The 72,089-nt window shown below is 38.6% G+C and overlaps 3 protein-coding genes, 1 non-coding gene and 1 pseudogene across 4 annotated transcripts; 3 read left to right on the top strand and 2 right to left on the bottom strand.

Moving 5' to 3' along the window:
• Positions 1 to 14,939: 14,939 nt before the first annotated feature.
• LOC138882780 (uncharacterized) lies at positions 14,940 to 15,931 on the bottom strand. The gene is made up of 2 exons (XM_070163411.1): positions 15,887 to 15,931; positions 14,940 to 15,272 (listed from the first exon to the last, which is right to left on the bottom strand). Exons 1-2 carry the CDS (start codon positions 15,929 to 15,931, stop codon positions 14,940 to 14,942), a joined length of 378 nt encoding a protein of 125 aa, XP_070019512.1.
• Positions 15,932 to 18,695: 2,764 nt separating this feature from the next.
• On the top strand, positions 18,696 to 18,802 carry LOC138884413 (small nucleolar RNA R71). Its single transcript, XR_011404607.1, has one exon. It is a non-coding gene; the product is annotated as a small nucleolar RNA R71 (small nucleolar RNA).
• A 16,963-nt stretch (positions 18,803 to 35,765) lies between these two features.
• LOC104211874 (early nodulin-like protein 15) lies at positions 35,766 to 37,040 on the top strand. Its single transcript, XM_009761014.2, has 2 exons — positions 35,766 to 36,049; positions 36,510 to 37,040. Exons 1-2 carry the CDS (start codon positions 35,854 to 35,856, stop codon positions 36,857 to 36,859), a joined length of 546 nt encoding a protein of 181 aa, XP_009759316.1. The 5' UTR covers positions 35,766 to 35,853; the 3' UTR covers positions 36,860 to 37,040.
• Positions 37,041 to 37,661: 621 nt separating this feature from the next.
• Positions 37,662 to 42,492, bottom strand: LOC104211875 (nucleoid-associated protein At2g24020, chloroplastic-like). The gene is made up of 7 exons (XM_009761015.2): positions 42,255 to 42,492; positions 41,340 to 41,476; positions 39,164 to 39,264; positions 39,021 to 39,060; positions 38,792 to 38,863; positions 38,079 to 38,135; positions 37,662 to 37,970 (listed from the first exon to the last, which is right to left on the bottom strand). The coding sequence occupies exons 1-7, from the start codon at positions 42,352 to 42,354 to the stop codon at positions 37,896 to 37,898; spliced, it is 582 nt and encodes a 193-aa protein (XP_009759317.1). The 5' UTR covers positions 42,355 to 42,492; the 3' UTR covers positions 37,662 to 37,895.
• A 2,493-nt stretch (positions 42,493 to 44,985) lies between these two features.
• LOC104211876 (long chain base biosynthesis protein 2a-like) lies at positions 44,986 to 46,859 on the top strand (annotated as a pseudogene).
• The last annotated feature ends 25,230 nt before the right edge of the window (positions 46,860 to 72,089 follow it).

Below are 72,089 nucleotides of genomic sequence, written 5' to 3'. Positions count from 1 at the left end.
TGCCCTGCTTCATCACCGTGGATCCATTAAAAAATCACACTTAGCACTGTACAGGTGCCTGGCATAACTTCCCATCATCGAGTACGCATATATAACACTGTGCTTGTGCCCACTGCAGTCATATTAGACTTCAGAGGGGCGGATCCTACCCAAGCGCTAATCGTTATCTCATAGCCCAAATAGCAGGGCATGGTGCACGTGTAACCTCAATTCAGTATAGCTTAGCCCAATGTAAGGCCGGGCATATGTGTCACCTCAATATAGTTGTTGCAGCGTACAACCCTATCCAAATATCCATATCAATATGGCTCTATGGCTCACATAAATAAACAATCCGCTCAGGTCTCAATATACAGACATCTCACAGAAACACAATCCAATTATATAAGACAGAATCACACAATATGTCCCAAATACAATTCAAACTTGTGGCATGTACAAGGACACTAATAACATGTGAGACATCATATCAAAAGTGCATATAGATCGAGGTATAACATACGGATATAAATATCATGATGGTATAGTATGACTATGGTTAGGGCAAATAGCTTAACGTGGCGAGAATATCCATATCATATCTGAAACAATTGAATGAGTAGCCTAGGCATCATTCTAGCATGAATAATATTACATGTAGTCACATAAATGGAGAAAACATTATATCAAAGAAGCATGATAGCAAATAAGGCATGTAATAGCATAAGAACTACCCATATCATGAATATCTCGGTGCACGCGCCTAGCACGTGCACCACGCCCAACCTATCTCAAATATCATAGTTCCCAGGGATATTTACACTCAACTACAATTTTGGATACGTTATTTACCTCAATCAACCAAATCAAATACCGAGCAAGCCGACTGATACTCTAGAAATGCCATCTCACGCAAATCAACCTCTGAATGGTTCGAAACTTGCCAAAAGAAACTTAAAATCATCAAATAAAACCAAACAAAACAAACCCAAACGATAAAGGTCGAATCTTTAATCAATAACTCAAAATCAACCAAAAAGTCAAACACGAGCTCGCACTTCGAAACCCAACAAAACTCGCAAATTCTGTCAACACATTCACGTATGACTCCAACCATACTAATGTCACACAAATCTTACTCTGAATCGATGTTCAAATCTCAAATATTCACTTTGAAATTTTTTAGATAAAACCCCTTAATTTCTCATTGAAAATCATCAATCTAATGCCAAAATCGAGAAAGGAATCATGAAATATCATCAAAACCGAGTCAAAAATACTTACCCAATCCATGTGATGAAAATCCTTTCCAAAATTGCACAAATTCGAGCTCCATAACTCAAAATGTGATAAAATAACTCAAAGGTTTGAAATAGAGTTAGGTCTGCTTCAAGTATACTCTTCTCAAACGCGGAAGAACCCTCGCATTCGCGATAAGCAAAAACTCACTGCTATAAAATAACTCTACACATTCGCGAAATAGTCCTCGCTAGTGCGATGAACAACTAACCCAGAACTTCGCGAATGGGGCATAGACCATGCAAAAGCAAAGACAATTACCTCCAGCTCCCAACTCACATTTCAATACTAAGCGAACGCAATGCCTCCGGCGCAAGCACGATGCTCAAAACCCCACAACCTACGCAAACACGATCATGAAGTTGCGAATACGAAGAACAAAATACCCAACTCTAGAATTCCTCTACGCGATCGCGAACTTAGCTCCCTGGTCGCTATCGCGATGCTCTGCAGACACACCAGCAATCAGCAATACAAAATCCATCTGAAACTCATCTGATCCCCTTGGAACCCCGTCTAAACATACCAACAAGTCCTAAATCATAACACGGACCTACTCGAGGCCTCAAATTACACATAACAACGTCGACACGACAAATCATACCTCAAATCAAACTTGATGAACTTTTGAACTTTCAATTTCCAAAACTCATGTCGAACTTCTTCAAATCAACTAAGAAATTAATTTTTACACACAAGTTTCAAATGACATAAAAAACCTATTCCAACTCCCAAAACAACAATTCGAACCCAATATCATCAAAGTCAACTCCCGGTCAAATTTATGAACTTTTTAAACCTTCAAATTGCCAAGTTTCGCCACTTAGCACCAAAACCTTCTAAAAATATCCAAATGCAAATCCGTGCATATGATCAAGTCCAAAATCACCATACAGACCTAACAAAACCATCAAAACACCATTCTTGTGTCAATTACACAAGAGTCAAACTTGGTCAACTCTTGCAACTTAAAGCTTCTAAAATGAGAATCATTCTTCTAAATAAATTCTGAATCACTCGAAAACCAAAACCGACAATGCACTAAAGTCATAATACACCATATGAAGCTATTTATAACGTCAAACCATCGAACAGAATGCAAATGCTCAAAATGACCCGTCGGGTCATTACACAAACCAACTTTTGAATTAACAAATAATGATGTTACGACCCAATTTCCACCATAGGCCGTGATGGCGCTCAACTATATTGTTAGGAAAGCCAACGGTGAACCTCCAACTTAATTTAACTTTTAAAATCAAGAATTTCATTAAGTAAATGGAACTAAATATAGAATAAACATGGAAAACATACATTTCTTCTTACCAAGTCACAAAGTGCGAATAAAATATAAGCAAATCAACAATAATAACATTAGGTACAACCGTGATCATCTACTAGAACCCCCAAAATCCCGTGTCTACATGAGAAATATAGTAAAATATGCAAAACTACTATAGCTACTATCTGAAATAAAACAGACAGAAATGATAAACATGACAAGAAGGGGACTCTGGGTGTTGCAGATTGAAGCAAGGAGAGTAGTTCACCGCTAAGTCCCCAGGGTAGTTCGTCTACGTACCCGAATGACCACCTGAAGTACTTGTCTCAGTACTTGCACAGTTAGTGCAGAAGTATAGTATGAGTATGTAAATAAACTCATACCCGATAAGTATCTAGTTTAACCTCAAAAAAGTAGTAATGAGGGGTCGACTTTGACACTTACTAGTGGTCAAACAATAAAGTACATAAAGTAGACAGGTATGGAACACAACAAGTAGCAACAAGACAGATAACTATCAATAATACTGCCGAGACAATTGGCCCGATCCTATCAGAGTAAATCACGATACTGTTGAGGTTACCTTGTAGTTACAGAACACCATCATCTTAGATAGTAACCTCCTTGGCATCACTTTCTAGCATCGTCTCTCTAAGGACTAGGAAGTGAAGAATCATACTAACAAGCCTTGATCCACTCTAATAAAGAAGATTGAGCCACAACACATGCAAGAACCCGGTTGGGCTCTGAAATATCCAACCTTATAAGGCAGTTAGGTAAGGACTAAATGCCCAAGGCCAATGGCCTCTCCTTTGTTGAAATGAATGCCACTACCCATACTCTCGGCCTATCTACTCAAAGCATCCGCGATGACATTCGCCTTGCCCGGATAATAGAGGATGGTAATATCATACTCTTTCAATAAATCAAGTCAGTTGCACTTCCCCAGATTAATATCCCTATACTTAAATAAATGCCGCAAACTATAGTGATCAGTGTAGACCTCGTACGACATTCCATAAAGTTAACGCCTCCAGATCTTAAGATCATGAACTATCGTAGCCAACTCCAAATCATGCACAGGGTAATTCTTCTTGTGGGGCCTTAACTAACGTGAACCATATGCAATAACTCGCCCCTCCTACATCAATAACAAGCCAACCCAATACGTGAAACGTTATAATACACAGTATGCATCCCTAAACGGGAGGGCAAAACCAACATTAGTGTTGTAGTCAATGCAGTCTTGAGCTTCTGAAAGCTCGTCTCACAATCATAGGACCATCTGAACTAAACACCCTTCTGGGTCAATCTAGTAAAAGGAGCTGTAATAAACGAGAAGCCCTACACAAACCAATAATAATAACCTGTTAGCCCCAAGAAACTTCTTATCTTGGTCATTGTAGTAGGACGAGTCCAACTTTGAACTACCTCAATCTTCCTCGGATCCACCTTAATACCCTTACCTGATACAAAATGTCCCAAGAAAGCCATATAATCTAGCTAGAACTCGTACTTGGAGAACTTAGCATATAGCTACATGTTCTCATCCATAATACTCGAGTAGATCAATATATCATCAATAAAGACAATGACAAATGAATCAAGATATGCCCTGAACACCCGTTCATAAAATTCATAAATGTCGTCAGGCCATTTGTAAACCCGAAGACATCACTAGAAACTCAGTGTGCCCATATCTAGTCCGAAAAGCTATCTTCAAAACATCCAAAGCACGAATCCTCGGTTAATGATACCAAGATCTTAAATCGATCTTCGAAAACAATCTAGCACCCGGTAGCTGATCAAACAAATCATCAATGTGCGGCAACAGGTACTTATTCTTGATGGTGACTTTGTTCAACTGGCAGTAATCAATGCACATCTGCATATTCTCATATTTCTTCTTTACAAATAATACTGGTGCACCCCAAGGCGACACGCTCGGCCTGATAAATACCTTCTCGAGCAACTCTTGAAGTTTCTCCTTCAACTCCCTCAACTCCACTAGAGCTTTGTGATAAAGTGGAATAGATATAGGCTGGGTGTCTTGTGTAAAATCAAAGCCGAAATTTATGTCACATCTGGTGGCATGCCTCGTAAGTCAACATGAAATACAACAGAGACCTCCTGCACCACCGGCACTAAATCTATCATGGGAGTTTACAAAACAGTATCTCTAACAAAGGCCAAATAAGCTAAATAACCCTACTCGACCATATGTCAAGCCTTCAAGAAAGAAATAACCTGACTGGATGTACCAATAGATGAACCTCCCCACTCTAACCTAGGCAACTCTATCATCGCCAAGGTAACAATCTTGGCATGGAAATCGAGAATGACATGGTACGAAGACAACCATTACATGCCCAGAATAACATCAAAGTCAATCATATCTAGAAATAGAAGATCCTCTCTAGTCTCATATCCACAAAATGACACGACATAGGACCAATAAACCTGATCTACAATAACAAAATTACCCGCTGGTGTGGACACATATATAGGAACACCCAAGGACTCACGGGATACATCCAGATAAGGAGCAAATAGAGAAGAGACATAGGAATAGGTAGACCCTGAATCAAATAGTACCAAAGCATCTCTACGACAGACATAAATAATACATGTGATCATTGCGTCGGAGGCAACTGCCTATGGTATGGCTAGGAAGGCATAGAATCTAGTTGGAGCGCCACCTGACTAGACTCAACCTCTAGGGAGACCCCTACCCATCTGCCCTTTACCTCTGGATGACCGAAAGGGTAGTGCAGTAGTTGATGCAATAATCATCATCTGATGATCCTGCTGCACTGCCTTGCCCCGAAGTTTGAAAAGAAACCTCTTCACGTGGCCCAACTCCCAGTACTCAAAACAACCTCTCTGAGTGGGAAACTGTTGACTCTCAGACTGACCTTGATAACCTGAATACCCACTAGAGGAATCCTGAATAGATATCGGACGTTAAGTACTCTCTAGAATGGCGTTAAAGTAGGGTCACACTAGAGCACCCCGAGTAGGCAGTGGTGGTGAATGCATGGGTCTGCTAGGATGGCCCCTCATGATATGACCCCTACCCCTAGACGGGGCACCGGTGAATCCACCAAAATTATAGGCCGCTTATCCCTCGATATGAACTCTTTGCTCTGGTTGCGGATACGCTCGATTCTTTGAACTATCTCCACAACTTGGACGAATGGAGTCCCCGTCTCTCTTGGGCCATAAAAACTAGAATCTCAGGGTCCAAACCTGAAATAAACCTCTACACTTTCTCCGCATATATGTGGTGTATGATAGCTGGATACAAGTCAGTGAATCTCGTCTCATAATTGGTCACAAACATCCAACCCTATCAGAGCCGCTCAGATTGATACCATAGCTCCGCCCTCTATGAAGGTGGAATATACTTCTCAAAAAAGAGGTGTGTGAACTGCTCCCAAGTCAAGGGAGGTGAACCGACTGGCCTGTTGTAGAGATAAGACTGCCACCATCTACAGGCCTTCCCTTATAGCTGAAATGTGGTGAAGTCCACCCCGTTGGACTCTATTAACCCCATATTATGCAGTCTCTCCCTACAACGGTCTATGAAATCTTGGGGGTCCTCTGACTCCTCACTGCTAAAGATAGGCATATGAAGTCTAGTCCATTTTTCCAGTTGCGTCTACTCCTTAATGGTTGCGGTCGATCTAGTCTCTGCTCGAACCGCTGCAACTAGCTGAGCGTTGCCTGCAGGCAGTGCACCTAGGGTATGATAAATGGTAGTAGCATTCCCAGGAACATGAGCGGTAGGGGTATTTGCTCCCTCTACTACCTGAGTTGTGGCCGAATCTGCTGGGATAGTCCAGCCTGAGTCATAGAATCTATGAACCGCGGCATACAGCCCATGACTTCCTGAAAGTCCGGTGCGGTCATAAACTTTATTGGCACTGACTCAGCTGCATGTACCTCATCATGCTCCTCAATAATAGGATCTTTCACCGGATCCACTAGTGGTACTACTAGGGCAACTCTAGGATGTCATCGTTCTCTAGCATGAGCTGTGGCCCTCCCTAAGCCTCTGACTCTGCCCCTGACAACTGGAGAAGTAGCCCCTCAACCACCGAGTACTGTCGTCACGCATGATCTCACTATATAGGAGATAATAAGAGAAAGATACTTAGCATAACATCAATTGCATGATAGGAGATGAAGAAGGAGATGTTTCATAACGCCCTATAACCTCTTGAAGAAAAGTTCGGACGTCTCCGTACCAATCCGCAAGACTCTATTAGGTCTGTTATGACTCATGAAACCTATATGAACCTACTGATCTGATACCAAGTTGTCACGACCTAATTTCGTTCATAGGCTGTGATGGGACCCAACGATGTCATTAGGCAAGCCAACGGTGAACCTCCAACTCAATTATCGATTTTTAACTTTTAAAATTAGGAATTTCATTATGTAAATTGAATTAAATCTAGAAAAACATGGAAAACATATGTTTCTTCTTACCAAGTCATAGAGTGCGAATAAAACATATGCGAAGTAACAATAATAATACCAGGTACAACCACGATCATCTACTAGAACCCCCAAAATACGGTGTCACAAGTACATGAGCAATCTAGTAGAATATACAAAACCGCTATTTCCAATGTCAGAAATAAATATACAGAAATGATAAGCATGAAAAGAAGGAGACTTCGAGTGCAGCAGATTATAACAAGGAGAGCAGCTCACCACTAAGTCCCAGGGTAGTGCGTCTACGCGCCCAAATGACAACCTGAAGTACCGATCTCAGTACCTGCATAAATAGTGCAGAAGTATAGTATGAATACATAAATCAATACATACCCAGTAATTATCTAGTCTAATCTCGAAGAAGTAGTGACGAGGAGTTTACTTTGACACTACTAGTGGTCAAACAATAAAGTACATAAAGTAGACCGGTATGGAACATAACAAGAAAGAACAAGATAGATAAATATCAAAAATAAAAAGCCCAAACAAGAATTATTATGAGTTCACTAAATACGATAACCTACCTCGAAGGCATAAAATCAATTGATACCAATACCTAATAAAATCTCAAGAATACGCACGAGTCTACCGAGGTGAACAGCTCGATCCCATAAGAATAGTGTTACATGATACCGCCGAGGTGTATGAGCCGATCCCATAAGAATAACTTACAATATTACCGAGATGAACGACCCGATCCCATAAGAGTAATTCATGATATTGGCGATGAAATCAGCCTGATACCATAAGAGTAGAGAAGCTCTCTCACTCATTAAGATACATGTGAGTCAAGAAGACACAAAACTAGCGCTCATCAATTATTTCACAAAAATCCCAAGTAAGATGCTACGTCAATATATTTATTCTTGTCTCAGTCTTAGTCATAAATTCAAATAATTAAACAAATAAGTTTAATTCAAATACTGCATTTAAGGCATGGTATGATTTAACTTTACCCGGACATAAGCATGAATCTAGCTACGAACGGACTCTCATCACCTCGTACGTACATAGCACGCATAACAAGTAACACACAACAATTAAAGCACTTACGGGGATAAATCCCTCTGACGAAATTAGTCAAGAGACTTACCTCGCTTTCAAGCTTACTACTCGGCTCTCAAACCTCACTAGTTGACTCAAATTGATGTCGGGCAACCCAAAACTAGACAAAGATCGTGCAAACCGATCAATATATGCTCAAAAGTTAAAAATTTAACTATTAAAATAATTTTTCAAACCATATCGAAAAGTTCACAAAAGTCAACCCTAGGCCCACATGCTTGAATTTCAAAAACAATCGAAGGTAAATGTTACCCATGACATTACCAACTAAAATATACAACTTGTTCTCAATTTCATGGTCAGATTTCATTTTTTCTAAACCCTAAGTTCTTCAAAAACAAATTCCAAAATTTCTATGTTAAAGTCTATCCATAATTTATATATTTAACCCATAATTAGTAAAAATAACCTATCTAGTGATGCTGATGAATATTCCTTTCAAAAAAGCTCCAAAAATCGTCCAACCCAAGTGAAAAGTGAGAGAAATGAGTCTAAGTACCAAAGTAAAATACATTCTGTCCAGGAATTTCTTCATCGCGGTCGCGGAAAGTCCTTTGCGATCACGAAGACCAAACTGCATCAGCCTAGATTTTCCTCTTCGTTTTTGCGACACCCAGGTCTCTTTCGCGATGCACAAGACCCCAACCCTCCGCATTCGTGGTCACAAAACCGTGTTCGCGAAGGCTATCTGCCTTCTAGCCCCCTCAGCATCAACCTCAACCTTCTTTGCATTCGCGAAGATGGCTCCGCATTCGTGAAAAGGAGCCATGTCCTCCATCGGGTTCGCGGGCCCTCCTTGAGTTTGCGAAGAGAAAGCCTCATGACCCTTCTTCAGCCTCCTTCGTGATCTTGGAACTTCTTTCACAGTCGCGAAGCACACCAGCACACAAACAAAATTTGCCAATTCCAACATTGCTCTAGGTGATCTGAAACTCCCCCAAGCCACCCAAGACCCCGTTCAAAATTTACCAAAGTCCATAAACATACTACGGATCTACTCAAAGTCTTGAAATATGTAAAATAATATCGAAACCAAGAATCGCACCTCAACACCAAATTAATCAACTTCTAAACATCAAACTTCTTCGAACTAACTTCGAACACTATGAATCATACTTAGACAACTTGGAATGACGCCAAATTTTACAAACAAGTCACAAATAACTACACGAACCTATACCAAGGCTCGAAATTCTAAATGAACATCGATAACACCAAAGTCTACTTCAATTTAAATTTAGAAAACTCTAAACCCTTCAAGATGCCAACTTTCAACAATAAGCGCTAAATCACTCCAGTTTACTTGAAACTCGGTATGAACATACACTCAAGTTTAAAATTATCATACAAACCTATTGTAACTTTCAAATCGTGATTTCAATATCATGTACTCAAAGTGTTGACTCAAAAGTCAAATTTGGCCAGCCACTATTATAGAACTAATTATCCCGAATTCAATACGAAACCTTCCTAAATCAAACCAATCATCCCCGCAAGTCATATAACAGGAAAAGAACATACAAAAAGTCTTAAATAAGGGAAACGAGGATTTAGAAAATAAACAATAGTTCAGGTCGTTACAAATAATTTTATTTGTTTTTACCATGTTTGTGCATGGTAAAAATCCTCTATTAAATCGGGTCATAGCACAAGTCTTTTTGTAAGAAAGTAAAATTCTCTATTGGATATTCTGGATGGCTAATGATTGGTACATTTGTCATGTTTGTGCATAAATATTTTTTAAATTTTTTATTTATGGTTTTTATGCCCAACGTGATTATTTGTCGTGGAATTTTGATGATACCTTTGTTCTCTGGTCTAAAGATGTTACTAAATTAAATATGGGAGTACTTTATGTGAGTTTCTATTAAGGCCTTGGGTTTATCTTATTTACTTTTGGGTACTGGTAATACCAAATTAATTCATGAGAAGAGATATTGAGATTTTCGCCGAACATGAGGAAACATAATATCTTGGATTTCATGTGTTTATTGAAAGGATAATTTATCTCATAGGATAATTATACGAAGAATGAAAATCAAGATCATATTTATTTTAATCCATAATAATACCTAATATAGTTATTCTCTGAATTTAGTCACAGATATGGAGGTCATAAAACAACCGTAGACAAACTTCCCAATGATCTCAAAGGAATGGAAGCATCAATGCAGCGATTACTTGCTCTTATTGATGATGTTTACAGATATGTTGATGATGTTGTGGAAGGACGTCTACCCCAGGATAATATAACCGGAAGATTCATAGCTGATACCGTGGCTGCCATTCCTAAACTCTCCCCCAAGCCTTTGATAAGCTTGTGAATGATGGTCTTCAGGACCAATTGCTTCTGTTGTATTTGGCAAGCCTCGCGAGGACTCAACTCAGCTTTGGAGAAAAGTTAAACACTGCTGCTCAGATCCTGTGCTTGATGATCATTTCGTGCTCTTGTAATGCAAGGCCAAATTTTGACCGTGTGGACTGATTGGTCTGACTTCTCACTACACAATCAATCCTCTTGATAGATGGCGTCTTTGGACTAGATTGACATTTTGTAGTGCTAGAGACTCTTGAGTACTCGATTTATTCGAATATTCCCCTCAAGGTGGCTCTGAATCTCAGTTTTGAGGTGAAGAGTAAGCAAATTTCCTTTTTTTTTAATTGTCTTTCAAGGAATTGAGCTAGAAATGACATCTTCCAGTTTGTTGGATGGCTGTATTTATCCTTATAATCTATTTAGTCACGGAAAATGCCTGGTACCTTTAACAGGTCCAGGATCGAAATTTCCTTTTCCAAACAGAGTTCAATGTTAATGCTATATAAAATAAATAAACTACTTATTGTTGATCTTAAAAAAATTGATGAGCTCTGATTAACCTGAAATTTAGTAGGTCCATCGAAAACGACCTAGTGAGAAATACTCATAGCTTTGCAGTGAATCACGTCATTTTTCGACATTTAAGATCACCTGGATACAGTTTTAAGCAATTTATCGGATCAAATGTATTCTAAACATGAAAATTATTATTTATATATCGATTTTATTTGTGTTAAATATGACACATGATTACAGAAGATGATTTAACTTGACATGATATATGGCAAGAATGCAAATCACGGTCCCTAATTTTGCCTAAAATGATTTATTCGAATTTTGGTCTAGTTTTGACGATCATAAATTTTATGATCTCTAATTGACCTAAAATTTGGTGAGTTTATTGAAAACGACCCGATAAGAAGGACTCATTATTGTGCAATGAATCACATCGCATTTTGATAGTTTAGATGGATTTTTTGGCCGTTCGTCGATCAAAACGCGATTTAAATATGACGAAGCATTCTTTAGTATCGGTTTTATTTATGATAAATTTGAAACATGATGACATAATAATATAAATTGATATACGATAAGATTGTCGGTCACATTTTTAAATTCTTAAAAATGCTTAAAATAGTTACTTCACGAATTTGGTCACAATTTTTGAGATAATGACTTTGACGGTCTCCAATTGACCTAAAATTTAGTAGGTCAATTGGAAACAACTCAATGAGTAATATTCACTAATATATAGTGACTGATGTTATTTTTAGCATTTCAGGGTTTTTAGATGGACTTTTGGGCATTTTTTCGAATTTTAAAAACATAGTTCTCAGAGAAAACTACATAGTTGTGATCGAGCAGTGATAAGAATTAATCCCTATGGTCATCATTATTATTTAAAGGTGAGATAATAAATTTACATGTTGACTTTAATCATAGGAGGGTCTAAAGAATAAAAAAATACTAAGTGAGAATCAATCATCGTTCCTTTGGGTAAATAACTGATGAGACCAATGTGCATAGAATTTTTCTACTCGTACTCAGTCAAATTCTAGTATAGTTTATGATATCGTCCCACAGAGATTGGTTAATCTAGGCTACAGACTTTTAATATTTTTACTACTATTTGAGAGAACCAAATTGATTAAAGGTGAGTTTTAAAACTTGTTAATTAATTAAAGCAAAGCAAATAATTTCTGAAAGATTTATAATTTAAAAGAGTTGGGAATCGTTGAATTCACTTGATAATATTATTACAATAAAATCTCAATTTCTACATGTATTTCTCTAAAGAATAATTGCTTATTGCTAATACAATTATATTTGTTCACTAAGAAAAAAAGTCAATTAATAACACTCCGTGAGGTTATGTAATTAATTGAGTTAAAACTAGTGACGATCAAACCGAAATATTTTCTTGTTTGAATTGTACTAAAAGGTAGAAAAAACTTCGTGAGAATATTTTTACTAAAAATTAGTAATCTTGCCTACAACAATTCCTCCGTGAGAATTAAAACTAAGACAAACAAGATTACAGATTTGAAATAAGAGTTTTACAAAAAATTATTCTCACTCTACTATTTTATACATTGGTTATTATATATTAATTTTATTCCGTGAGAATTACAAAATTAATATAAGAATAATTTAAATAAAATATATAGAAGTGATAGTAATGATTAGTTAGAAATCATTATTTCAGCACAGTATGAATTATACAATGAAAATTTCAAGCCAAGGATGTATTAAAACTGAAATAATATTATAAAAATATATATCACGCTTCATCAACTATCCCAATAAAATAGATTATTCCATTATGGAGTATTTAAATCTCACAACAAAGAGGAATTCTAGAATATTTCCAATAATCTTAGAAAATCCCAAAAACTAATAAGCATAAAATAAAATAGTTAAAGAAAGAAGTTAAGACCAAAATTTAGATAAAAATAGTTCTCCTCCCTCCTCCGCACTTCCGATGCCAAATTGCATTCTATTTATAGATAAATCTTGCAAGCATTAAATGATTAGACGTGTCCAAGGAATAAGCTTGGACACGTCTAAAGAGTGAGCTTGGATATGTCTGAGGAGTGAGCTTGGATACGTCTGAAGACATGAGCTTGGATACGTCTGAAGACATGAGCTTGTACACGTCCAAGATAGGAGCTTGGATATATCTGAACTTCAATTATAGGCTTTTGTTTCCCATCTCAATTCTTGTGCTTGTCATAGCAGACTTTCATCGAGTATTTTGTCTTTTCCTTCTGTTATTTTTAATCTTTTTTTTCTGCAAAAATAGTTAGAAAGAGGCAAAATACTAAATATAAATTTAAGTATATTATTTAAAGTAGAATATTAATAATATATAATAAGTAAATATTTATATTCATCAAATTCCCCCATGTTTGAACCATTGCTCGTCCTTGAGGAGAATAACTTTATCAATAATTATTGTTTCTTGTAAAGCAGAAAATTAAAAAAATAAAAATTTACATAAAGTTCAACACCAATAACTTTTTCAAGTTCACCAAATCTCTACCTTGAATCCGCTTCTGCTTTTATTTAGCAAAAGAAATTTTGCATCTCGTATTCATAATGAACCTTTTGAGATTGATAACTTTATGATCACAACTCTTGAGTTTTTCAAATTTTTCCATAAGCTTGCCCTTCATGTCAGTCTCTACTAATATATGATCAACATTGATTTCTAAAATTTTCTTAGGACTTTTTTTGGTTTGTAATATTTGGCTTAATGCTAGTAAGGATAAAGGATATATTGATAACGACTTGATGTTTTCAGCTTTATCAAAAGAGTTAATTATTTTGTCAACCACGAATTTATTTCGCAAGCATTTATACATTTTTTTGTATTTTTGTGTGGGACATTCATATATACATGAAGCACAGTTTTTCAGAATGACAGTTTTTTTATTTTTTTTTTCTTCATATTTCTCCATCCCTTGCTTTGATAACCATTTCTACTTAACTATAGATAGCTTGGAAAGAGTAAGAATATTACTTTTGTATTTATTATTACTTTTCTTTTCATGATAGTGTAGCAACAAAATTGAAGGCTCAAATTTGGGTGCTAAAAGAATATATATATATGTACACTTTTTTTTTCTTTTAGGAATAAAAAGGCTAAAAAAATTAAACAAAGAAAGCCTAATTTTTAAAAATCAATGTTATCTAAAATTTTGCCTCGATAGACATTTGGGGCAAGTTCTAGCTAAATTATATTTATTCTACCTGTTTGTGATCATAATGCTTCTCAATTTCAACAATTTCTCATATTTGGAGATACTCATCATTTGCCTTCATAAAAACAAAAATCGCAAACTTGGAAGTTAGATGGCATAAGTGAAAAAAATTATGTTCAACGGTATGTAAAATTTTATCTTAACACTTTAAAATCGTACAAGAGCAATACTTACGAATAAAGGATGATTATAAACTAAAGAAAATTAGTTATGCATAGATAAATATATTAGAAAATCCTTATATATATATATATATATATATATATATATTTAGATTGAAAATAAGAATATATAAATAAAATAAAATCTTTTTGACTTTCAAATTTACAATCACAGAAGAAAGTTTGAAAGAAACTGTGACCACACATGTTCTATGTGTAATAGACTGAACTAATTTAACACTTTAACAGTAATAAAGTGTTGGTCATGAATATAAACCAGAAAATTTGCCTGTGCCAACATTCGAATTGAATTATTAAATGGCTAACCAACCAGTTACTTAGGCATACCGATCACCATGGAATTACTCCTGTGTAGGTGACATTGTTTTTGTAGAGGCCTTTATGAGATGTACCGGTTATACAATAATCTGGATATTGGTTAAGCATTTAATTACCCAAATCTGTATCGGACTTATGAGGCTCCATTGCTTCACCCTCAATGGCTACGAGTAGAGTATCATAGTTCTGAGTTTAACGTCATCAGCTTGACTTATTAATTTTTAAATTCATCAATCTATCAAAGTGACCGATGGATTTTCCTCAAAATATCCTCCAAAGTACATTTTTAGCCTGTGTCCATTTACCTTAAACTTGTCTCCGCCATTATTTTGTTGAATTTCAATTGTACCATATAGAGTTACATTTGTAACATTGTAAGGACCTGTCCACCTGGATTTCAACTTTCCTGGGAATAGCTTGAGTCGACTATTGTAAAGAAGTACCTGATCTCCCACTTGAAAACTTTTCTGTCGGATCAAATTGTCATGCCAGATTTTTGTTTTTTCTTTGAAAATTCTTGCATTTTCATAAGCTACTAATCTCAGTTCTTCCAACTCATTAACCTGCAAAAATCTATTTTTACCAGTAGAGGCTAATTCAAAGTTTAGTACTTTTAGTGCCCAAAAAGCTTTGTGTTCTAACTCAACTGGCAAATGACAAGCTTTCCCAAAGACTAATCTATATGCGGATGTTCCAATTAGCATTTTACATGTTGTTCGGTATGCTCATAATGCATCATCTAATTTTAAAGCCCAATTTTTTCTTGAGATTCCAACCGTTTTTTCTAGAATTCTTTTTTACTCACGGTTGGAAACTTCAACTTGCCCTTGAGTTTGAGCATGATATGGTGTTCCTGTTTTATGAGTCACACCATATTTTGTCAGCAAAACAGAAAATTGTCTATTCATAAAATGAGTCCCTTGGTCACTAATGATGACTTGTGGTGTGCCAAATCTAGTAAAAATATTTTTCTTGAGAAAATTACACACAGTTCGAGCATCATTTTTCCTTGTGGGGATGGCTTCAACCCATATTGACACATAATCCACGGCCACAAGGATATATTCAAACGAATGAGAAGAAGAAAAAGGACCCATGAAATCTATTCCCCAAACATCAAATATTTTACATACCTGTATTGATTGTAATGGCATCTCATCTCTCTTAATGATGTTACCTGTTCTCTAACACCTGCCACATTGTGCAACATATGCTCCGGCATCTTTAAAGAGAGTCGGCCAGAAAAATCCGGCTTTCAAAACTTTAAAGGCTGTTCGATTTGCCGCATAATGTCCTCCAATTGCTCCATAATAACAGTGATATAAAATTTTGCTCATCTCATCTTTAGGCACATATCTTCTAATGATATTATCTGCGCAATTTTTAAACAAGTAAGGTTCATTCCACAAATAATACTTTGCATCAGATATAAGCTTTTTTCTTTGCTGGTAAGAGAGATCTTGGGGTGTCCATTTCCAACCAAGTAGTTTGCAATATCTGCAAACCAAGGTGGTTGAGTCACAATTGAGTTAACTGAGAAAATGTGTTCATCAGGAAATTCTTCCTTTATTTCGCTAAACTCAAGGGGGGATTTTCCAATCTAGATAAATGGTCAGCTACTTGATTTTCTGTTCCCTTTTTGTCTTTTATCTCAAGGTCAAATTCTTGTAGAAGTAAAATCCATCTTAACAATACAGGTCGAGCATCTTTCTTTGCTAAGAGGTATTTTAAAGTTGCATGATCAGTAAAAACAATGACCTTGGTTCCTATCAAATAAGATCGAAACTTATGAAAAGCAAATACTACTGCTAGTAACTCTTTTTCTGTTGTGGCATAATTTAGTTGAGTCTCATGTTGTTCTACTAGCATAGTAAATGGGACGAAAGATCTTATCCTTTCTCTGGCCTAAAATAGCTCCAACTGCTATATCACTAGCATCACACATGACCTCAAAAGGTTGATTCCAGTCTGGGGACACAACTATAGGGGCAGTTGATAGCTTTTCCTTAAGGGTCTCAAATGCTTTCAAACAATGACCTGAAAAATCAAACTTAATATCTTTCATCAAAAGGTTAGTCAACGGTTTTGAAATCTTTGAAAAGTCTTTTATGAACCGTCTGTAAAAACCTGCATGACCTAGAAAGCTTTTGATGCCTTTAACAGTTGTGGGAGGGGGTAATCCTGCTATAAGATCAATTTTAGCCTTATCAACTTTTATCCCTTTAGCAGTGATGTTATGTCCTAAAACAATTCCCTCAATAACCATAAAATGACATTTTTTCCAATTAAGAATCAAGTTTGCCTCTTCACATCTCTTAAGAACTAAGGTCAAGTGATGAAGACAATTCTCAAATGTTTTGCCAAAGAGTGTAAAATCATCCATAAAAATTTCAAGAAATTTTTCAGTCATGTCAGAAAAAATTGCTGACATGCAACGCTGAATTGTAGCAGGGGCGTTGCATAGACCAAATGGCATTTTCCTATAGGCATATGTTCCATGAGGACATGTGAAAGTTGTTTTGTCATGATCTTTAGGTGCAATTGGTATTTGGTTGTACCCTGAATAATCATCAAGAAAACAGTAAAAACCATATCCTGCAATTTTTTCCAACATTTGATCAATAAATGGTAAAGGAAAATGATCTTTTCTAGTAGTATCATTGAGACGTCTATAATCAATACCGACTCTCCATGTTGTGATGGTAGAGGTAGGTATGAGTTCATTACTTTCATTTTTTATAACAATCATACCTCATTTCTTTGGTACTATCTGAACTGGGCTTACCCAAGGGCTGTCTGAAATGGGATAGATAATACATGCCACCAAAAGCTTTATGATCTCCTTTTTTACTACTTCCTGCATTGCTGGATTCAATCTCCTTTGGGGATGGACTATTGGCCTGTAGCTATCCTCCATAAGGATTCTATGAGTACAAACAGCTGGATTAATCCCTTTGATATCTTCTATAGTCCATCCCAAGGCTCCTTTTGTGTGCTTTCAGCACTTCAATCAGTTTTTCTTCTTGTCCTGTAGTAAGATTTTTGGTTGAACTTGTTCTGGTTGGATCTCCTCATCTTCAGAATCTTTTTCTAGTATTTCAGCTTCTCTTCTGATGATAGGATCATCATCTTGTGTTGTACCAGATTTGGCCAAATATCTTTGCATTGAGTCTGGAATTAATTAATCATCTTTGAATCCATCTGACCGTAAGGTGATGGCCTTAAGATGCTCTTTTGGATTTTTCTCTGTATTGCTTGGTAAGGGACCCTGAATCTTTTCTAAAACAAGAGCTGCCAATTGGCTCAACTGTATTTCTAGATTTTTGAGGGATGAATTTTGTCTCTCCATCTTTTCATCAGTGACCTTAATGTACTTACACAAAAGATCATCAAGACTTGAATGAGCTTGTTGAGGCCTTTGCTGATACGGAGTTGCTTGCTGATAAGGTCTGAAGTTTGATTGACCATGGTTTGGATTCTAGTATCCGGGTGGACCCTATATTTGTTGCTTCTGGAAGCTTTGAGAGTTCTCTGCACCATTTGGATTGCTCCATTGAAATCATGGATGCTTTTGTGCCATTGAACTCCCAAAAGGGTACGATTTATAACCGACAGAATGGACATGTTCGTCATTATGATTGTTTGCTTGACATTCATGGTTCAGATGGTTTCCTCCACACATGTCACAAGCCTCAGATTGACTTGGTTGTTGTGTATTCAACTGAAAAGTTTCAAACTTTTGTGCCAAAAAAATAATTTGATATGTTAGTGTATTTAAAGCATCAACCTGATTTACCATAGCAGCCTTCTTGATGATTACACGCTCAGATGGCCATTGGATAGCATTCTCAGAAATCTCGTTCAACAATTGCAATGCTTCCTCCATGGTTTTTCCCATTACAGAACCTCCTGCAGCTGCATCAATCACATTTCTAGAAGAGCGCTTTAACCCTTGATAAAAAATATACAACTTCATATGTTTAGGAATGTCATGGTGTGGGCATTTTCTTAACATTGCTTTTAATCATTCCCAAGCTTGATAAACCGACTCAGTGTCAGTCTGCAAGAAATTAGAGATGTCTTGTCTTAACTTTGTGGTTTTAGCAGGGGAAAAATGCTTGTTTAAAAATTTCTGAGTCATTTGATCCCATGTGGTGATGGAACCTTGTGGCAAACTTCGCAACCAAGTTTTGGCATCTCCTTTTAAAGAGAAATGAAATAGCCTTAACTTGATAGCTTCAGGAGGTACTCCATTATACTTAGTTGTTTCAACAAGTTCCAAAAAGTCAATTAAATGACTGTGTGGATCTTCACTTGCGTCTCTATTGAAGATGCAAGACTGTTGAATTGTTTGAATCAGGCCAGTCCTGATTTCAAAGTTGTTGGCTGCCACTGGAGGTTTTCTGACACTAGATTCGCAATTGAAGCGGTCAGGTCTAGCATAATCCTTTAAGATTCTGTTTGTTGGCCTTGGTGCTACTTCATCAAACTGATCCTCCACATGGACTGGTAGTTGAATGTCTTCTACTTCTTGATTCTCCATACCTTCACGAGCTATACTTTGAGAAGATATTGTTTGTCCTTTCCTGCACAATCGAAGAGATTTTTCAATTTCTGAATCATAACTAGCCAACTTTTTTGAAGAAGCGCGGGTCATAAACTATCTAAAATTTTAAAGAGAAGAAAAGTAATAATAAAGTAACACTAATTTCTAAAGCATTACTAAAAATAACTAAAGAAATTTTCAAAAATAACAAAAATAGTTAGAAAAAAAAGGTACGATAATATATATTAAGTAAAGTAATGATAGTACTAGTAATAATAGTAATTAGAAATAAAGTTAGAATAGTATTTGTAGATAAAAGTACTAGTAATATTGTACTAAATATACTTAAGGAAAACAAATGATAGAAGTAGTAGGTAGAAGTACTTAACAGTAGATAGTGAGAATACTGATAATAATAATAATAATAATAATAATAATAATAATAATAATAATAATAATAATAATAATAATAATAATAATAATAATAATAATAATAAATAATAATAAATTCTCAAATTAGTAAAAAAATATTTAATCTGAAGTAGATGTATGCCAATCCCCGGTAACGGCGCCAAAAATTTGACGAGACCAATGTGCATAGGATTTTTCTGCTCGTACTCAGTCAAATTCTAGTATAGTTTATGATATCATCCCACATAGATTAGTTAATCTAGGCTACAGACTTTTAATATTTATTACTACTATTTGAGAGAACCAAATTGATTAAAGGTGAGTTTTAAAACTTGTTAATTAATTAAAGCAAAGCAAACAATTTCTGAAAGATTTATAATTTAAAAGAGTTGGGAATCGTTGAATTCACTTGATAATATTATTACAATAAAATCTCAATTTCTACATGTATTTCTCTAAAGAATAATTGCTTATTACTAATACAATTATATTTGTTCACTAAGAAAAAAAGTCAATTAATAGCACTCCGTGAGGTTATGTAATTAATTGAGTTAAAACTAGTGACGATCAAACCGAAATATTTTCTTGCTTGAATTGTGCTAAAAGGTAGTAAAACTTCGTGAGAATATTTTTACTAAAAATCAGTATTCTTGCCTACAACAATTCCTCCGTGAGAATTAAAACTGAGACAAACAAGATTACAGATTTGAAATAAGAGTTTTACAAAACATTATTCTCACTCTACTATTTTATTCACTGGTTATTATATATTAATTTTGCTTCGTGAGAATTACAAAATTAATATAAGAATAACTTAAATAAAATATATAGAAGTGATAATAATGATTAGTTAGAAACCATTATTTCAGCACAGTATGAATTATACAATGAAAATTTCATGCCAAGGATGTATTGAAACTGAAATAATATTATAAAAATATATATCAAGCTTCATCAACTATCCCAACAAAAGAGATTATTCCATTATGGAGTATTTAAATCTCACAACAAAGAGGAATTCTAGAATATTTCCAATACTCTTAGAAAATCCCAAAAACTAAAAAGCATAAAATAAAATAGTTAAAGAAAGAAGTTAAGACCAAAATTTAGATAAAAGTAGTTCTCCTCCCTCCTCCGCCCTTCCGATGCCAAATTGTATTCTATTTATAGATAAATCTTGCAAGCATTAAATAATTAGACGTGTGCAAGGAATAAGCTTGGACACGTCTGAAGAGTGAGCTTGGATATGTCCGAGGAGTGAGCTTGGATGTGTCTGAAGACATGAGCTTGGATGTGTCTGAAGACATGAGCTTGGAAACGTCTGAAGACGAGAGCTTGGACACGTCTAAGATAGGAGCTTGGATGTATCTGAACTTCAATTATAGGCTTCCGTTTCCCATCTCAATTCTTGTGCTTGCCATAGCAAACTTTCATCGAGTATTTTGTCTTTTCCATCTGTTATTTTTAATCTTTTTTCTGCAAAAATAGTTAGAAAGAGGCAAAATACTAAATATAAATTTAAGTATATTATTTAAAGTAGAATATTAATAATATATAATAAGTAAATATTTTACATTCATCAATAACTTAGTATTCAATCAAGTGTACCATCAAAACCTTTTGGAGTATATTGGCCAACAAATAATATTAAATCAATTCTAAAAAATATATACATAAAATACCTAGTATAACGGAGAGATCATTGATTGACGTTCCCCATAATTATACTTAGAATTTTACTAAGTATAATTACTAGTTGTTGATAATCTATATGAGCTTTCCATCCGAGTTTTACACGATGAATTGATTTTGGAATTATTTTAAATGGTGATGAAAATAAATTTCTATGGTCTCCTATTATTAATTCAGGTGAGTAATAAATTTACACGTTGATTTTAGGTCTTTTTTCATATCATATAAATTTATCATAAGGCCATTTTGTGAAATTGTTAGCAATTGATAACGTATACTTACTCACCATTAGAGTTTACATGCAGAATCAACAGAACTAAAACTACTAATAATGATATTTAATTGACTTTAGTTAACAGTATAGAATTTAATTCTAACTTTACAGCAAGCAGTTAAGGAGCACAACGAGAAAATCGAGCATATCCCATGAGTTATATTAATTACCAAGGTCATTGACATAAAAAACTACTCTCGGCAGCCGAGGAAGCCGAGTGTGGCCATACTAACCTGGGACTCACATGATCATGTCATAGCTTATATGACCGAAATAAAAGGGAACAATGTCATAAAGAAAAAAATCAAGTCTGTACTCATCAAGAAGTTCGGAGATACTTTGACTGAAGGAGCTCTAACTTGGTAAGAACTCCATTAATTCTCTTGCTGAACTTGCAGAACCTTCTATCAATGTATACTCTAATGACGTCCACAACATACCTCAATAAGAGATATGATACCGTCGTATGTGTCACAATCCAAAATTCTCACCATCAGGATCGTGATGGCGCCTAACATCACACTTGCTAGGCAAGCCAATGTTAGAAATTTATTAAGCCAAATTCTTAAGTTTCTCAATGATAAACATCAAATAAGCCATAACAAGGTAAAAGAAAAATGCGGAAATCCATAACTACGTTAATACTTATACACAACTACCCAGAATCTGGTGTCACAATCCATCAACTACTAAGATTTAACTACATATAAGGTGTCTGAAGGAAATACAACTGTTTTTGATACAAATGAAACAGTAAAGGAAAGTCATAGAAGGGGAAGTCAGGTCCTGTGGACACCAACAAGACTACCTTGGGTCTCCAAACAGATCAAACCAGCAGCTAGACTCAGGGTCAACTCGGTACGGTACCAAAATATGCACAGAAAGTGCATAGTACAGTATCAGTACCCATGTATTGGTAAGTGCCGAGCCTAACCTCGGCAAAGTAGTGACGAGGCTAGAACAAGATACATACACAAACCTGTGGAGTTAAACAATATACGGGCATAGTAACAACTAATAGAAGCTAAACACTTAATATCGGGAGGGGAAACATGATGTGGGGATTGCAAGAAAGGAAATACAACGGAACTGAGAACATGAACAATCAATATACCATAAATAGGTAGAAACAGATAAAACACAGTAAACGAAAGTGCACGGCATCACCCTTCGTGCTTTTACTCTCAACTTCACCAGATAAAATAATAGAAACGTGCACAGCATCACCCTTCGTGCTTTATCACTCAACCTCACCATAATCGATAATAGAAACATGTAAGGCATCACCCTTCATGCTTTAACACTCTCCCTCACCAAAACAATGAACAATAATAATAGGGAGATATAAATAACAACAACACGTCCTTCTTCAACAATTACTTCCACAATATCAGCCTCGACTTTGAGTCAATACTCAATCAACACCAAAATCTGCACATATGATAAGAACAATCAACATAAAAATAAATTAGTCTAAGCATGGGTAATATGATCACAGAAAGCAACAATTTTATGGATAGGACTCAGTAGCATGCTATGACTCAACAAAAACGTCTAGGTACTCGTCGCCTCACCTATACGTTGTACTCAACATTCAAACATGTAGGAAATAGGAAATTCATACATAATCCCTTAAGCGAAGGTTAACCACAACACTTACCTCGTTCCAACGACCAAACTCAAAGCTTAATCACGGCTTTTCCTTTCACACAAGCCTCCTGACCAATATAATCTAGCAAATTACCAATCAAACAATTCAATTTAAGCCTTAGGAAGTACCTATGATAGCAAGGAATTCAATTTAGGCCATTTTTAAAAAGTCAATAAAAGTCAACACCCGAGCCCGCTTGGTCCGAACCCGAAATTCGGGCCAAAATACGATTACCCATTCACCCCGAGCCTGGATATACAATTGGTTTTAGAATCCGACCTCAATTTGAGGTTTAAATCCCCAAATTTCGAAATCCCTAGTTTCTACCCAAAAATTCCCAATTTTACAATGAAAATCTTAGATTCTAGGTTGAAATCTTGTAAAAAGAAGTGAAAGATTGAAAGAAACTCGTTAAGAATCACTTACTTATGATTTGGGCAAGAAAATGTCTTTGGAAAATCGTCTATTATGTTTTAGGTTTTGAAAATTTGAAGAATGAATCAAAAATCTCATTTTCAACTATTTGTTCAGTTGTAGGTATCGCATTTGCGATATGGGGTTTGCAAATGCGACCTCGCAAATGCAAACTTCTCTTTGCAAATGCGAAGATTTACCTGGGTCTGCTAACATCGCAAATACGACCAATATTCCGCAAATGGGAACTGCATGGATCGCAATTGCGAAACTGCCCCTCCCTGCCCATTGCTCGCAAATGCGAAGTCTGCAGACCTGAAGCACACCAGCTATGATTTTTCTAAGTTCAATTCACTCCGTAGCCTACCCGAAACTCACCCAAGCCCTCGGGGCTCCAAACCAAACATGCACACAAGTTTTAAAACATCATACAAACTTGCTCGCGCGATCAAATCGCCAAAATAACACCTAATACTACGAATTTAGCACCAAATTGAATGAAAGTTTCAAGAAAGCTTTAAAACTTCTATCTTCTCAACCGGACGTCCGAATCACGTCAAATCAACTCTGATTCTCACCAAATTTTACGGACAAGTCTTAAATATTAATGAACTTGTACCAGGCTCAGGAACCAAAATACAGACTCGATACCAACGAGATCAAACATTAATCAAATTCTTAAAACCATTAAATTTTTAGACTTTCAATTTTTATCAAAAATTCATTTCTCGAGCTAGGGACCTCAGAATTCGATTCTAGGCATACTCCTAGGTCCCATATTTCGATACGGACCCACCGGACTGTCAAAATATGAGTTCAGGTCTGTTTACTCAAAATGTTGACCGAAGTCAACTAAATCAACTTTTAAAGGCAAAAATTATTATTTTCATCAACTTTCGACATAAAAACTTTATGTAAATATGCTTGGACTGTGCACGCAAATCAAGGAGGGTAAAAATGAGACTTTAAAGGCCTCAGAACACATAATCGAGTTCTAAAACATAAGATGGCCTTTTTGGTCATCACATTCTCCACCTATAAAACAATCGTTCGTCCTCGAACGGACATAGAAAAGTACCTGAGCTGGTGAAAAGGTGGGGATATCTACTCCGCATGTCAGACTCGGACTCCTAGGTAGCTCCCTCAACAGGCTGACCCCTCCACTGCACTCTGAAGGATAACTCTTCTACCTCAACTAACGAACCTGCCGGTCTAGAATAGCTATCTGCTCCTCCTCGTAGGCTAAATCCTTGTCCAACTGGACAGTGCTGAAATCTAACATATGGAATGGATCGTCGTGATACTTCTGAAGTATGGACGCATGAAACACTGGATGTACCGCTAATAAGCCTCGTGGCAACGCAAGTCTTTAGGCCACCTCTCCCACTCGATCAAGAATCTCAAAAGGCCCGATGTACCTAGGGCTCAATTTGCCCTTCTTTCCAAACCTCATTACACCCTTCATGGGTGACATACGGAGCAACACTCGCTCTCTGAACATGAATGCAACATCACAGACTTTACGGTCAGCATAACTCTTCTGCATAGACTGAGTTGCGCGAAGTCTATCCTGAATGATCTTAACTTATCCAAGGCATCTTGTACCAAATCTGTACACAATAACCAAGCCTCCACCAGCTCAAACCATCCAACAGGCGACCGACATTGTCTACCATATAATGCCTCTGAATGCTCGACTGGTAGTTGTTGTTGTAGGCAAACTCCGCTAACAGGAACTGATCCCAAGAAACTTTGAAGTCAATAACACAGGCGTAGAGCATATCCTTTAAGATCTGAATAGTACCCTCGTATTGTCCGTCCATCTAAGGATGAATGTCGTGCTCAACTCAACCTGCATACCCAACTCACGCGCTACTGCCCTCCAGAAATGTGAGGTGAACTACATACCTCAATCCAAAATGATAGACATGGGCACACCATGAAGGCGACGATCTCGCAGATATAAATCTCTGCCAACCGCTCTGAAGAATAGGAAACTGCCACAGGAATGAAATGCGCTCACTTGGTCAGTCTATCCACAACAACCCAAACTGATCGAACTTTCTCTGAGTCCGTGGGAGTACAGTAACAAAATCCATAGCGATACGCTACTACTTCCACTCAAGAATCTCTATCTTCTGAAGCAAACCACCTATTTTTTTATGTCCGTACTTTACTTGCTGACAATTTAGACACTGAGCTACATATGCAACAATATCCTTCTTCATCCTCCTCCACCAATAATGTTGCCGCAAGTCCTTATACATCCTGGCGATGCCTAGATGAATAGAATATCGGAAACTATGGGCCTCCTTTAGAATCAACTCACAAAGTCCATCCACATTAGGCACACAAACACGACCTTGCATCCTCAAAACTCCATAATCTCCAACCGTAACCTACTTGGCATCACTGTGTTGCACTGTATCCCTAGGACAAGCAAATGAGGGTCATCATATTGCCGCCCCCTGATGCTCTCAAACAATAAAGATCGAGTGATTGTACAAGCTAGAACACGACTAGGCTCAGAAACATCCAACCTCACGATCTGATTGGCCAAAGCCTGAACATCTAATGCAAACGGTCTCTCACCGACTGGAATGCACGCAAGGTTGCCCATACTAGCTGACTTCCTACTCAAAGCATTGGCCACCACATTGGCCTTCCCAGGATGATACAAGATGGTGATATCATAGTCTTTAAATAGCTCTAACCACCTTCTCTGTCTCAAATTGAGCTCCTTTTGCTTGAACAAATACTGCAAACTTTTATGATCTGTGAACACCTCACATGACACGCCATATAGATAGTGCCTCCAAATCTTCAGCACGTGAACAATGGCTGTTAATTCTAAGTCATGAATAGGGTAGTTCTTCTCGTGAACCTTCAGCTGCCGTGAAGCATATGCAATTACCTTGCCACCCTGCATCAATACCGCACCAAGTCCAATACGATATGCATCACAATATACTGTATAAGGCCCTGAACCTGTGGCCAATACCAACACCGGTGCCATAGTCAAAGCTATCTTGAGCTTTTGAAAGCTCACCTCACACTCGTTTGACCATCTGAACGGGGTACCCTTCTGTGTCAACCTGGTCATCGGGGCTGCTATAGATGAGAACCCCTCCAAAAACCGACGGTAATAACTACCAATTCCAAGAAACTACGGATCTCTATGGCTGAAGTAGGCTTAGGCCAATTCTGAACGGCCTCAATCTTCTTAGGATCCACCTGAATACTCTCTGCTGATACAACGTGACCTAAGAAAGCAACTGAACTCAACCAAAACTTGTATTTTGAAAACTTAGCATATAACTGGCTGTCTCTTAGAGTCTGAAGAACGATCCGAAGATGCTACTCATGCTCCTCTCAACTGCGGGAGTAGATCAAGATATCATCAATAAAAACAATCAAAAAGGAATATAGATAGGGCTTGAACACTCAGTTCATCAAATCTATAAATGATGTTGGGGCATTTGTCAGCACAAATGACATCACTAAAAACTCATAATGCCCATACCGAGTCGAAATATTGTCTTAGGGACACCAGATGCCCTAATCCTCAACTTATGGTAGCCAGACCTCAAATCGATCTTTGAAAACACCTTGGCACCCTAAAGCTGATCAAATAAGTCGTCAATCCTTGGCAATGGACATTTGTTCTTGATGGTGACTTTGTTCAACTGTCGATAATCTATGCACATCCTCATCGATCAATCCTTCTTCTTCACAAACAATGCGGGCGCACCCCAGGGCGAGACACTCGGTCTAATAAAGCCCTTATCAAGCAAATCTTGCAACTGATCCTTCAACTCTTTCAACTCTAATGGGGTCATGCAGTATGGTGGAATAGAAATGGGCTGAGTGCCTGAAGCCAAATCAATACAGAAGTCAATATCCCTGTCGAGTGGCATCCCCGGTAGGTCTGTAGGAAATACCTCTGGAAATTCTCGAACAACTGGTACTGAATCCATGGAAGGAACCTCTCACTAGAATCGGGGACATAAGCCAAATAAGCTAGACACCCCTTCTCGACCATATGTTGAGCCTTCACATAAGAGATAACCCTACTCGTAGAATGGCCTGGAGTCCTTCTCTACTCCGATCGAGGAAACCCCGGCAAGTCTAAGGTCACTATCTTGGCGTGACAATCCAATATAGCATGATAAGGTGACAACCAATCCATCCCCAACATGACATCAAAATCGACCATATCGAGAAGTAAGAGATCTACACTAGTCTTAAGACCTCTAATAATAACCACACACGAACGATAGACATGATCCACAATAATAGAAACCCCCACAAGTGTGGACACATATACAGGGGCACTCAAAGTATCACGTGGCACAACCAAATATAAAGCAAAATAGGATGACACATATGAATTAGTAGAACCCGGATCAAATAGCACTGAGACATCTCTACTACAAATTGAAATCATGCCCATGATAACTGTGTCAGATGACTCAGCCTCAGGCCAGGCAAGAAAACCATAGCATCGAGGCTGGGCCACTACTTTGAACTACATCTCGAGGACGTCCCCTATTTGGTTGGCCTCTACCTCTAGCGGCCTAACCTCCACCTCTAATGCCTCGACCTCCACCTCTAGTTGTCTGACCCCTACCTCTAGCTGGCTGAGTAGGCAATGAAGCACCTGGTGCTGGAAACATGTCACGAGAACCCTGATGTTGAGAACTGCTCGATGCTCGAGGACAATACCTGGCAATGTGCCCCGGATCACCACAAGTCTAACAAAACTTTGGTTGCTGAGACTGCTGACCCTGAAACTGACCCTGGCGGCCTGAGTAACCACCCTAAAAACTCTGGAGAGGAGGTGCACTAATAGGAGCTGATGGTGCACTATAGGCTAGCTGATCGGAATAATGCATATGAGGGCCACGACCACCTGAAGCTCCGTGAAAAGATTGTAGTGCTGAATGAAACGGTCTGGGAGGATGACCTCTACCGAAAGTCCCCCTGCCTCCAGACGAGGCACCACTGAATCCACCAGAATGACGAGGTCTCTTGCAGATCCCAAACCACTCCCCTGAGCTAGAACCATCTCAACTCACCTAGCAATATTGGCTGCATCTTGGAAGGAAATCTTGCTCCCAATCTCCTTAGCCATGTGCAATCTGATAGGCTGAGCGAGTCCCTCGATAAACCTCCCCACCCTCTCTCTCTCTCTTTCTCTCTCTCTATAGGAAATATAAGAAGAGCATGACGAGCCAAATCAACAAATCAAGTCTCGCACTGAGTGACGGCCATACTGCCCTACTAGAGGTGCTCGAACTACCTGCAATAGTCCTCTCTTAGTGTAACAGGAAGGAACTTCTCAAGAAATATCTGAGAGAATTGGTCCCAAGTCAAAGCATGCGACCCAGTTGGTCTAGTCAACACAAAATCATTCCACCATCTCTTGGCGGACCCTATCATCTAGAACACAGCAAAGTCGACCCCATGGGTCTCCACTATCCCCATGTTCCACAGCACCTCATTGAATTGATCAAGATAATCCTATGGGTCTTCAGAAGCTGCCCCACTGTAATAAAGTGGAAAGAGCTTGGTGAACTTGTCCAATCACAATAAGCTATCAGAGGGCATAGCTGATCTACCATCGGCCTGTGTCGCAACAACTGGTTGAACTACTCCAACTGGCTGAGCTATTGGAGTTTGGTACTGGGGAGCCATCTACTCCGGAGTGTGAGTAGTAGGATTCTGTGCTCCTCCTCCAGCCTGAGAGACGGTTGATGCTACAGGAAATGTGTCGATCTAGGCCATAGTCTCATAAGGCCCACTAGACGGAACAAAGCATCCTGAAGTACCGGGGTAGCAATGAACCCTCTAGAACCTGAGGTGACCCTGCTAGAACGGTTTGGGCTGCAGCCTCCTCATCAAACTCTACCTAAGGCTTCGCCGTTGGTGCTGCTGCTCGAGCTCTAGGCTGATCTCTACCCCCGCCTTGGCCTCTAGCAGGGCCTCGGCCTAGACCTTTGCCCCTTGTAGGATCTGCCATTGGGGGCTCTAGCTGCTGCTAAGCTGAAGATATGGTACCTATTCTCGCCATCTGTGAAAGAACAAGAGTAGCAGAGTTTGATTAGAATTGATAGAACAAAATTCGCACGACAGAAAAGAATAGAAGTGAACTTGTTCCTAAAATCTGTAGCCTCAGAGAGATAAGTACAGATGTCTCCGTACCGATCCCTCAGACTCTACTAAGCATGTTCGTGAATTGTGAGACCTAGGCAACCTAATGCTTTGATACCAACTTGTCACGACCCAAAATTTTCACCGCCGGGACCGTGATGGCGCCTAACATCACACTTGCTAGGGGCCAAATTCTTTATTTTTTCAATGATAAACATCAAATAAGCCATAACAAGGTAAAAGAAAAAGGCAAAAATCCATAACAACGTTAATACTTATACAACTACCCAGAATCTGGTGTCACAATCGACCAACTACTAAGATTTAACTACATAAAAGGTGTCTGAAGGAAATACAACTGTTTTCGATACAAATGAAATAGTAAAGGAAAGTCACAGAAAGGGACACCAGGGCCTGCGAACGCTAACAGGACTACCTTGGGTCTCCAAACAGATCAAGCCAGCAGCTAGACTTAGGGTCAGCTCGGTCCGATACCAAAATCTGCACAGAAAGTGCATAGTGCAGTATCAGTACAACTGACCCCATGTACTGGTAAGTGCCGAGCCTAACTTCAGTGAAGTAGTGACGAGGCTAGGACAAGATACATACATAAACCTGTGGAGTTAAACAATATATGGGCATAATAACAACTAATAGAAGCTAAACACTTAATATCGGGAGGGGAAACATGATGAGGGGATTGCAAGACAAGGAATTACAACGGAACTAAGAACATGAACAATCAATATACCATAAACATGTAGAAATGGATAAAACACAGTAAACGAAAGTGCACGACATCACCCTTCGTGCTTTATCACTTAACCTTACCATAATAAATAATAGAAACGTGCACGGCATCACCCTTCGAGCTTTATCACTCAACCTCACCATAAAAAATAATAGAAACGTGCACGACATCACCCTTCGTGCTTTATCACTCAACCTCACCATAATCAATAATATAAACGTGCACGGCATCACTCGTCGTGCTTTAACACTCTCCCTCACCAAAATAATGAACAATAATAATGGGGAGATAGAAATAACAACAAGTCCTTCTTCAACAGTTACTTATACAATATCAACCTAGACTCTTAGTCCCTACTCAATCAACACCAAAATACGTACATATGATAAGAACAATCAACATAACAATAAATTAGTCTAAGCATGGGTAATATGATCATGGAAAGCTACAATTTTATGAATAGGACTCACTAGTATGTTATGACTCAACAACAATGTATAGGTACTCGTCCCCTCACCTATACATTGTACTCAACATTTAAACACGTAGCAAATAGGCAATTAATACCTAATCCCTCAAGCCAAGGTTAACCACGACACTTACCTCGCTCCAACGGCCAAACTCAAAGCTCAATAACAATTTTTCTCTTCACACAAGCCTCCGGACCAATAGAATCTATCAAATTACCAACCAAACAATTCAATTTAAGTGTTAGGAACTACCCACGATAACAAGGAATTAAATTTAGGACATTTTTTAAAAAGTCAACACCCGAGCCCGCTTGGTCCAAACCCGAAATTCAGACCAAAACCCGATTACACATTCACCTCCGAGCCCGGATATACAATTGGTTTTGGAATCTGACCTTAATTTGAGGTCTAAATCCCCAAATTTTGAAATCCCTAGTTTCTACCCAAAAACCTTCATTTCTACCATGAAAATCTTAGATTCTAGGTTGAAATCTTGTAAAAAAAAGTGAAAGAGAAAGAAACTTTAAGAATCACTTACTTATGATGTGGGGAAGAAAACGTCTTTGGAAAATCACCTCTTGTATTTTAGGTTTTGAAAATTTGAAGAATGAATGAAAAATCACGTTTTCCAACTACTTGTTCAACTGCAGGTATCGCATTTGTGATATGGGGTTCGCAAATGCGAACTTCTCTTCACTAATGCGAAGATTTACTTGGGCCTACTAACGTCGCAAATGCGACCCATGGTCCGCAAAAGCGAACTGCCAGGATCGCAATTGCAAAGCTGCCCCTCCCTACCCATTGTTCGCAAATGCGAAGATTCTTCGCAAATGCGAGGCTCACATTTGCGAGACAGAACTCACAATTATGAAGTCTGCAGACCTGAAGCACACCAGCTATAATTTTTCTAAGTTCAATTCACTCTGTAGCCTACCCGAAACTCACCTGAGCCCTCGGGGCTCCAAACCAAACATGCACACAAGTCATAAAACATCATACTAACTTGCTCGCGTGATCAAATTGCCAAAATAACACCTAGAACTACGAATTTAGCACCAAATTGAATGAAATTCAATTTTTATTTTCTCAACCGCACGTCCAAATCACGCCAAATCAACTCTGATTCTCACCAAATTTCACAGACAAGTCTTAAATATCATAATGAACTTGCACTAGGCTACGTTCCAAAATACGGACGCGATACCAATGAGATCAAACATTAATCAAATGCTTAAAATCATTAAATTTTCGGACTTTTAATTTTTATCAAAAATTCATTTCTCGAGCTAGGGACCTCGGAATTCGAATCTGGGCATACGCCCAGGTCCCATATTTCGATACGGACCCACCTGGGCTGTCAAAACACGAGTCCGATTCCGTTTACTAAAAACATTGACCGAAGTCAATTAAATCAACTTTTAAAGGCAAAAAATATTATTTTCATCAAAGTTCAAAATAAAAGCTTTCTGGAAACACACTCGGACTGTGCATAAAAATCGATGAGGGTAAAAATGAGATTTTAAAGGCCTCGAAACATAAAATCGAGTTCTAAAACATAAGATGGTCTTTTGGGTCATCACAGTATGCAATAATAATTACCCAACTATGAGTCGGGGTCGAATCCACTAGTAGTTATGGGGGGTGTTAGCGGTATATATTTGAAGCAAGCAATTGGACTATCTAAGATTGCACTTCCACAGAATTTTGTTTTCTACTTCTATCGTAACTCTAATGAATGCAAGCTAAAGGAAATAGACTAGACATAATGTTTTTGAGGTTTTTTCCAAATAGTTTAAAGGCTTAGGGATGTGACCATAATCTACGTGTTTGCCCAATGGGATAAAGACATTAATGCTTGTTTTATTGCTTGGGGTGTATTACAGCTCTCAACTCTACATTACCCACTCAATACCTCTCGGTCAGAGAGTGATGTTGCCCAATTTGGCTTTCTCACATCCAAATGGGTATCAACTAGAACAGTTGATATGAGCTCAAGTCGGGTCCTTACTATCTCTAGTTTAAACCATTTAATTAGGTTAATCAATCTCTCAATTAACCCACTTCCTTGTTAGCCAGGTTATCCTAGACTAGATCCCTCTTTCTCAAGTAGAGACTAAGTCAAATAGGCATGAATCAATGTATGCAACCATTAATTCTAAAATTGAAGCATAAACTAAGCTAAATAATCAACACCCAATCATAAAACAAGCATTAAATTAATTACCCATAAGGTTTATACACTAGGATTGGGTGACAACTCTAGTAAAAGTCTAGCTACTCATAATGAAAATTGCAGAAAATAGAGAAGAAAATCTAATTAAATTCATAATGGAAGATTAAAATGATGAAATCTAATGTTAAAATACTCAAATAAGCTAAAACTTCTTAAAATAGTAAAACGAAATGGCTACTACAGCTTTGAATGTTCAAACTTGACCAAATTTTGTGAAACTCATCTATTTATACAGGGCAAAAAATCACGGACAAAAATGCCCCTCTAGAGATTCTGTGGCCTCATAATTACATATGTGATTGGCAGATTTCTTCAGTTGGCAGGAAGGAGAAGTCTACAGCCGCACATTTCTAAACTGTGGCTGCGAAGCAACTTCTGCGGCCGCACAATTCTTGTGTGGTCCGCTCTTTTGCAAGGCGTCTTGCGAAGCAACTTCTGCACATTCTTTGTATTTGAAAATATTTGTCAGTGCAAGACCAGTTCTGTGGCCTCACAATTCATGTGCGGTCCACACATTGTTGAAACTCTTGTTGGACTCTTTAGCTTGGGTTGCGGCCGCAGATGGAATTTTGCGGTCCGTAATTTCTTCTGCGGATCGCACATCTATGCTTCTGCATCCTTTACAGCATTCCTGCAATTTATAATTTTATTAGTTTTTGGAACACAATTCGATACTTTCGAACTAAGACAAGAGCAAAAATATGCTAATAAGCAGTCAAAATCCCTACTTATCATACTTCGTAGCACAAAAGGTGGAGAGGCAAATGGAATACATTTTCAAAATTCAATAAGGAGACACGGAGCTGCTCCAGGACTTCATAGATCGATTCTAGAGAGAAAGGATGTTACTTCCTACTGTGTCTGATAATTAGGAAACCATGGCCTTCATAAAAAAATTGAATAAATATAGTTCCGGAGCTAAAAACAAGGCTGAAAGACAGCCGTCGGGAGTTCCCAACCACTAGAAGAAGAAATCTCAACACTTCTTGGAATTGGAAATAGGGAGGCGAAGGTATACAGCCATCGACCATAAAACAGTATGCAAACAACAAGACCCAAAACACCGAGACTTCAGAGTTCGGTACAAGCCCTATTCCGGGCCCCTCAAATGAATGGTTTTGGTCAGAGTTGGACGAATCTTCGCCAAAGGTAGACTTTGATATTTGCTGACCCGTTTCAAAACCTTTTGACGGTCCAAATTTCGTAAACACAATCAGAAACCTCAATTTTTTTTAGTTTAGATAAATCCTAAACCCTTCAGGGGTCGTTTGGTCGGAATACGATTTATACCGATATAAGTTATGCCGCTATAAGTTATATTGGGATAAGTTATGCTGAGATTATTGTTTATTCATTGTTTGGTATGTTGTATTAAGAATGACAATTGCATAATTTCTAAGAAGAAGGTATAAGTTATATCGGTGCTAATTACCCCACCTTCTATAAGATATAAGTTATCTCAGTGTTAAAATTAACACCGGGATAACTTATACCTGGTTTGCTAACCAAACAGAGTATTAAAGTGGTATTAAATTTTTATACCGCCCTTATACCTTCTTATACCTCATACCAAACGACCCCTTAGTTTGTGAGCTGCAAAAATGGTAAAAATAGCACGTTATAGCTAGTTTTCGAACTGGTCATTCAAAAATAGCCAGCGTATACGAAGTCAATGAAAAATAGCCACTATTTTGCTGCAACAGAGACCTGTCCAGCATAATATACTGGAGTTCAGTGCACCTGTGTATGAACTCCAGCATATTATGTTGGACCAGTATACTTTGCTAACTCCAGTATAATATACTGGAGACTGGAGCACCGGTGCTCCAAACTCCAGTATACTATACTGGACAATTATACTTGCTGGAACTCCAGTATATTATGCTGGAGTTCCAGTGTACTTATGCTGGAACTCCATCATATTATGCTGGAGTTCCAGCATACTTATCCTGGAACTCCAGTATAATATGTTGGAGTTCAAGCATACTTATGCTGGAACTCCAGTGTAATATACTGACGTATTTTTCGGGTTTTGAACAGTGTTTTCGCTCAGATTTATCTTTACATAAAAAATGGCTAAATTTCGATTACTTTTGAAACTGAGCTATTTTTGAACGACCAGTTGTAAATCTGGCTATTTTTGAATTTCTCCCGCAAAAATGTGATGAACAAGGCCCAACACACAATTTTTACGGGTCGAATCTAACCGGTTGATGAATTGGTCTCCACGGACTCGCGTACCTACCTACACATTTTCCAGATTTTACTTTGCTCCTTGGACCTGTGTGAAAAATAAAAATAAAAAGTTTTAACGTTTATAACCGTTGTTAACGTTAAAGCCAAAAAACTACAGATACCTAGGATACCACAAACCTTGGCTGCTTTATTCTAACGGCTAGTTTTCTTGCTTCACCCACTCCCCCCTTACCTCGTCACTATATATATACAGTAAAAGACCTTTTCAAAGCCAAAGTACCCATCTCTATCTACCTCATTCCTTCCTTCCACTTCTCTTCAAAATACCAGAGAAGAATCTGTTTAATATCAAAATGGCTGGTTTTTCAAGAAATGTACTTTCTTCTTCTTCAGTAGTAGCTGTTCTTTTCTTCTTCCTCTTGAGCTTCACAGAAGCAAGAGACCATTTGGTTGGTGGTAAAACAGATTCTTGGAAAATCCCATCCTCTGAATCAGATTCCCTCAATCGCTGGGCTGAAAAATCTCGCTTCCTCATTGGAGATTCTCTTGGTATGTTATAATTATCTGGACTATATCTGTAGTTTTATTTTCAGCTCAGACTAGGGGCTGAGCTGCTCCAAATTCGTCAGAAAATGAAACTGTGCAAATAGGGTATAAATAATTTTATACTCCTATATACATAAATATTGTTGAATCCCCTTAATACAGAAAAATTTGTATGTCACATAATGGAAATTTCTATTGCGATGGAAAATGTGATAGGTTGAAAATTCCAAGATGTGGTATTCTTGTGATTTTATGAATTCCCTTATTAGAATCCTTAATTTTCTATTGGCTCAGTCATATTTTTACTTAAGAAATCACTTGAAAGTTGTTATGAACAAATTAAAGCTCTTTTTTTTGGGGTACATCTACGAATTTCTTGACATTTGTCAGTACTTTAGTGCATCGATAAAGATGTACTTTTGATCAAGAAATGACCTTTTTCTTTGTTTTGTCTTTTTGGTAGTGTGGAAGTATGATGCAAAAAAAGACTCAGTTATAGAAGTGAGCAAGAGAGATTATGTAACATGCAACACTTCAAGTCCAATAGCAGTACACAATGATGGGAACACAAAGATAGAGCTAACACATTCAGGAGCTTACTATTTTATTAGTGGAGAAAAAGGGCATTGTGAGCAAGGCCAAAAATTGATAGTGGTGACCTTATCTGAGAATAACATGAGAAGATTCATGGGTGCACCTGCACCTTCTCCGACAGAATTTGATGGTCCAGCCATGGCTCCTACTAGCAATGCTGCTACATTGAAGGCTGGTTTACTTATGGCTTTTGGGGTTTTAATGGTGTTTTTGTTTTGATGTGAGAGAGAGTTTTGTAGTGATTTTCGTGGTAATTTGATAGACAGATAGATAGTCAAATGGTGAGAGGGAAAAGGAGGAAGATGGGGTTCTTGGTCTTTTTCCTTGGTCAATATTCTTTAATTCAATTTGTTCTTTACTTTTGATTAAGTTAATTCAAGCTTTATTATATTATGGTAAATTGAACTTTTGTTTCCGGCATTAAGTTTTTTATTTATTCCAGTTAAAATCCTTGGATGAAAAAACCTAATCAAGGGTCATATGCTGGATGTGAAGCTCACCTCTAAAAGTTTCTTTATCTTAAGAAACTGTTTTTAAGGAAAAGAAAAAGAGAAAAACTACAAGCAGGCTCATGCTTGTTCAACCAGTCCTTTTAAAACCCACATCGGTTCCTACATCAACAGTGTTGTGATTAAGATAAAGAATTGAAAAAACTAAGTGACAGTCAAATTTCATCACATGTTGGATAATATAAAATACAATGCTCTTTTTTTTTTCTAGTAACCAAGGTCTGCGTGTACAAAGCCCAGGGTCTGTGTGTACAGGTGTACAAAGCCCAGGGACAAAGCTGGCTCTATGATTGACACAAAAAATGAATAATTTTTGTGCAGACGTATAAAGAACATTTTACACTCCTAATAACTTACTATTTAACTACAGGGTTTGATGCATCTAGAAAAAAGAGGGAGATACATTCAAATATTGTGTCTAACCAGTATAAACCTTTGATGCATAAACAACGACTGAATGCCTAAGCCAAGAGAGGCAAAACAAGAAGCAGGATAATCCAAACAGGAGAAGGTTGATGTGATGAGAAGTTGTATAAAGAACCAGCCAATTATTTGCTCCTTTTAGCTTTACTGTGTTAACTACAACAAAAGAATGTTACAGCAAACAAAGGGAAAATCTAAATTGGCAGCTCAAATAATTATATAATCAGTGTATTAACATTCCTCACAATCAAACTTAAACAATAATGGTTAGTAGAACATTACTGTAAAGCTCATAAACAAAACTGGAGCTTTCTGGAATTCTATTACTTCATTCCTTCACTTAGTCCTGCTGGCATTCCTAAGCTCTGAGCAAGATTGTTCATTCTCTCCTTCATGGCCTGCGATTCAAGACGTTATAATTTATGTGTCAAATTGTTGAATCAGGAAAGTGGATACCAGATGATCAAAGGCAACCATACGACAGAGCTGGTTTCGTAGTTTCTCACCAGTACACTTTTCTGATGCGCGTCCTTGTAAGCCTCTGTTACTAAGAGAGAGAGTTTCTGCATTCAATCAATGTAAAGCATGCTCAATAGAAGAACAAGACCAACAAGTTTCAGAGACTACAAAACTTTAGTTAACAGAGCTAGTTTTGACCAGGCCGAATCTAATTTTCTTTCTTTCATTTGATTTGTGGGAAGATGTTACAGAAAGCTTCCGCTTGAGTAGAATATGATTGTTGATACTGGTAGGTTTATTGACAAAACATTCTCTCAAGTAAACAGAGAATTTTTAAATAAGAGTATCAAGCAATATGCATGCAATATTAGTTGTACCGTTTATTTATCTTACACAACTAGGAGTAAGAAAAGTATTAAAAGGCGTCTTCTGATGGTTTAATTATCCAACAACTGCCAAGGCTTTAATTTAGAAATAGTATAAAGTAAGCAACTGTTCACAACTAGGAGTAAGAAAAACATTAAAAGGCGTCTTCTGATGGTTTAGTTATCCAACAGCTGCCAAGTCTTTAATTTAGAAATAGTATATAGTAAGCAACTGTTTACAATATGTACATACGATAAGAGCAAAGAGTCTAGTCATACAATCTGCTCAGCTGTGCACTCAATGCAGTATAGCAGCTTCATGCAGGTGCAAAATAAAGCATAAATTATGATTATAGCATGGTGATGAAGTTGTAAGATAGAACATATAAACTTACTTCCGGTCCCAAGTCCATTGCAGCCTCAGTTATTTCAATGCGCACAGGCTGTTGGTTACCAGAAAGTGTTGCCTACAGCACAGCCCACATCAATATATAAGCAATCACTAGACATCAAAATGTGCACGATTTTTAAATCTTTGCAGGTGTATTGTGTCCATAATAGCCATCAAAATGTGGAGGGGTTAGGAGAGAAACTAAAAGCTATCTTCAGGAAAAGCATCAATACCTTTATAAGCTCACCTTCACAATACCCATCGAACTCTGCACTGTAAATTAAGAAAATTAACAAATATATTTAGAGCACAGAGTAATGGAAGAGTGGCTGCAAATCATAAAACGGGTATGGAAATATTTATCAAGAGCACCTACGCTGCAAGTTCTTTCTGCACACGTACTGCCTCGACTTGAACAACCATTTGTGCCTTCTTTACAGTTTCATATAGATTTTGCATGTTTCCAAGTATTCCAGCCTGGATTCAGATTTGATCGATCATGACAAAGAAACATGATGATTTCAATATTACCCGAGACCACTAATGACCAGACTATGCTCGTCTTTTAAGGAAAATGACTATACATGAGCAGGAAGCTAGATATAAAAACCTAAGAACAGAATAATCTACAAATGGTCAGTAACTAGCATATATTCCATAGGAAATTGATATGAAGATTAATAGAGAGACTGTACATAACTGCTCCACAAATAACATCTTTCAAATGCATGGAAATCCATGTAGAAGTAAAGAGATTTATAAACTATGGTCAAAAGTCAAAACTATGAAAGAGTTAGCCACGGAATACTTATTAATAGAGAAATAATTCTTCCTGATAAATGGAGTACCTTTTTCCTTATTTTCATCAAGTCTTGCAGCAAGTAATCTTCTGAGTCTTTTATCAGAAAATTGAAAGGGTGGTTAGAAAATATCAGACCGATAGTAATGTTGGGAAACACTTGACAAATTCTCTGTTTAAGTAAATTTGTAAGACATTCTCTTGAGTAAATAGAAGTACCATCTCTAATCATGTGCCATGGGAAATTTCTGTTGAAGTAAATTTGTGAGATATTCTCTAGAGTAAATTTGAGTGTCATCTCTAATTTTGTACTCTCTAGCGCATATTTATGATATAATGGAATTACTTGAAACAAAACCCATGCATCCCTCATTGTATCAGCCTCAATCCTCAGCCCATTGTACTAATCCTCAACACACTCTCTCTAACTTTTTTAGCCTATTCTAATCTGCTCCCCCCCCCTCTTCTTTGTCTTTTTAGGAGTTGATAATGTAGATCTTGTGCATTTAAGCTGGTCTACTTACATGGTCTACAGACTTCATGAATTGTTGTTCTTTCATGTTTCTGATTGTCTGATGTGATTTAGGACTCTTCTCTGCACTTAATGCATCTGATTCTTCTTTTTCCCTTTCTTGGATTGGCAACGAGAATGAGGGGTTTAATTTCAGTCAATTTATGGCTTATGCTATCATGGTTCATGGATGCCAGAAATTGGAAAAATGGGTAACATTGCTTAGGGTAGGAGATCCCACCTTTAATGATTGTTAGTGGTGCAAACTTCATTGCTTGTCCTACACAAAACCTGACGGTCTAAAGATACCTCAAAGTTGGGAGTTCTTGACTCCTTATTGTTAAATTTGTCAGCTCCCTAGCTCATTTTAAACTTCTATTGGGCACTTTCTTTATCATCTATGCATGTCATGTCGAACACTCATCCCTGTCTATTAGTAGAAAGATCATTGTCAAACAGCTCCAGATCAAAATGATGCAGCAGAGAAAATAATAAACAAGGATACAACATGTCACATTTTACCCAAGGAAAATTAATTAGCTATATGTAATCCACACTCCTAGCTCTTTTAACCTCCAGTAAAAGTTAATGGGCAAACATTATCCAGGTGCATCTTTTATTTCTATTCACACCATTTAACTTTTATTCAGCAGATTTTATGTTTCTTATAAGAATTGAATGTGTTTATACTCAAGATAATGGTAATCTAATTCCCCTCACTGGCTCCGACGGAACTATTACCGTATTACGTGTTGGGTTTAAAGAGACACTTTAAACCATTAAACTTCAAATGTACTCACCGGAAGGAAGTTTAAATTTGACTTTTGCACCTACAGGTGCACGAAAAGCACAAAATATCCACAGATATTACATTACAGATCTTCATTTATTACGCAAATTCTGACATGTAAGCCAAAAGCGGTTAACCAAAATACTGTTGATAAAAAAAAGGGTGAACCAAAATACTATCAACCAATGGACTAATTATCGAACAAAGAGGCAAAGGAGATTGCAATACTGCGCCAACTTGCGTAATCATAAAGCTATGTGAGAATTCATAACCATGATGGGAGGCTCACGTTCAAAACAACTAAAATCCTGCTAAGGATAGCATGAAGATCTCATTCAGGGTTGTCCAAAATATGGTTTAGCTCATAACTTACATAAGAATCAAGCAGACTCCTGCAAGATTTTTGCACAAATTATGTTTTTGTATCAATTAAAGAAGAAAATATTCTGCACCTTTGAGGAATTATCATCGCTGTTACTATCCTTTTTGCCACCAAATAAGCCTTGAACATGGAAGGATCTAGCTTTCTGTCCATCTCGTGACGATATACTTAAAGGACCAATAGGTAGGGTACTTGAGTTTGATTTACCTAAAACATGATGAAGTTATGGCACATTAGAATCAATCCTCGAATTAATCAGAAACCGTGAAATAGCAATAAACATCATACTACAGTTTGAAAACTAATGGATTTGCGAGGATAAAAGGCAAGTGAACACGAAGCATAAACGAGATAGACTAATATATTCTGCCTAATCTAATAAAACATTCTCCTATGTAGCTGGCTAAACCCTGGTAACTAAAAAGTAAAGACCAAGCTTTTCGCCTATCAGAATGATTTGGATCAGAACATGTAAAAGGGCAGTCCGGTGCACTAAGCTCTCCCATGCGCGGGCCCGGGAAAGGGCCGGACCACAATGGTCTATTGTACGCAACATTACCTACATTTCTGCTGGATCAGAACAAGTAACATTACAAAATCACTTTCATTGAACTTGGTAAAATCAAATGGTGAAATAGCTAAAGATTCACACTTTTTTAGGTATAGAGGTTGAATGTAAGATTACCCATTGAATTTCTGGTAATAAATCCATAACTACAAAGCTATTTGTAAATTTAAAAAAGAATCATCAAAGAACCCAAAAGAAAAAGGAAATATTCCCAAGCTGCACGATTGTAAGCACTAACACATCAAATTTCAAAAAGCAATAAAGCAACCAAAAAGATAGGATTCCACACAAGATAACCCATATAAAAAATTTAGATTTTCTAATTCAATCAATTACACGTAATATCCTTCAAAATGCCTAAATTAAGGTGAAATTGACAATAATTTGCTAAAAAAAAAGATAGGGACGTGAACTTACAGAAAGAGAATGAAGAGGAGGGGAGGAATTTATGGTCAATTGATATTCGGTTACAATTGGGGAATTGAGCTGTTAAGGTTGCACTTGCAGAAATCGCCATTCCTAAACAACGAACTAAAAAGCTTAAGCTTTGGGGACTATTACTTTTCAGCTGTGCCCTCGTGGTGGTTTTAGAGCGGGTCAGATATTATTATTATTATTTTTTTAAATCTTGTTTTGGCTATATGGCAGAGAAAAATTACATACATTATTGCATGTTACAATACAATATTGCACTAGCAAAATCATATAGGAATATCTCTTTTCTTTTTCTTTTTCTTTTCAGATGGCAATTCCATATATCTGGATAGTAATAATGTTTACATTATATTATCTCCAGATTCCACTAATGAGATTTTACTGGATATGTTATTGTTGTTATTGTTCGTGCTGGGCGAGTCCCAAAGGCCAAAGGATAAAGCGGTATTTACTTATTCAATATTTATTTGTTACCTTCTTTTATATTGAGATGTGGTTTCTGAGTTGAATTAAATCATCATTTAGAATATTGAATTGCCTCATATTTAAAATGGATCATGAATTTTTATTGAAATTTGTTGTCGATCTTTTAGTTGTCATCTCTTTTAAAAAGTCACTAAGCTATAATATAATTTGGCGACCTCAAGGCAATTTCCTTTCTTATGCATTGACAACTTTATAAAACTTTAAACTAGAATTAAACTAAATAATACGGATAAATATATAAGGAGATAAAGGATCTCCCTGCCTAATGCCTCTATTAAGAGAGAAGAAATCACTCTTACTATCATTAACTAAGACAGCTATCTTGTTGGTTGTGATACAATCCATAATTAAGGTAGAGATTTTTGGAGGAAAATTAAAATGACGAAGGATTCTGTAAATAAAAGACCATTCTAATCGGTCAAAAGCCTTTTCTAGGTCTATTTTCATAAGGGTTTTTTACCTAGCTATACTGTAATAGAAACCTATTTACCACATTTATTTAGGTTTCTTATTAATTACTTTGTATATCTATATTTACTAATTATATACAAAACCATAAAAAAGAATAAATTCAAGATCCGTTAAATCTAGTCCATCAGTTACATGACACTCAACCCTTATTTCCAAGAATTTCTCCTACATTTAAGATTCTTTTCTTTTCCAAAGGATTACAAAAATATTTTTTCTCTTTCTTAACAATTACCCAAATTTATTCTTACCTATAGTAAGAAATCTCGCTTACCAAAATATTGCTTACCCAAAGTTATCCCCGCCCAAAATTGCAGATTCTTTTCCTTTTCCAAAGCTTTTGAAATTCAATTTCTCTTTTTCTTATTAATCACCCAAAATCTCTATTTCTTATTGATACAATATGATGAAATTCAAAATATTGATCTACAATCAAGTTGTGGATAAGTTTTAAATCTTGTTTTCTTTCTTTCTTAAATCTTTATTGTATTTGACTTGGATATGATACACCAATACCTAAAATAATACTCGATACAATACTAATAAAATTATAATACGATTATATTAAATTTTTAGTGTAGAGTTCTGATTGAAACTTGAAGAAGATGAAGATCATAATTGTGTCATAATTTTTCAGAAATGTATCACGATTGTATTATAATTGTATATGTATCATAATTGTTGCAGGAACTGTATTATAAATGTATGATAATTGTATATTCATTGTATATTATTACGAGTAGTTGTGCATTCGTGACGAATTTCACAGTTTGTACCACAAGTATTATAATTGTATATTAATTTATTAGTATTGTATCAGGTGTTATTTTGGGTATTAATATACTGGATACAAGTTAGTTACAATTGTGATACAAGTATGATACATTTATGTTTTAGGCATTGATGTATCTGATACAATTCAAATACAATTATGATACAGTTCACATACAATTATCATAAAATTTCAGAATATTAATAGTATAAAGCTGTTGGTAATGATGGAAAGAGAGAAGATGGAGATTCTGGGTATAGATTAAGGGATTTTGATGTAAAAAAAAAGGAGAGAGAAGGTGAAAGGGAAAAAAAGGAAAAGATATAATTGAATTTCTTAATTAAAGGTATTAATAATGGAGCAGGAGTCTTTTAAGAAGTAATATATACAATTTGTAAGAAAAACCTAGATACTTATCTATTTTATATATAATAGGAGAGGCAAATGAAAGTTATGATGACAAGTGGCATTATATTAAAGTGGCACATGTAAATTTTTTGGACAATTCTCAACTTTGTTGGAATTTTATTTTATTTTTTTAAAAAAAATTAAAACTTTTAATGATGACAGTTATGTCGATTTTTTTTTAAAGAAGTTAAAAACTCAAACTTGGCAGTTAATATTTATGGTAAAAATCTTTAAACCACGTTTCCTTCTGCCGATTACAAAAGTTTTTTTTTGAACTTTACTTATATACTTGATACTTATTTTTACACATATACATGAAAAAAAGAAAAAAATAGAACACCCCAAAATTAAACCACACGATCTCCTAAAGTTACAATCCTAATTTACCTCCGCGTTCTCCACTTCTCCTACGTTCTCCTACGCAGTTACTATTTATGTCGTTTGCTTTTCCAAATTAGTTTTTCATTTTCTTTACTCTGCTCTGAATAATCTCCTTACTACAATAACTTTTGAAGGATGGCTTCACCAGTTCATTAAATCAGAGAAATTTCAAGCAATTCGATGCAATTGAATTTGAAAATGAGAGTTCTTGGTTTTGCTGCATCAAATGAATATATTGTATACCTCGTGGCATTGAGTCTTTTATAAAGTTTTCTGCGAGCACTTGCACTGCCTGTGTTGATGGAGGTAAGCATGATTTTGTAAAAAAATATTGTTGTGTCTCCTTGAGTAGTGAACTTTGGTTCTAAAATTTTATCTTCTCAGGTACTACAATCATCCATACAGAATTGGAAGAATGTGTGGCTAATTTTGTTGGCAAGCCAGCTGCATCATTACAGGCATGGGTTATGTAACAAATTCGGCCATACTACCAATTTTAATTGGAAAGGTACAAAGAATTTCTAAAAGTTATTCGTATGTTTTATTTGTGATTATATTTTTCTTTTAATTTGGTCATTTTTAAGGAGGTTCGATTATAAGTAATTCTCTCAACCAAAACTCTATTGTAAATGTTGCTCGAGGGTCTGCAGCTATTATTCGGATTTTTCAATTTCTGCAACTTGGGCTTTGTCCTTTCAGTCATAACATGTTTATACAGTAAGTTCATCTTATTTAGTACTTATGCTTTGTTTTGCCCTCACTTCTTTACGAATTTCTCAGTTGGAGAAGGTTTTGAAAGAATATATTTCCGAGGGACAACCCAGATCACACACGCCATGGAAGAACATAATTGTTAATTTGGAGGGCATGTACAGATTGGAAGGGGAGCTATGCCAGCATCCGAAGAGCGTTTCCATGTGCAAGAAATACAAGGTACTGCATGATATTACTATGATTTTAGTCATTGATAATTGCTCTAAAAGCTAGCTTCTGCTTCTTCATTGGCATGATAATAATTGCCTCAATAATACCATTCACTCTTTTATTTGAGACACTAATTTTCTTTTCCTAGGCCTTATGAGACTCCAATTGGTTTAACTTTCTCATGTCTTTGTATCTGATATATTTTCTCATTGTAGGCATATATTTATTCAGATGAGGCTCACAACATAGGAGTTGTTTGGGGTGTCTGTGAAATTTGGGAATTGACACGGCTGATGTGAACATAATAATAAGAACTTTCACAAAGTCATTTGGTTCATGTGGGGGTTATATTATTGGATCCAAAGTATGTTTCTTTAATGTCATTCTTATAAAGGTGCTAGCTGATTTACTTTTTCATTGTCTATAGTTATATTATTTGTTTATGTAAAATTTAAGTATATGAAAGTATGACAAATAAGGTGAATCATAAAACCAAAGTGATACTCATACAACTCCCTCCGTTTTAATTTAGATGATACACTTTCTTTATTAGTCTATTCCAAAAAGAATGACATATTTCTATCTTTGCCCTTTTGGAATTCATGTTTTCCTTTTCCGACTCAATTTTATGTTAGATTTTAAAATATTATACCATCATAATAGCGTCATTGGAGACAACATTGTATATTCTTCCTTTATTCTCTGCGCTCTATATAGGAGATCAAGTTCAACACTCGGTAAAAATAAAACACTAGGCGACTTCATTCAATTTATTTCTTTTTGATTTTTGTGTAACTTTGCTCACTCCAAGTTGCCTTCAATTTCTTTCTTTCTTTTTCTTAGGTGATGCAATCCCACATGATTAAAAATATTTCAATATCGAGAACTTTGAGAGTTTGGGGTACTTATCATAGAAATTGTTGACTTTTATCATTTATCGTGGAGGAAAAAGCAATGCACTTCATGTGCTAAAAAAATTCATGGCATTTGGTAGAGCAGCATATTAAAAGGTGACGAAGGTATTTGAAGGCAACATCCTCTACAACTTATATAATATGTTTGTTTCTTATATTTAATTTTTTTCTTATTTTCTATATTTTGACATGCAGCCTGGATATGAGCGTCTCTGCTGCTTGCACTACATATAGCCTCGGAATCACAACTTTGCAACATGTCATGTCCCAAGCACCTCAGGGAAGTTATTGTGATAGAGTGTATACATTGTGGATGTCAAAGTTGTGCAAGTGGGGAGTAATTATTTTTCCGTAACTGTATGTTATGAGGTCTGATTTTTCTATCTCAAAATACTATGGCTTTGGCGTATTTCTGAATTTTTAAGCCATTAGAAACCTTAATATGTGGCACTCTAGCCGACATTCATGACTTGCTTTATTGAAGTTATAAAGAACATTATTGGACTCTCTTCATTGTGTTTCTTATTACTTCATTATACAATATTCATTACATTTACATATTCCAAAAATTAATAGCATTATCATACTCCTTTGTATCTACAGTCTTTTACAGAATATATTTTCTTATAAAATTGCGCGGGTATGGATACTAGTTAAAATTTTCAAAACATAGAGAACATAGGTAAATAAGCTTCTAATATAGTATAGCTAGGTAAAAATCTCTTTTCATAACTAGGTTAACCTTTGCACCTTTTTGTTTGTGCATTCTAAGCACTAGTTCTTGAATTATAATAGCATTATCACTAATACGTCTACCCTTGAGGAAGCTAGCCTGGTAAGGGCAAATTAAATTTTCTAAAAAGGGTTTTAGCCTATTGGCACTACTAGAAATCCGGTAAAAAGCGACCACAAAAAGCGACCAAAGTTGGTCGCTTATAGGCCTAAAAGCGACCAAAAAGCGACCAAACATGCCTGGTCGCAATATTGCTGGTCCCTTTATTTTATGGACCAAAGTTGGTTGCTAATTAGCGACCAACTTTGGTTTCTAAGGTAAAAGGACCAAATATTCTGGGTAAAGACTATAGCAACCAACTTTGGTCGCTTTATTATTTTAATAATATAATTTTGGCGACCAAAGTTGGTCTCTAAATGTAAAATACATTATTTATTTATTTATTATTAATCATAAAAAAGCGACCAACTTTGGTCTCTAATCCAAATATTATATTTTAAAATCTAAAAAATAAAGACCAAGATTGGTCGTTTTTTTATTAATTTTTTTATTTTTTGTTAAAAATAAGTGACCATAGTTGGTCGCTAACTTCAAGAAATAATTTTTTTTTAATTATAAGCGACCAACTTTGGTCGCTATATTTTCAGAAATGATTTCTTTTTAAATAGAATATTGTCACGACCCAATCCCCGAACCCAGTCGTGATGGCGCCTCTCGTGAAGACAAGGCCAGCCAGACCAAAGCGGAACACCCCATTTAAACAGTTATTCATCATAAACAGTAGTAACATCTAATATAATATTCATAAATTGCGGAATTTAACGATAATAACAGCAGGGACCATCCCGACACAACCCAAACCGGGGTGTCACAAGTCATGAGCTACTACAGAATCTGCTATAGGTCTACAAAGTACGGAATCCGATACAACAGTCTGAAGAAAACATAAATAATAGAGGATAAGAGAGACAAGGGGATGCGGACGTCAACAGCTACCTCGTAACTCCAAATCACTACCTAGCCTGGAAGGAATCAGCGGTCAGGTGCGGACTCTGCTATACCTGAATCTGCACACATGGTGCAGAGAGTAATGTGAGTACTCCGACTCAGTGAGTAATAACAATAAATAATGGCTGACATTATGAAATCACGTAAAGGCACTAAACATGTTACAACCCATATCCACATGTGTTAGTTCATGCCATATATTAGTTAACATAAATCCAAAAAGGAATTATCTTTGAGATGATAAGAAGTCAATCCTATTGGTCTTAAGTGATACAAGAGTGTATAAGGGTGATTAACCAGTATTAGAAGTTAAACGAATCAAGGATGTTGTAACTCATATTTTCAGGTAATCTAGCGGTGCTTAATACACTCAAGAGGTCATTTATTAAGGTATTTTAATCATATAATATCCGTATCATAAGTTTTGAAGTCAAACGAGTTATGAAACAAAAGTCGACAAAAGTTGTCGCAACTTAGGTTCATAATTTTACTTAAACATTAGGTCAAATGTTTCTAATCTTTTCTCATAATTTACAAGGAATTACGGGGTGATCTACCAACCAAATTAAAGATCTATGAGTCTAGTTTCCAACGCATTAAACCGTTCATCGATAAGATCTCGGAGTAGAGAGATATTCACGTTCTCGCGAGACTGCGCCAAGCACCTCTCTATGGGGCCCACTAAGGCGGTTTAAGATATTTGGACCTATATAGGATGACTCCAACCCGTTTTAAGTCATTTCTTTTCACTATTTTCAGACCTTAGAACCCTATAAACATCCTCTCAAGGTTCTCTCAAGATTCAAGACCCAAAAAAAGGGCAAACAACACAAATCAAGTGTCGGGACTTCCGTGGCGCTAGTAAGTCTCTTGTTCTTCTTGTTGTTGCTCATTTTTGTGTCGTTCCAGATCGTGTGGGAGGTGGTTTTAAAGGGTTTATGTTCTGTAAATACTCCCTCATGTTCTTAATATCAATACTAGGTGATTTCAAGCCTTCTAAAGTGATTCTAGTGCCGAAAAACACTAATTGATCGCTAGTTTCGCTTTGTTGTTGTTGTGGCAGCATTGGAGGGATATTTCATGGAAATTTAAGGTCAAATTGGAGTTGTTCTTTCTGTATAAAGGTAAGGAACCTCTTACTCTATATGTATTTAAGATTATCCAAGTTGCGGCTAAGCCATTGAAGCTAGAACTTGTGAGATATATATCGAAAGGCTTGGTAGTAATGTTATTGTTTTGTGGACTGTTTTGCGTTGTTGTTGGGCTGCGTATTTTACTACTATCTTGTGGAGTTTTGGAGGAGGAAGGGTGTGGAGAAACACCATATATATGTAGGGTTATGGGCTGATAGTTATTCGTAACATTTCCAGGTTGTTTGACACGACTACGGTGGTCGTCGTATGTATGGAGTGATTAGGCTGTGTGTGGACTATTTTGGGAGGCTCAATATGTTTATTATTGATGTTGTTTGGGCTGTTTGGTGACTGTTTTGAATGGTGTGAGGTCATATATATAGGGGAGGTGCTGTCCGTTTCATCGTAAAATAGGTTGTGGTCGATACATAATAGTTATGACGCTTAAATGATAACGATAGTATCGTTTCTCTTATTGTAGACTAAGGAGTTTTGACAATTGCATAGCTTGAGATTGGGGCAGTATATACAAGGTATGTGAGGCTATCCCTTTCCTTCTTTTGCACGACTCCGATTGTACATAATGTAATGAACGATCTTCCAAGATACTCTACTCTTAGAAGCTAGCAGTACTTACATTGTTTTCCCTCTTATGGAACGATTGATGTTAATGTTGCTTCTCTTATTCTTATGTTATCAATGTTATTGGTACTTCCTGATTCTTATAAGGTTCATAGTGAAGAGTTAGTCCTAATAACGTGTACAGAGGATACCGACCTTACGTCACTCCGAAAGGTTTAGAATGTGATTCCATGAGTCGAGCATGCATTATATATATGTATCTATTTTACTCTACCGAGCCACGCTATAGTTGGCCGGGTACGGCACCTATTGTGCAACCACTGATCAGTTGGGTTTTACCGAGCTCCACGTGGCCGGGTACGATTCTACCGAGCCTATTATGGCCGGGTACGATATGATGATGATGATGCCCACAGAGGCGAATGCTTTAAAGGTTTATGTATTTATACATATGTATCATGCATTTCATGTAAGTAGCCCTCAGAGGTACTAAGATGTTACAGGTTGTATATTCTTTATCCTTGCTTACATTACTGATCGCATTTATGGTTCCTTGCCTTACATACTCAGTACTTTATTCATACTGACGTCCTTTTATTTGTGGACGCTGCATGTCGTGCTGCAGGTCCTGATAGACAGGCAGGTGCAGCTCCCCCACCACAGTAGACTGTCCAGTTCAGCGGTGATTGGCGAGATCCCTTCTCCGGACTTGCCTTGGTCTTGGTATGCAATTTTTGTTATAGACATTATGGGTATGTCGGGGCCCTGTTCCGGCTATGTTGCAACACTTATGTTCTTTTAGAGGCTCATAGACAGGTGTCGGCTCATGTATAGTTTGGTATGCCTTGTCGGCTAGTTTTTGTTGTATAGTCTTTCATAGTAGCGTGGTAGCTCATACCTTATATGTAGTTTCTTGATTGTCTGGTCATCCCCTGCTATGTATGTTCATGCCGTCATATTTTATTGCTGGTTGTCCATGATCTAGGTCTACCATTTATATTGATCTCGTCAGCCCTAAAAGATAATAATGAAGGTTAGATGAAATGTATGTTGGTGCTCGGCAAGTGTGGTCGGGTGCTAGTCATGGCCCTTCAGTTTGGGTCGTGACAAACTTGGTATCAGAGCAAGTCTGTCCTAGGGGTTGTCTATGAGCCGTGTCTAGTAGAGTCTTGATTATGGATGTGTAGCGCGCCACATTTATAATCAGGAGGCTACATGACATCTAGGGTTGTTACCTTCTTCCTGAATCTAGATCGTGCGTAGAGTTGAGTCATAAGTGTTCGTCTCTAATATTCACCTGTTTTTTTCAGTGATGCCTTCGACTAGGAAGCAAACGATTAGTAGACGGCTTGATACAACAGCGGGAGAGGGTACCAGTCAGGTGCCCCAAGTCAGAGCAGGACAAAGTGAGGCTCAAAGTGAGATGCCCTCTCATACCTCATCTATTCCATCTCCTCCAGAGGATATTAGAAGGCACCCAGCGCCTCTAGTTCCTCCGTCTGGCACTCCAGACCAGGATATGCGGAGTGCTTTGCAGTTATTGACTAGCTTGGTAGCTGCTCAGGCTCAGAGGCAGAATACAGGTGCTGCTGAGAAACCAGTTAGTACAAGAGTTCGTGATTTTATTAATTTAGACCCTCCAGTGTTTACCGGATCAGACCCCAAGGAGGACCCACAGACTTTTATTGACCAGGTTCATCGTACACTTCGGGTTATGCATGTTAGTGATACAGAGGCAGTAGAGTTGGCTTCTTATCGGTTACGGGATTTAGCGGTTCTCTGGTATGATAGTTGGGAGAGATCCAGGGGTCCGAACCCTCCTCCAGCTGTGTGGAAGGAATTTTCTGAGGCCTTTCTTCGTCACTACTTGCCAGTTGAGATACGACGAGCTAGAGCTGATAAGTTCTTGAACCTTAGACAAGGTAATATGAGTGTGCGAGAGTACAGTATGCAGTTTGATTCTTTGGCAAGGTATGCTCCCCATATGGTGGCCGAGATGAGTGATAGGGTGCATATGTTCGTGAATGGGTTGGGACCACATCTAATAAATGAGTGTACGACAACCTCCTTGGTGGAGGGCATGGATATTTCCCGTATTCAAGCTTATGCCCAGACCCTAGAGGATCGTAAGCGCCAGCAGAGGGCAGTTAGGGAGCAGGATAGAGGCCAGCATAAGAGGGCGAGATTTGCAGGGTATTCTGATGACTTCAGAGGCCGCATCAGGCCACAGTTTTCGAGGAGTTCGGCGCCACCTGTAGCTAGTGCTCCTCCACAGTTTCAGAGGCCTCGATATGATCGATCCTATTCTGGTCCAGGTCAGAGTTCGCGGGCATCTGGCTCGCAACATCACAGGGATACTAGTCAGATGAGACCCCCAACACCACATTGTGATCAGTGCGGCAAGGCCCACTTTGGACTGTGTCGTCGAGGTTCTGATGCATGCTATTCGTGCGGGCAGCCTGGCCATATGATGCGGGATTGTCCTAATAGAGGAGGTGATGGTATGGCTCAGCCGACTGGATCTGTGTCTGGTTCTTCCTCATCAGTTCGACCTCCAGCACGGGGTTTTCAGCAGTCGACAGGTCGTGGTAGGGGTAGAGGTGCAGTGCCGAGTTCGAGTGGTGCTCAAAATCGAACCTATGCTCTAGTAGGTCGACAGGATCTCGAGTCGTCTCCAGATGTTGTTACAGGTATTATATCTGTGTTTTCTTATGATGTATATGCGTTGATTGATCCGGGATCTACATTATCATATGTTACACCCTTTGTGGCTAATAAGTTTGGCATTGAACCTGAATTGATAAGTAAACCCCTCGCGGTATCTACTCCGATAGGAGATTCTGTGATTGCTAGAAGGGTATATAGAGGTTGCACTGTGATGATTTGTAGTCGTCAAACCTCGGCAAATTTATTTGAGTTAGAAATGGTTGATTTTGATGTGATAATGGGAATGGACTGGTTGGCCTCATGCTATGCAAATGTTGACTGTCGTACGAAGATGGTTAGGTTCCAATTTCTGGGTGAACCCGTCATTGAATGGAAAGGGAACATTGCTACACCGAAAGGTAGGTTTATTTCCTATCTTAAGGCAAGGAAAATGATCTCAAAAGGTTACATTTATCATCTCGTTCGCGTTAGGGATGCGGAGGCGAAACCGCCTACTTTACAATCAATCCCTGTGGTCAACGAATTCCCAGATGTTTTCCCAGATGAACTCCCAGGCCTTCCTCCTGAAAGGGAGATTGAGTTTAGCATTGATGTGTTGCCTGACACTCAACCGATCTCTATTCCTCCATACAGAATGGCCCCGGCAGAGTTGCGAGAGTTGAAGGTGCAGTTGAAGGACTTGCTGGATAAGGGCTTTATTAGGCCTAGCACTTCACCTTGGGGTGCACCAGTCCTATTCGTGCGGAAGAAAGACGGGTCGTTACGGATGTGTATCGACTATCGACAGTTGAATAAGTCTACTATAAAGAACAAGTATCCACTTCCAAGAATTGATGACCTGTTTGACCAACTCCAGGGTGCCAAGTATTTCTCTAAGATTGATTTACGTTCAGGGTATCATCAGGTGAGGGTTAGGGAGAAGGATATTCCAAAGACGGCCTTCCGGACAAGATATGGGCACTTTGAGTTCTTGGTGATGTCGTTCGGGCTAACAAATGCCCCAGCAGCTTTTATGGATCTCATGAATACTATATTCAGGCCCTATCTTGATGTGTTCATGATTGTATTCATTGATGACATTCTAGTGTATTCTCGTTCGGAGGCGGAACATGCGGGCCACTTGCGGATAGTATTACAGACGCTTCAGGATCGTAAGTTATATGCTAAGCTCTCCAAATGTGAATTCTGGCTGAACTCAGTAGCATTCCTTGGCCATGTGATATCTGATGAGGGTATTAGTGTCGACACTCAGAAGATCGATGCAGTAAAGAATTGGCCGAGACCTACAACACCATCAGAAGTCCGCAGCTTCCTAGGGCTAGCAGGATATTATAGGCGGTTTGTAGAAGGATTTTCCTCTATATCATCACCATTGACTAAGTTAACACAAAAAGCTACCAAATTCCAGTGGTCTGACACTTGTGAACGTAGTTTTCAGGAGCTGAAGAATCGATTGACATCTGCACCAGTGCTCACTCTTCCTGAAGGAACAGAAGGTTATGTGGTATATTGTGATGCCTCAGGTATAGGTTTGGGGTGCGTATTGATGCAGCGTGGGAATGTGATTGCTTATGCATCAAGACAATTGAAGAAGCATGAAAAGAATTATCCAACCCATGATTTGGAATTGGCTGCAGTAATATATGCTTTGAAGATATGGCGGCACTACTTATACGGCGTCCATGTTGACATCTACACAGATCACAAGAGTTTACAATACATCTTCAAGCAGAAAGAGTTGAATTTGAGGCAGCGTAGGTGGCTTGAATTATTGAAAGACTACGACGTCGAGATATTGTATCATCCCGGTAAAGCCAATGTTGTGGCAGACGCTCTCAGCCGTAAATCAATGGGAAGCTTAGTACATATTGAGGCAGGTAGATGGGGGTTGATTAAAGAGCTTCATCAGCTAGCCAATATGAGAATCAGATTGTTAGACTCTGATGACGGAGGTGTTACTGTACAGAATACATCAGAATCATCTTTGGTAGCCGAGGTAAAAGCACGACAATATGAAGATCCTATCTTAGTACGATTAAGAGAAAGCATTCAACAGTGTAAAAGTATGGCTTTTGGGATCGGAAAAGATGGGGCACTGAGATACCAGAGCCGATTGTGTGTGCCTAATGTGGCAGGGTTGCGAGAGAAGATTATGAATGAGATTCATCAATCCCGATATTCCATCCATCCCGGCTCGACAAAGATGTATCATGATGTCAAGGAGCAGTATTGGTGGGATAATATGAAGAAGTCTATTGCAGAATTTGTAGCCCAGTGTCCCAATTGTCAACAAGTAAAGATAGAACATCAGAAACCCGGTGGATTGCTTCAAAATATAGAGATTCCGACCTGGAAGTGGGAGGTGATTAATATGGACTTCATTATTGGATTACCTCGCTCTTATCATAAGTTTGACTCCATCTGGGTGATAATTGATCGACTTACAAAATGTGCCCATTTTCTGCCAGTGAAGACAACTTACACGGCTGAAGATTATGCGAAGTTGTATATCAAGGAGATTGTTAGGCTTCATGGTGTGCCCATATCTATTATATCAGACCGAGGAGCTCAATTTACGGCTAACTTTTGGAGGTCTTTCCAGAAGGGTTTAGGCACACAGGTAAATCTCAGCACTGCATTTCATCCGCAGACTGACGGACAGGCTGAACGTACCATTCAGACACTGGAAGATATGCTACGAGCATGTGTTCTAGATTTTAAGGGGAATTGGGATGATCATCTTCCACTCATAGAATTCGCCTATAACAATAGCTACCATTCCAGTATTAAAATGGCCCCATACGAGGCACTATACGGGAGGAGATGTAGATCACCAGTTGGATGGTTCGAAGTCGGTGAAACAGAATTATATGGGCCAGATTTGATTCACCAAGCTATTGAGAAGGTGAAAGTGATACATGAGCGATTGAGGACGGCACAAAGCAGGCAAAAATCTTATTCTGATGTCCGACGTCGTGATCTAGAGTTTGAGGTTGGTGATTGGGTTTTCCTGAGGATCTCACCAATGAAGGGTATTATGCGTTTTGGGAAGAAAGGTAAGCTGAGTCCAAGGTATATCGGGCCGTATAAAATTCTTCGACGAATTGGACAGGTTGCTTATGAGTTAGAATTGCCATCCGAATTGGAATTTGTCCACCCGGTATTCCATGTATCTATGTTGAGAAAATGTATTGGAGACCCTTCTCGAGTCGTCCCTATCAAAGATGTACAAGTTACAGAGGACCTATCATATGAAGAAGTGCCAGTGGCGATATTAGATCGGCAAGTCCGCAAGCTGAGAACAAAAGATGTAGCTTCCGTCAAAGTATTGTGGAGGAACAAAAATATGGAAGAAATGACATGGGAAGCAGAAGAGGAGATGAAGTCTAAATACCCTTACTTATTCCAGAATGAAGATAACAAGGATGCTGGTGGAAGACATGATACATTGGAAGAAGAAACGGCTCTATGAGGTAAGCAATAATTTGAGAATACTCCTCCTTAATACAAAATGGTGATATGTAGATAATGTAAATACACATAATGCTTTGTGTAGCCTTGTGAAGCCATATGTTGGGCTTAATTACTTGCAAGTTTTGCTAGTGACCATTTTATAGGGGAAAATTGATCGGAAATTTCCATTGGAATCCACGATGATTTAAACTCCCCATAAACCCTTACATTCGAGGACGAATGTTCCTAAGGGGGGGAGGGTGTTACAACCCATATCCACATGTGTTAGTTCATGCCATATATTAGTTAACATAAATCCAAGAAGGAATTATCTTTGAGATGATAAGAAGTCAATCCTATTGGTCTTAAGTGATACAAGAGTGTATAAGGGTGATTAACCAGTATTAGAAGTTAAACGAATCAAGGATGTTGTAACTCGTATCTTCAGGTAATCTAGCGGTGCTTAATACACTCAAGAGGTCATTTATTAAGGTATTTTAATCATATAATATCCGTATCATAAGTTTTGAAGTCAAACGAGTTATGAAACAAAAGTCGACAAAAGTTGTCGCAACTTAGGTTCATAATTTTACTTAAACATTAGGTCAAATGTTTCTAATCTTTTCTCATAATTTACAAGGAATTACGGGGTAATCTACCAACCAAATTAAAGATCTATGAGTCTAGTTTCCAACGCATTAAACCGTTCATCGATACGATCTCGGAGTAGAAAGATATTCACGTTTTTGCGAGACTGCGCCAAGCACCTCTCTATGGGGCCCACTAAGTCGGTTTAAGATATTTGGACCTATATAGGATGACTCCAACCCGTTTTAAGTCATTTCTTTTCACTATTTTCAGACCTTAGAACCCTAGGAACATCCTCTCAAGGTTCTCTCAAGATTCAAGACCCAAAAAAAGGGCAAACAACACAAATCAAGTGTCGGGAATTCCGTGGCGCTAGTAAGTCTCTTGTTCTTCTTGTTGTTGCTCATTTTTGTGTCGTTCCAGCTCGTGTGGGAGGTGGTTTTAAAGGGTTTATGTTCTGTAAATACTCCCTCATGTTCTTAATATCAATCCTAGGTGATTTCAAGCCTTCTAAAGTGATTCTAGTGCCGAAAAACACTAATTGATCGCTAGTTTCGCTTTGTTGTTGTTGTGGCAGCATTGGAGGGATATTTCATGGAAATTTAAGGTCAAATTGGAGTTGTTCTTTCTGTATAAAGGTAAGTAACCTCTTACTCTATATGTATTTAAGATTATCCAAGTTGCGGCTAAGCCATTGAAGCTAGAACTTGTGAGATATATATCGAAAGGCTTGGTAGTAATGTTATTGTTTTGTGGACTGTTTTGCGTTGTTGTTGGGCTGCGTATTTTACTACTATCTTGTGGAGTTTTGGAGGAGGAAGGGTGTGGAGAAACACCATATATATGTAGGGTTATGGGCTGATAGTTATTCGTAACATTTCCAGGTTGTTTGACACGACTACGGTGGTCGTCGTATGTATGGAGTGATTAGGCTGTGTGTGGACTATTTTGGGAGGCTCAATATGTTTATTATTGATGTTGTTTGGGCTGTTTGGTGACTGTTTTGAATGGTGTGAGGTCATATATATAGGGGAGGTGCTGTCCGTTTCATCGTAAAATAGGTTGTGGTCGATACATAATAGTTATGACGCTTAAATGATAACGATAGTATCGTTTCTCTTATTGTAGACTAAGGAGTTTTGACAATTGCATAGCTTGAGATTGGGGCAGTATATACAAGGTATGTGAGGCTATCCCTTTCCTTCTTTTGCACGACTCCGATTGTACATAATGTAATGAACGATCTTCCAAGATACTCTACTCTTAGAAGCTAGCAGTACTTACATTGTTTTCCCTCTTATGGAACGATTGATGTTAATGTTGCTTCTCTTATTCTTATGTTATCAATGTTATTGGTACTTCCTGATTCTTATAAGGTTCATAGTGAAGAGTTAGTCCTAATAACGTGTACAGAGGATACCGACCTTACGTCACTCCGAAAGGTTTAGAATGTGATTCCATGAGTCGAGCATGCATTATATATATGTATCTATTTTACTCTACCGAGCCACGCTATAGTTGGCCGGGTACGACACCTATTGTGCAACCACTGATCAGTTGGGTTTTACCGAGCTCCACGTGGCCGGGTACGATTCTACCGAGCCTATTATGGCCGGGTACGATATGATGATGATGATGCCCACAGAGGCGAATGCTTTAAAGGTTTATGTATTTATACATATGTATCATGCATTTCATGTAAGTAGCCCTCAGAGGTACTAAGATGTTACATGTTGTATATTCTCTATCCTTGCTTACATTACTGATCGTATTTATGGTTCCTTGCCTTACATACTCAGTACTTTATTCGTACTGACGTCCTTTTATTTGTGGACGCTGCATGTCGTGCTGCAGGTCCTGATAGACAGGCAGGTGCAGCTCCCCCACCACAGTAGACTGTCCAGTTCAGCGGTGATTGGCGAGATCCCTTCTCCGGACTTGCCTTGGTCTTGGTATGCAATTTTTGTTATAGACATTATGGGTATGTCGGGGCCCTGTTCCGGCTATGTTGCAACACTTATGTTCTTTTAGAGGCTCATAGACAGGTGTCGGCTCATGTATAGTTTGGTATGCCTTGTCGGCTAGTTTTTGTTGTATAGTCTTTCATAGTAGCGTGGTAGCTCATACCTTATATGTAGTTTCTTGATTGTCTGGTCATCCCCTGCTATGTATGTTCATGCCGTCATATTTTATTGCTGGTTGTCCATGATCTAGGTCTACCATTTATATTGATCTCGTCAGCCCTAAAAGATAATAATGAAGGTTAGATGAAATGTACGTTGGTGCTCGGCAAGTGTGGTCGGGTGCTAGTCATGGCCCTTCAGTTTGGGTCGTGACAAACTTGGTATCAGAGCAAGTCTATCCTAGGGGTTGTCTATGAGCCGTGTCTAGTAGAGTCTTGATTATGGATGTGTAGCGCGCCACATTTATAATCAGGAGGCTACATGACATCTAGGGTTGTTACCTTCTTCCTGAATCTAGATCGTGCGTAGAGTTGAGTCGTAAGTGTTTGTCTCTAATATTCACCTTGTTTTTTTCAGTGATGCCTTCGACTAGGAAGCAAACGATTAGTAGACGGCTTGATACAGCAGCGGGAGAGGGTACCAGTCAGGTGCCCCAAGTCAGAGCAGGACAAAGTGAGGCTCAAAGTGAGATGCCCTCTCATACCTCATCTACTCCATCTCCTCCAGAGGATATTAGATATATATATATCTGCTGCGGCGCGCAACCCAATCCATATCATATAAAATATCCTCACTATTGGGTCCTCGACCCCTCTCAGTCATTTAAAAATCACAGCCTCTCGGGCATAATGTACTGTCGGGATCTCGGCCCTCATATCTCTTCCTATTTATGGTTAACATTCAAAAATTTGGTTCATATCATTCTTAAACAATTGGAAACATGACTGAGGATATAAATTCTTTAACAAAGTAAGTGAGGAAAATCAGTCAAAAATCCCCTAAGGGTTCTACAGGTCGGCACAAGGCCCCAAGCATGGCAATAAGCCCAATTCACAACAATAAAGTATATGTCTCAATCAAAAATATAGTAAAATATCATTCGGGATGGACCAAGTCCCAAATCCCCATAGCATTGAACCTCACGCTCATCACACAGCGTGTATCTCAACTTAGTATAGCACTACGTTGTGCAAATCCGGGGTTTCAAACCCTCAGGACATCATTTAAAATCATTACTCACCTCAAACTGGCCAAAACTCTAGCTCGCTATGCCCTTGCCTCTCAAATTGGCCTCCACGTGCGTCCAATCTATCCAAAATCTAACGAATAGGTCACAATATGCTAAGGGAAAAAATCCCAAGCGAAAACATTCGAAAAATATCGAAAATCTCGAAATTAGCAAAACCCGAGCCCCGGGCCCACGTCTCAGAATCGGGAAAAAATTACATTTTCAGAATCCTCATACCCTCACGAGTCTAACCATACCAAAATTATCCAATTCTGATACTATTTGGTCCTTCAAATCATCATTTTATATTTTTGAAAGGTTCCACAATTTTCTTCCCAAATTTCATCTCAAATCACGAATTAAATGATGAATTTAGTGATAGATTCATGTATTCTAGTCAAATCTGAGTTAAAATCACTTACCCCGACCAATTTCTTGAAAAACCTTCGAAAAATCGCCAAAATCCGAGCTCTCTAGGTCGAAATATCAAATAAAACCCAAAACCTCGTATTTATAGGTACCCCTCAGGTTTCCAGCTCACGCGGCCGCACCAAAATGCACGCGGTCCGCGCAAGCCAGTGCGTTCCGCGCAAAGGCAATGCGCGGTCGCACAGGCCTCTTTCTGCAGTGATAGGCTTTAGTATTTTGGCCATAACTTTGCTACAGATGTCCAAATTGCGATATCTTTACCTTCTGGAAACTAGACACGAAGGGCTACAACTTTTGTTTTTGAATCACCTCAAAATTCCTTGTGGATCAAAAGATATGAGCTTCCGAAGTAGGACCAGCAACCTGCAGTATTCAGTGACCGTGGTCGCGGCCACTTTGACGCGGTCAGCGCTAGGCCAGCACGCTCAGCGCAAAAAGGAGCGCGGTCCGCACCACAACTGCTGCCCCCTCCATTTTCTAAGTTCCGCGGTGTCCGTACTCGCTCAAAACTCACCCGAAACACACCCGAGGCCCCCAGGACCTCAACTAAAAGCACCAATGCATCCTAAACATTATTCAACCTCGTTCCAATCATCAAAACACCTCGAATAACACCAAATATTATCAAATCACATCAAATTCAAGCCTATGAATCTCAACAACTTCCAAATTCCATTTTTGATCAAAATCCCAACCAAACCACGTCCGAATGACCTCAAATTTTGCAGACAAGTCCAAAATGACATAAAGAAACTACAGAAACTCTCGGAATTCCATTCCAACTCTCAGATCAAAATCTCACCTATCAACCGGAATTCGCCAAAATACTAACTTCGCCAATTCAAGCCTAATTCTACACCGTACCTCCAAAACCACTTCCTATCACTCTCCTAAGTCACAAATCACCTTCCGAAGCTAACCGAACCATCGGAACTCACATCCAAACCCTCTAACACAAAAGTCAACATCCGGTTGACTTTTCCAACTTAAGCCTTCTTAAAAGAGACTAAGTGTCTTATTTCTTACTAAAACCACTTCAAATCAACTTGATTACACAAGATATGGATAATGAAGCATAAGGAAGATGAAAATGGGGAAAACGGAGCGATAACTCATGAGATGATTGGCCGGGTCGTCACATCCTCCCCAACTTAAACAAACGTTCGTCCTCGAATGAGTCAAAAGACATACCTCAAGCCTCAAACATATGAGGATATCTGTTCCGTATCTCCCGCTCGGTCTCCCAGGTAGCCTCCTCCATGGGCCGACCTCTCCACTGCACCTTCACTGAAGCTATATCCCTTGATCTCAACTTCCGAACCTGGCGACCCAAAATAGCTACTGGCTCCACCTCAAAGGTCATATCGTCATCCAACTGAACCGTGCCAAAGTCCAAAACATGAGACGGATCCCCAATATACTTCCGGAGCATAGAAACATGAAATACCGGATGCACACTCGACAGGCTAGGTGGCAAAGCAAGCTCATAAGCCACCTCCCCAATCCTCCGAAGCACCTCAAAAGGCCCAATGAACCGAGGACTCAACTTGCCTTTCTTCCCAAATCACATAACACCCTTTATGGGCGAAACCTTCAGCAAGACCTTCTCACCGACCATGTAGGACACATCTCGAACCTTCCGGTCCGTATAACTCTTCTTACGTGACTGAGTTGTACGAAGCCTCTCCTGAATCACCTTCACCTTCTCTAAGGCATCCTGAACGAAATCTGTCCCCAATAGTCTAGCCTCGCCGGGCTCGAACCAACCAACCGGAGATCTATACTGCCTCCAGTACAAAGCCTCATATGGAGCCATCTGAATACTGTACTGGTAGTTGTTGTTGTAAGCAAACTCTGCAAGTGGTAGAAACCTATCCCATGAACCTCCAAAGTCAATAACACAAGCACGCAACATGTCCTCCAATATTTGAATAGTACGCTCGGACTGCCCGTCCGTCTGAGGATGAAACGCTGTGCTCAACTCCACCTGAGTACCCAACTCTCTCTGCATGGCTCTCCAAAACAGTGAAGTAACCTGAGTACCTCTATCTGAGATGATGGAAACAGGAACGCTATGTAACCGAACAATCTCCCGGATATAAATCCCTGCCAACCGCTCTGAAGAATAGATAGTACACACGGGAATGAAGTGCGCAGACTTGGTCAGCCGATCCACAATCACCCAAATAGCATCGAACTTCTTCAAAGTCCGAGGAAGTCCAACCACAAAGTCCATAGTGATTCTCTCTCACTTCCACTCGGGAATAACCATCTGCTGAAACAAGCCACCCGGTCTCTGATGCTCATACTTCACCTGCTGACAGTTGAGACACCGAGCTACAAATCCCACAATATCTTTCTTCATTCTTCTCCACCAGTAGTGTTGCCTCAAATCCTGATACATCTTCGCGGCACCCGGATGAATGGAATACCGTGAGCTATGGGCCTCCTCCAGAATCAGCTCTCTAAGCCTATCCATATTGGGCACACAAATCCCGCCCTGCATCCTCAACACACCATCATCACCGACGGTCACATCTCTAGCATCATCATGCTGGACTCTGTCCCTAAGGACAAGAAAATGCGGATCATCATACTGGCGCTCTCTGATGCGATCATATAAAGAAGACCGAGAAACCACACAAGCCAACCCTGACTGGGCTCCGAAATATCCAACCTCGTGAACCGATTGGCCAAGGCCTGAATATCAATTGCAAGAGGTCTCTCCCCAACTGGAATATATGCCAAACTCCCCATACTCACTGCTTTTCGGCTCAAAGCATCGGCCACCACATTGGCCTTTCCCGGATGGTACAATATAGTGATATCATAATCCTTAAGCAACTCCAACCATCTCCGCTGCCTCAAATTAAGATCCTTTTGCTTGAACAAATGCTGAAGACTGCGATGATCAGTGAACACCTCACAAGATACGCCATACAAGTAATGCCTTCAAATCTTCAATGCGTGAACTATGGCAGCCAACTCCAAATCATGAACGGGGTAGTTCTTCTCATGGGGCTTCAACTGCCAAGAAGCATAAGTAATAACTCTACCCTCCTACATCAACACACAACCAATCCCAACTCTTGAAGTATCACAATACACGGTATATGAACCTGAAGCTGATGGCAAAACCAACACTAGAGCTGTGGTCAAGGCTGTCTTGAGCTTCTGAAAGCTCTCCTCACACTCGTCTGACCATACGAATGAAGCACCCTTTTGAGTCAACTTGGTCAAGGGCGATGCAATGGATGAAAACCCCTGAACAAACCGGCGATAATAGCCTGCTAACCTAAGAAAGCTACGAATCTCTATGGTTGAGGATGGTCTAGGCCAACTCTGAACCGCCTCTATCTTCTTCGGATCAACCTGTATATCCTCGCTAGACACCACGTTCCCCAAGAAAGCCACTAAACTGAGCCAAAACTCACACTTGGAGAATTTTACAAAAAGTTTCTCCTCCCTCAGTCTCTGCAATACAACTCTCAAATGCTCCGCGTGCTCCTCCTGGCTATGCGAGTACACCATAATATCATCAATGAATACAATAACGAACGAAACCAGATAAGGCCCAAATACACTGTTCATCAAATGCATGAATGTTGCTGGGGCATTGGTTAGCCCGAAAGACATAACAAGAAACTCATAATGACCATATCTGGTCCTGAAAGCAGTCTTAAGAATATCTGAATCCCTGATCTTCAACTGGTGATAGCCCGAACGGAGATCAATCTTGGAGAACACCCTCGCTCCCTGAAGCTGATCAAATAAATCATCAATGCGAGGCAAAGGATACTTGTTCTTGATTGTTACTTTGTTCAATTGCCTATAATCAATGCACATTCTCATCGTGCCATCCTTCTTCTTCATAAACAAAACCGGTGCACCCCAAGGGGACACACTAGGCCGAATGAACCCCTTATCTAGGAGTTCCTGAAGCTGTTCTTTCAATTCCTTCAACTCTGCTGGTGCCATACGATATGGCGGAATAGAAATGGGCTGAGTGCCCTGCACCAGGTCAATACCAAAATCAATATCACTGTCCGTTGGCATGCCTGGCAGGTCTGCAGGAAAAACATCGGGAAAATCCCTCATACAAAATAAATACTAGGAGTCTCAGCTCCAACATCCCTCACAAATGCTAGATATGAAAGGCAACCCTTCCCAACCATATGCTGGGCCTTCAAGAAAGAGATCACTCTACTAGGGGTATAATCAGTCACACCACGCCACTCGATCTGCGGTACACCCGGCATAGCCAAAGTGACTGTCTTAGCATGGCAGTCTAGAATAGCACGACACGGAGATTGCCAATCCATGCCCAAAATGACATCAAAATCCACCATGCTCAATAGCAATAGATCCACTCGGTCTCCAGACCATCAATAGTCACCACACATGACCGGTACACATGGTCTACAACAACAGTATCGCCCACTGGGGTAGATACATGAGCAGGTAAAGCAAGGAACTCACAGGGCGTACCCAAATAACGAGTAAAGTATGATGACACATAAGAAAAGGTGGAACCGGGATCAAATAATATAGAGGCATATCTGTGGAAGACTAAAACAATACCTGTAATGATAGCATCTGAAGCAATAGCATCAGGCCTGCCTGGAAGTGCATAGAAACGGGCCTGACCGCCCCCTGATCGACCTCCCCCTCTAGGGCGACCCCTGGCTGCCTGACCTCCACCCCTAGCTGGCTAGGCGGGTGGTGAAGTAACTAGAGCAAAAGTCGAGGGCTGACCCCTTTGCTAATACTGACCATCGCGAAGTCGAGGACACTGCCTCCTCATATGCCCAAACTCTCCACACTCGTAACAACTACCCGGTGCTGGAGATGGGGACTTAAGGGAACCCCTAGCACCAGAATGGCCAGAAGAAGGACCTTCCAAGGAAGAACCCTGGACTGATGGGGCACGAGATGAACTCTGAGCTGGAAGGGCGTTGAGTGATGACTGGCCCTGTACGACCCATGATAACCACGACCTGAGGATACCCTATGATACTTTGGATGGGCCGACTGAGCAGGCCTAAAAGAACGACCTCTACCCTGCTAGAACTGGCCCCTCGAAGGAGCACCACTGAAACTGCTAGAGCCTCGAGGCCTCTTGGCCTCCCTCTCCTCTCTATCCTGACGGCGAACCATCTCAATCTCCCGAGCGATATCAACCACCTCCTCGAATGTAGCACCCAATACCCTCTCTCTAGTCATCAAGATACGGAGATGGTAGTTAAGGCCATCCACAAATCTCCTGATCCTCTCCCGATCGGTTGGAACCATCCAAATGGCATGACGAGCCAACTCAGAATACCTCGCCTCATACTGTGACACAGTCATATCTCCCTGCTTTAGCCACTCAAACTGCCTATGCCTCTCCTCCCTACGAGATTGCGGTACATACTTCTCCAAGAAGAGAGTGGAGAACTCCTGCCAAGTCAGGGGCGCTGCACCAACCGGCCTACACCTCTCATATCCCTCCCACTAAGTGAAGGCAGCCCCAGTAAACTAAAAGGTGGTAAATGCCACACCACTAGTCTCAAGAATCCCTACTGTACGGAGCATCTGCTGATACTTATCAAGAAAACCCTGGGCATCCTCGCCGTCGGCACCACTGAATGACGGAGGCTGGAGTCTACCAAACCTCTCAAGATGACGCTGCTCATCATTCGGCATAACTGGCACAATAAACTCCTAAGCTGGTGCAACCGGCTGAGCTAGAGGTGCCCCCGGTGTGTGTAGTCCCTGCACTACCTGCTCAGGTGTGTGAGCAGCGGGGGTCTGATTGCCTCCCCCAGCCTGTGAAGTAGCTGCTACTGTAGTGGCTGAAACTGCCCGAGCCAGGCCAGTGCAAACTGATAAAATCTGTGCCAAGGCCTCCTGAAGACCCGGAACCATGATAGGCATAGCTAGTGCCTGAACTGGTGCTGCTGGAGCATCCATAGCGGGAGCCTAATCCGGAGCCGGGGCAACCGATGCATCAACAGGTGTTGTCCTCGCTGCTCTGCCTCCGCCACATCCACGACCGCGTTCACGACCTCTGGTGGCCTCAGTGGGTGGCACTGGTGGTCGTCCACCTCGTCCGGTAGCTCGCATCCTCACCATCTGTGAGAGAATGGAATATCAGAAGTTTAGTACTCGGACCAACAAGTTCGCACGACAAGAGTTTCAAGAATATGAAATTTTTCCTAAAGGTTCTGCAGCCTCTCGAGGATAAATATAGACGTCTCCGTACCGATCCGCGAGACTCTACTAAACCTGCTCATGACTCGTGAGACCTAAGTAACCTAGGCTCTGATACCAACTTGTCACGACCCAATCCCCGAACCCAGTCGTGATGGCGCCTCTCATGAAGACAAAGCCAGCCAGACCAAAGCGGAACACCCAATTTAAACAGTTATTCATCATAAACAGTAGTAACATCTAATATAATATTCATAAATTGCAGAATTTAATGATAATAATAGCAGGGACCATCCCGACACAACCCAAACCAGGGTGTCACAAGTCATGAGCTACTACAGAATCTGCTATAGGTATACAAAGTACGGAATCTGATACAACAGTCTGAAGAAAACATAAATGATAGAGGATAAGAGAGACAAGTGGCTGCGGACGTCAACAGCTACCTCGTAACTCCAAATCACTGCCTAACCTGGAAGGAATCAGCGCTAAGGTGCGGACTCTGCAATACCTGAATCTGCACACATGGTGCAGAGAGTAATGTGAGTACTCCGACTCAGTGAGTAATAACAATAAATAATGACTGGCAGTATGAAATCACGTAAAGGCACTAAGCAGTTCTATATCAAAATAGTAAAATCATTTAAACATCTGTGGATAAGGAAAATCATGTGAAATTCTTTAAAACCAGGTAAAACAGATATAGTCAGTATAAATCAGCTCCTCAAGCATTTCAGTTCATTTATTCGTTCTTATCCTCAGTTGTCAATTCATATACTTCTCACGATAACCGAATCAATATATATATATATATATATATACCGCTGCGGCGTGCAGCCCGATCTGCATATCGTTGTGGCATACAGCCCGATCCATAATAATAATAGTCGACTGCGCTCACTAGGGGTGTGCAGACTCTGGAGGGGCTCCTTCAGCCCAAGCGCTTTATAATTGCTGCGGCGTGCAGCCCGATCCATATAAGTAATTGCTGCTGCTTGCAGCCCGATCCATAATATGTATAATATATATATCTGCTGCGGCGTGTAGCCCGATCCATATCATATAAAATATCCTCACTATTGGGTCCTCGACCCATCTCAGTCATTTAAAAATCACAGCCTCTCGGGCATAATGTACGGCCGGGATCTCGGCCCTCATATCTCTTCCTATTTATGGTTAACATTTCAAAAATTTGGTTCATATCATTCTTAAACAATTGGAAACATGACTGAGGATATAAAAATTCTTTAACAAAGTAAGTGAGGAAAATCAGTCAAAAATCCCCTAAGGGTTCTACAGGTCGGCACAAGGCCCCAAGCACAACAATAAAGTATATGTCTCAATCAAAAATGTAGTAAAATATCATTCAGGATGGACCAAGTCCCAAATCCCCATAGCATTGAACCTCACGCTCGTCACACAGCGTATATATCAACTTAGTATAGCACTACGTTGTGCAAATCCGGGGTTTCAAACCCTCAGGACATCATTTAAAATCATTACTCACCTCAAACTGGCCAAAACTCTAGCTCGCTATGCCCTTGCCTCTCAAATTGGCCTCCACGCGCGTCGAATCTATCTAAAATCATAACGAATAGGTCACAATATGCTAACGGACCAAAGCCCAAGCGAAAACATTCGAAAAATATCAAAAATCTTGAAATTAGCAAAACCCGAGCCCCGGGCCCACGTCTCGGAATCGGGAAAAATTTACATTTTCAGAATCCTCATACCCTCACGAGTCTAACCATACCAAAATTATCCAATTCTGATGCTATTTGGTCCTTCAAATCATCATTTTACATTTTTGAAAGGTTCCACAATTTTCTTCCCAAATTTCATCTCAAATCACGAATTAAATGATGAATTCGGTGATAGATTCATGTATTCTAGCCAAATCTGAGTTAAAATCATATACCCTGACCAATTTCTTGAAAAACCTTCGAAATATCGCCAAAATCCGAGCTCTCTAGGTCAAAATATCAAATAAAACCCAAAACCTCGTATTTATAGGTACCCCTCTGGTTTCCAGCTCACGTGGCTGCACCAAAATGCACGCGGTCCGCGCAAGCCAGTGCGGTCCGCGCAAAGGCAATGCGCGGCCGCACAGGCCTCCTTCTGTAGTGACAGGCTTTAGTATTGGCCATAACCTTTGCTACAGATGTCCAAATTGCAATATCTTTACCTTTCTGGAAACTAGACACGAAGGGCTACAACTTTTGTTTTTGAATCACCTACAATTCCTTGTGGATCAAAAGATATGAGCTTCCGAAGTAGGACCTGGAACCTGCAGTCTTCAGTGACCGCGGCCGCGGCCACTTTGACGCGGTCAGCGCTAGGCCAGCGCGCCCAGCGCGAAAAGGAGCGCGGTACGCGCCACAACTGCTGCCCCCTCCATTTTCTAAGTTTTGGGGTGTCCGTACTCGCTCAAAACTCACCCGAAACACACCCGAGGCCCCCGGGACCTCAACCAAAATTACCAACGCATCCTAAAAATTATTCAACCTCGTTCCAATCATCAAAACACCTCGACTAACACCAAAAATCATCAAATCACATCGAATTCAAGCCTATGTATCTCAACAACTTCCAAATTTCATTTTTGATCAAAAACCCAACCAAACCACGTCCGAATGACCTCAAATTTTGTAGACAAGTCCAAAATGATGTAACGAAGCTACAAAACTCTCGGAATTCCATTCCAACCCTCGGATCAAAATCTCACCTATCAACCGGAATTCGCCAAAATACTAACTTCGCCAATTCAAGCATAATTCTACACCGTACCTCCAAAACCACTTTCGATTACTTTCCTAAGTCACAAATCACCTCCCAAAGCTAACCGAACCATCAGAACTCACATCCAAACCCTCTAACACATAAGTCAACATCCGGTTGACTTTTCCAACTTAAGCCTTCTTAAAAGAGACTAAGTGTCTTATTTCTTATTAAAACCACTTCAAATCAACTCGATTACACAAGATATGGATAATGAAGCATAAGGAAGCTGAAAATGGGGAAAACGGAGCGGTAACTCATGAGACGACTGGCCGGGTCATCACAAATAGCGACCAAGGTTGGTCGCTATTGCCCAGAAAATTGTTTTTTAAGGGAAAATCGACCAATTAGCGACCAAAGTTGGTCACTTTTCTTGGTATATTTTTGCCAGAAAATGCCTGTTTTGGCAGCTAAACCACCTGCCAGCTTACCAAAAATCCTAAACATGTATTTTATGCCAACAACAACAACAACAACAACAATAAAAAGCAACAAAGTATAAAGTTCAATAGAACTAACACATTAAGCTAACAAAACTAAGTTAACGCTTATTACAAGCCCATTCGAAAACTGGTTCTATTGTCTAGTTCAAAGTATATAAAGTACTCAAGGAGTGTTCTCTCAGCATCCTCATCCGAAAGTTGGATTGCCTCGCCCGACTCATTAGGTGGCTGACTGCGTATGAATTCCCCCACATCAGCTGTGAAGCGAACCTATAAGAAAAATTATATTGAATTAGTATTTCAAAATTTATATAAAAGTAAATCAAAATACTTAATGAAAAGTAAAAAACTTACATGTATAGTCGAGGCTCGACCCTCGACCCACCTTTCTGGATCAGTCTCTTTATTCTTCTTTACAATACAAGTCTCATTGAATAACTCATCTTACTTCATTGGCATCATAAAGTTGTCTGGTGGCTTTGGTGATTATCCTCGTGGTACTATTACTCGGGATGAACTTAGATACAGAGGGTAACTTGGATACAGTACCGACAGGGTGTGTCTTTGATCAATTGTTATTCTCATTAGCGACAATGATGATGAGAAGGCAATGGCATGTGTTTCAAACAGTGATGGTGTAGGTAAGAATATAACATTTCCTAAGCAGATAAAAGAAGAGGTTATAGAGGAATTCTCTACTTCCTCTTGGAAAATGAAGTAGAGAATTCCTCTATAACCTTTTCTTTTATCAATTTAGGAAATGTTAAATTCCTACCTACACCATCACTATTTGAAACACATGTCATTGCTTTCTCATCATCATTGTCGCTAATAAGAACAACAATTAAAGGCACACTATGACAGGTACTGTGTCTAAGTTATTCTTTGTGGAAGTTGCATTGCATGTCTAATAAAGTCATGAACCCCTTCTACAAAATCCTCCCGCAATCCTAAATTTCAATTCATATCCACAAAAGTTCAATTCATATCCTAATGGCTCAATTCATATCCTAAAATTTTAATTTATAAACTAAAATTCCAATACATAAACTAAAAGTCCAATTCATATCCTAAATGTTCAATTCATATCCTAAAGGTTCAACTCATATCCACAAAAGTTCAAGTCATATCCTAAAATTTCAATTTATAAACTAAAATTCCAATACATAAACTAAAAGTCCAATTCATATCCTAAATGTTCAATTCATATCCTAAAGGTTCAACTCATATCCACAAAAGTTCAAGTCATATCCTAAAATTTTAATTTATAAACTAAAATTCCAATACATAAACTAATATCCTAAAGGTTCAATTCATATCCTAAAGGTTCAACTCATATCCACAAAAGTTCAAGTCATATCCTAAAATTTCAATTTATAAACTAAAATTCCAATACATAAACTAATATCCTAAAGGTTCAATTCATATCCTAAAGGTTCAACTCATATCTACAAAAGTTCAAGTCATATCCTAAAATTTCAATTTATAAACTAAAATTCCAATACATAAACTAAAAGTCCAATTCATATCCTAAAGATTCAATTCATATCCTAAAAGTTCAACTCATATCCACAAAAGTTCAAGTCATATCCTAAAATTTCAATTTATAAACTAAAATTCCAATACATAAACCAAAACTTTCAATTCATATCCTAAAGGTTCAATTCATATCTTAAAGGTTCAACTCATATCCACAAAAGTTCAAGTCATATCCTAAAATTTCAATTTATAAACTAAAATTCCAATACATAAACTAATATCCTAAAGGTTCAATTTCATATCCTAAAGGTTCAACTCATATCCACAAAAGTTCAACTCATATCCTAAAATTTCAATTTATAAACTAAAATTCCAATACATAAACTAAAAGTCCAATTCATATCCTAAAGATTCAATTCATATCCTAAAGGTTCAACTCATATCCACAAAAGTTCAAGTCATATCCTAAAATTTCAATTTATAAACTAAAATTCCAATACATAAACTAAAAGTCCAATTCATATCCTAAAGGTTCAATTCATATCCTAAAGGTTCAACTCATATCCATAAAAGTTCAAGTCATATCCTAAAATTTCAATTTATAAACTAAAATTCCAATACATAAACTAAAAGTCCAATTCATATCCTAAATGTTCAATTCATATCCTAAAGGTTCAACTCATATCCACAAAAATTCAAGTCATATCCTAAAATTTCAATTTATAAACTAAAATTTCAATACATAATCCTAAAGGTTCAACTCATATCCACAAAAGTTCAATTCATA

Source organism: Nicotiana sylvestris, chromosome 12 (assembly GCF_000393655.2).
Source record: "Nicotiana sylvestris chromosome 12, ASM39365v2, whole genome shotgun sequence".
Taxonomy (NCBI): Eukaryota; Viridiplantae; Streptophyta; class Magnoliopsida; order Solanales; family Solanaceae; genus Nicotiana; species Nicotiana sylvestris.
Note: the sequence above shows the minus strand (reverse complement) of the source record. Positions and strands in the feature narration are given on the sequence as shown.

Bases quoted from the DNA above. Each gene is read 5' to 3' on its own strand.
- LOC138882780 (XM_070163411.1), bottom strand. From the start codon at position 15,931: ATGCCGGAGCATATGTTGCACAATGTGGCAGGTGTTAGAGAACAG. The intron at 15,273-15,886 runs GTAACATCATTA...AGATTTTTGCAG, and splicing joins TGGCAGGTGTTAGAGAACAG to GTTAATGAGTTGGAAGAACT.
- LOC104211874 (XM_009761014.2), top strand. From the start codon at position 35,854: ATGGCTGGTTTTTCAAGAAATGTACTTTCTTCTTCTTCAGTAGTAGCT. The intron at 36,050-36,509 runs GTATGTTATAAT...TCTTTTTGGTAG, and splicing joins CCTCATTGGAGATTCTCTTG to TGTGGAAGTATGATGCAAAA.
- LOC104211875 (XM_009761015.2), bottom strand. From the start codon at position 42,354: ATGGCGATTTCTGCAAGTGCAACCTTAACAGCTCAATTCCCCAATTGT. The intron at 39,265-41,339 runs GTGCAGAATATT...ATCTGAATCCAG, and splicing joins GCGATGATAATTCCTCAAAG to GCTGGAATACTTGGAAACAT. The intron at 38,864-39,020 runs GTATTGATGCTT...GCTGTGCTGTAG, and splicing joins GTGAAGGTGAGCTTATAAAG to GCAACACTTTCTGGTAACCA.